Consider the following 72089-nt stretch of genomic DNA (forward strand, 5'->3'; position numbering starts at 1 on the left):
GTTCAGGTAATTATTTAGGAAAAACTGCATTGTTTTGGGTTTGGGGGGGCCCAGCGCGGGGGGGGGAGTGGCCCCCGGGGACCAAACTAAATTTTCCTTAGAAGTCTAGTGGGGCTACATGCCCACCAAATTTCATGTTCCCCGGTGCTTCGGTGTCCCTGGTATCGTTGACGAAAAATTTACGGGGGCCCCAGCGCGGGGGGGGGGGGGGAAGTGGCCCCCGGGGACCAAACGAAATTTTTCTGTAAAAGTCTAGTAGACCAACATACCATAAAAATTTCTTCATCCTCGGTGCCACGGTTCAGGTAGTTATTTAGGAAAAACTGCATTTTTTTGGGTTTGGGGGGGCCCAGCGCGGGGGGGGGAGTGGCCCCCGGGGACCAAACGAAATTTTTCCTTAGAAGTCTAGTGGGGCTACATGCCCACCAAATTTCATGTTCCCCGGTGCTTCGGTGTCCCTGGTATCGTTGACGAAAAATTTACGGGGGCCCCAGCGCGGGGGGGGAAGTGGCCCCCGGGGACCAAACTAAATTTTTCTGTAAAAGTCTAGTAGACCAACATACCATAAAAATTTCTTCATCCTCGGTGCCACGGTTCAGGTAGTTATTTAGGAAAAACTGCATTTTTTGGGGTTTGGGGGGGCCCAGCGCGGGGGGGGAGTGGCCCCCGGGGACCAAACGAAATTTTTCCTTAGAAGTCTAGTGGGGCTACATGCTCACCAAATTTCATGTTCCCCGGTGTTTCGGTGTCCCTGGTATCGTTGACGAAAAATTCAGTAAGGTGACGGGAAAAAAAAAAAAAAAAACTTTGACAATCCCTATATGACCGCTTTCGCTAGCTACGCTAGCGGCGGTCATAATAAATACCACAAGAGTATCACACCACAAGGGGCACTGTTGTGTCAGCGCAGCTGTGATTTGGCAGCAGATTGAGGCAGCAGATCCAGAGAAGATGATCACAGCAGGTGTCAACAGTACAGTCTGAACAAAACTTTATAAAGGAGTGAATCACACAATCACACAACAGATTAACTTGATCTATTTGTCTACACAAACATTTACCTCAAGATTCTACCATTCTACCATCAAATGTTGCCAGAAACAGGTAAGCTAAACTGTTTTCCAACTATATATACTTACCAGACATACACTCACCTAAAGGATTATTAGGAACACCATACTAATACTGTGTTTGACCCCCTTTCGCCTTCAGAACTGCCTTAATTCTACGTGGCATTGATTCAACAAGGTGCTGAAAGCATTCTTTAGTAAGGGTATCACGATTCTCCAAATCCTCGATACGATTACATTTTCGATTCTAAAGTCACGGTTCGATTCGATTCTCGATTTTAAAAAAATAAATTGAAAGCACAAGCTATGCCATTTTAAGACTTTTATGCAATATAATAATATCTGACCTTTGTTCGCAATACCACATACTACATTGTCAAATTTAAAACGTTTATTAACAACATAATGTAACAATAACTTATATCTTCAGTCAATTGGAAACTTAAATAATATAACCTATTACCTGGCTATTATAGTCCCGGGGCTCCCTGGACTCCTCAGAGCAGTCACAGGCGAATAGCACGGCGTTTTAAATTGGGTTCCCACAGCGTTTGCAACGCAGTATGAGAGAACGTTCTCGTAAGGGAACGTAGGCTACTTGTTACTTGCGTAACCTCGGTTCCCTTAGAGATAAGGGAACGAGTACTGGTTTGCCTTGCCGTGCTATTTCGGTCATATCAGGTACTTCGCTTCAGTCGATTTAAACCTAAAATCCTTTGGCGAGTTTTATTGTGAATTATACTCTCCAGCCACGTCCAAATTGGCGCGCTCGAGGTTGGCAGGGCGCCATGCGCTCTTATTGGACCGTACGCCACTGCTAACTCGCCATAGGTTCGTGCAGTTGCCGCAGCACAGACAATCAGCTCGCTCAGACGAGATATGATGCTCTCGCTGCAATGTGTTTTAAAATAAAGGCTTCAATATTCTCGAGAAAAGGAGTTTTACCTATTACAGGCAAGCCGAGCTGCCGTGACATTGATTCGATAATCGAGATTGAGCATTAATTTCGATCGATTTCGATTTAAAATCGAAATCGTGACACCCTTATTCTTTAGAAATGTTGGCCCATATTGATAGGATAGCATCTTGCAGTTGATGGAGATTTGTGGGATGCACATCCAGGGCACGAAGCTCCCGTTCCACCACATCCCAAAGATGCTCTATTGGGTTGAGATCTGGTGACTGTGGGGGCCATTTTAGTACAGTGAACTCATTGTCATGTTCAAGAAACCAATTTGAAATGATTCGAACTTTTTGACATGGTGCATTATCCTGCTGGAAGTAGCCATCAGAGGATGGGTACATGGTGGTCATAAAGGGATGGACATGGTCAGAAACAATGCTCAGGTAGGCCATGGCATTTAAACGATGCCCAATTGGCACTAAGGGGCCTAAAGTGTGCCAAGAAAACATCCCCCACACCATTACACCACCACCACCACCCTGCACAGTGGTAACAAGGCATGATGGATCCATGTTCTCATTCTGTTTACGCCAAATTCTGACTCTACCATCTGAATGTCTCAACAGAAATCGAGACTCATCAGACCAGGCAACATTTTTCCAGACTTCAACTGTCCAATTTTGGTGAGCTCGTGCAAATTGTAGCCTCTTTTTCCTATTTGTAGTGGAGATGAGTGGTACCCGGTGGGGTCTTCTGCTGTTGTAGCCCATCCGCCTCAAGGTTGTGCGTGTTGTGGCTTCACAAATGCTTTGCTGCATACCTCGGTTGTAACGAGTGGTTATTTCAGTCAAAGTTGCTCTTCTATCAGCTTGAATCAGTCGGCCCATCCTCCTCTGACCTCTAGCATCAACAAGGCATTTTCGCCCACAGGACTGCCGCATACTGGATGTTTTTCCCTTTTCACACCATTCTTTGTAAACCCTAGAAATGGTTGTGCATGAAAATCCCAGTAACTGAGCAGATTGTGAAATACTCAGACCGGCCCGTCTGGCACCAACAACCATGCCACGCTCAAAATTGCTTATCACCTTTCTTTCCCATTCTGACATTCAGTTTGGAGTTCAGGAGATTGTCTTGACCAGGACCACACCCCTAAATGCATTGAAGCAACTGCCATGTGATTGGTTGATTAGATAATTGCATTAATGAGAAATTGAACAGGTGTTCCTAATAATCCTTTAGGTGAGTGTATAGCTAGGCTAATTTACTTTCATAATTACTAGCTTACTTACTAATAGGTAAATTAAGTTTTGTGCAGATGTGTAATGGAAATATTGTTTTTAATTTATTTGCTGCACAGCAGCCTATTTTACAGTCTGCTATAGCTAAAAGCGTTAATAAGTTTGTTAGATAGCAAAGCCCTCAGCTTATGTCAGAGGACATTGTAGTGATCCACTCAGAAACCAATCAGACTAGTGTAGTGAAAAATGTATTTGCCTTCAGATGAGATAACATGGATCCAGAGGAAGCTGTAAGCCTAGCGTCCAAAGAAAAACAAATAGGAAGAGATATTGATTGGGAACAATGTTTCATTTGTCAAGACAAATATGGAAAATACAGCCAAGATAAAGCCCTTTGATTGAAGTGATTTTTCAGGAAGTGGTTTCTTTGTGCTCTTTCTGGAGATTATTGTAGTATAATATTGTGCAATATTTTTGCAATATAATAGACACACACCATTATTTGCATTGCGCTTAGCTTGACCTTGCTTATTCAATCCATTCAGTCTCAAAGGGATGAGACTGACAACCTGAGAGCCAACCTCTGCCAACCTGAGAGCCACTGCTTTGATGGGGAAAAACATACCTTTGCCATAGGACTATTAAATAGTTATTACTACTAACTAGTTACTAACCCCCAACCCTAAAGAAGTGAGAGAGCAGTTTTGTTAGGATGGAATTAATAACTATAGTGATATGTGAATGTAATATAATTTGTGTTACAACCTGGTACACTAATTAAGTCAAATAGCACCATAGACCATCATCTACAGTTCTAAATTTCCGCCTTGACATTAAAGTATTATAACTTGTGCAGCATTGCGCTGTCTCTCCCTACAAGCTTTAAACTTGGCTTGACTCATTCCCATAGATATGGGTACTGATTGATAGAGGTTTTGGGATACTAGGTTATGTTTCCAAGCTGATATTCACTTTGAAAACTGGTTCTCTTTAGGCGGAGATAGTTTTTTTCATGTTCTAGTTCTGTTGTCTCTTACACTGTACAATAAATGTTCATTCTGACACTTCAGCAGACATCCCATGAGTGTTGGCTTTCATTTGATACCATTTTTATGAATATGGTCCTTGTGGTTGTGGAGATTTTAAACATTTACTGTTGGCATGTCGTGTTAAGCAGGAAACCAAAAAATTGGCCTGAAATTGCTTGTACAAGTCACACAAAAAAAAAATCGGCTTGACAACCACCCTAATATCTTACCTATGGGTGTCTTCTAACTAAAAAAATAGGGTGACAGCTTGTACCAAAACATGTCCGCAAAAGTCTTAACGGAAGCCCTTTTCAGAATTGGCCCCCTGACTATGAGGATTTGTTGCAAGTGCTGTCAAGTACAGGGGTTCTCAACTTTCCTGCAGAGTTATAACTTTACGGCTTACCTGCCTATAACTAATCTCAGAGACCTTGATTAGCTTGTTCAGGTGTGTTTGATTAGGGTTGGAGCAAAACGCTGCAGAAAAGTGGACCTTGAGGGCTAGAGTTGAGAACCCCATGGTCTCGATAAGGTCTTCACAGGGCTGTGTTGTGGTCGTCTCAGGGTGCAGATACACCATCTGGTCTGGACTCTAGATGCGGACTTGATAACCTCGACTACGGTGACCTCGGGATATAAAGATGAGACAGACAGACTAATATTAGCATAGATGCCTCCTCTTATGATGTATCAAGTACATCGGATGTTATGGCCAGTGTTGGGGATAACGCAACGTGAGTATGTGAGTTACATAATCAGATTACTTTTTTCAAGTAACTAGTAAAGTATTTGCCTTTACAACAAAATATCTGAGTTACTTTTTCAAATAACACAAAGTACTTTGTTTTGCCAGTTGAGAGCTCCCCTGTCCTCATGTTGAGAGAATTCGGGAGTGAGTGCAGAGGCGTTGTGGGCACTATGTGAAAATGATGGGTATTATAGTTCTAGACATGTGAACAGGGGGGTATTCCAGTAAGCAAGGTTATCTTACTGTTAAACATACACTGAACTCTTGGTTTATAAATCCAAACCTTGCTTACTAGAGGAATGCTGGTTCCAAAAACGCATCTGGGAGTAAGTTCAGCAAACCCAGAGAATGTTCACAGTTAACACAAGACATTCTCAACAGAAAGACGAATCGACGAGTCAACATGGAAACGGACGCTAAGAAAAAGCACGTTATACTACTTCTTTCTTCTTATGTTTAATGGCTAATTACATACTTGGTGAATATTGCCACCTTTTCAGTGGTTGTATTTAATCTTTATACTTTATGTATTTAATCTCACTTTATTAACCAATGTCTTTGCTGCTGACCTTAGATTAATCAACCATGCTAATAAGCAAAAATTACTTTAGATAAACAGAACATTTGTTTAATTTTTTTTTTTATAAGAGTGTTGAACTTTCTTCTCCTGCATCCTATTCTTCTGAGATCCGTTTGACCTAATTGTTGCAGTCTTAATTTTAAATATGCTACTATCTTAATAATTATGTAACCTGTTGCCAGACCATGTGTCCCTATTTTTATTTAATAGTCGTTATAGTGGCTTAATCCTGTGAAGAGTATATGTTGCTTCATGGATGTCTAGAGCAAGAGAATCAGTAAGTTTAATTTATTCATTCACCAAAGCAAATTTTAAGTCACACACTAACAAAAAGTAATTATTCTCTACTGTGAAATTACTATCTAGCACCATCACAGTGTCATGGAAACAAGGTGGTAACACTAGTAGCTAATAGCAGATTAATAACTTGAAATAAATAAATAAATATAACTATAAAAGCAAATGTTTTGTTTCAAGTTAGTCAATGATCTCTAGGGAAAACATTTTTTTTGGTATACTTTTCCACAAAAATGTTTTTTAAACAATTATTGTGAATTGTTATAGCCTATAATTAATTTCATAAATATGTATGAAATTAATTTACATAAATAGGTCTAGAGTCTCTAGACCCAAATAAATGAGTGTTATGTCAGTCAGACCAAGTCTATTACAGGCACAAAAATGAAAACAAATGCCAGACCACAATTTTCAATAAAGAAAAGTAGCCTACTCATCCAATATTTTAGCTAAACCAATGGATAGCTCATTATTAATAGCTACATTTTAGTGAAATCCAAATATACCGGTACTAAAAGAAGCATATAGCAATAATATGTGCCATTATGCCATATGAAAAATATATAAAAAAACAAAGCACCAGAATAAGTAAATGTACTTTTTTTTTTACTAGGAAAATAATTCAACAAAGGTCACCAACATCTCCAAAGGCGGTGGTAACACTGTGGCAGTGTGAAGTCCAGGACTTTCTGAGAGGCGCGCGTGGGTCGGCTTCTTGGAGCAGTTCCTGCGTCGTTTTTTCGGAGTCTACGGCGGTTGACATAAACTTCAGAATTTCATTGAATGTAAAAGGAGGTAAGCAAAAGTAAGGAGATTCATTAAAAATACAAAGAAGGATTTTTGGAGGAAATTTTGTAACATAGTGGGAAGGGAAACAGAAATTGGTCAAATATGGGGAATGATAAAAAGAATGAATGGGATAAAAAGAGAATTTGGATATCCAACATTAAGGGATGAGGAGAAAGCAGAAATGCTGGTGATTTTTTTTTTATTATTATTATTCATAACTCAAACAATAGGCTGTTAGTGAAGAGGGAATAGGAGGAAGGGAAAGTACGTTAGAGAAGTATAAAGAGCTAATACAGAATAAGGAATACACTAATGACCAATTAAATATGCCATTTACAAAGACAGAGGTAAATCGCGCTCCAGGCATGGATCAGATTTGCTATATAATGATAAATCATCTCAGTGAATCATCCAAGGATGTTTTATTAAAAATGTACAATACAATTTGGGAGGAAGGAAAATTACAAAGTTGGAAGGAGGCGGTGATAGTTCCAATACGCAAACCAGGGAAAGATTGCACAAATCCAGGTTATAGACCAATTGCTTTGACAATAAATAATAAATATTTATCCAAATATCATAAAATACCATGGATCCAGCTGTGTGTCTCACGAAATAAGAAAAGCACGAATAAATAGAGAGAGTGTAGTGGCAGTTTTCTTTGATATAGAGAAAGCATACAACATGATGTGGAGAGAAGGGCTGTTAATCAAATTAGGCAAGTATTAAAGGTCAAATGTATAGATGGATCAAGGATTTTTTTACTATAGGGAGAGCAATACAAGTTAGAATAGTAAACAGTTATTCAGAAAAGTTTATGATCGAAACTCCACAAGGAAGTATAGTGAGTCCTTTGTTATTTTCTATAATGATAAATGATGTATTTGAGGATTCGGAAAATGGGATGGAGTTTTCACTTTTTGCTGATGATGGGGCAATCTCGAAAAGGGGAAGGAACATTGATTTTATTGTAAAAAATTACAGGAGGCTATTACAATAGTTGAAGAATGGTCAGATGGGGTTTTCAATTCTCAGTGAAAAGATAATGTTTTTTACAAGGAAAAAATTGCACTGTAAAAAATGATTTTTTGTTTAAGTAAATACTACTGAAAAAAACCAATGTAATTTACATGAAAAAGTTAGTCCAGGCAATAATTAAAAAAACTAAGTAAATTCCATATCAGTACTTAATTCAAGCGAGTAGAAATGAAAGCGTACATATCTACTCAATAAAATTAAGTAAAAATTACTCAACTTTTCTGATACTGGGGTTCCCATCATGCACTGGACCTTGAATAATTAATGAGGTTCATTTTTCACTGTTTTCCAGCTGTATTTACACTGTTTTATCATTGCTTTTGTTGTCAGGATTAGTAATTTGCCATTTTGTGACATTTCGAGTAAATTTTCTGCTCAAAATGACACATTCAAACACAAAAATGATCCATCAAATGTTACCGTCATTGTGTATTGTCTACCAAGTATTGAGGTACTGTATTTGCATTTACATGAGACTTAACATACGACATGATGTAGTATAAATTACTTAGATGAATAGAATGAGAATAGAATAGAATGAGGCATTTATATAGCGCTTTCATATGTACTACTGTACACCCAAAGCGCTTTACAATCATATCAGGGGATCTCTCCTCAACCACCACCAGTGTGTAGCATCCACTTGGATGATGCGACGGCAGCCACAGAACAACGGCGCCAGTGCGCTCACCACACACCAGCTATAGGTGGAGAGAGGAGAGAGAGTGATGGAGCCAATTCAATGTAAGGGGATTATTAGGAGGCCATGATTGGTAAGGGCCAATGTGTGGAATGTGGCCAGGACACCGGGGTTACACCCCTACTCTTTACGAGAAATGCCATGGGATTTTTAATGACCACAGAGAGTCAGGACCTCGGTTTTACGTCTCATCCGAAGGACGTCTCATTACTTAGATTACTTAGATAATCTAAGTAAAGCACATACTATAAATGATTGGTATAATTCAATATTATTGTTTGATTGTAATGTAATGCAAAGGTAATTTTTAACTAAATTGATGTTAATCGGCCTTTTACTAGCCAAGTTAAATTACTTATTATCTTTGTTACTTTCACTTAACTAGGTTAAGTAAAGTTTACTTAATTACATATTCCAAGTAAATTTAACTTAAAGATTTCTAATTAAAGCTACTGATAAATATGTTTAGGTTTTACTTGGCAAACGTTGTAAATTTACTAGCATTTTCTGAGTGAAAAAAATTAGCAAGCTTTTTTCAAGTAATTCCTACTCCAAATTTTTTACAGTGATGGAGGTGAGGTAAATATAGGATAGGATGGCATTAAAGGCCATATATAGTGGGCTGATTAGATCTGTATTAGATTATGGTTGTGTGGTGAATGGATCAGCAGCAGATACGTCTCTTAGAAAGTTAGACAGTAATCAGCATCAGGTATTGAGACTACAGGAGCTATAAAAACTATAAACCAATTATAGCACTACAGGTAGCAATGGGGAAAATGTCATTAGAAATGAGAAGGATACAGTTATCACTGAATTATTTGGCTAATTTACAAGGCCATAGCCAAGAGCGTCCAACACAAGACACTTTACTCTTGATTTCATTCTTATACTAACACGTATGTTAATGTCATTGTTTTTTATGGCTTCTTTTGCTGCCTTATCTGCCTTTTCATTTCCTTGGATACCAATATGTGCGGGTACCCATAAAAATATCACTGTAAGTCCCATCATTTGACTTCTGTATAATGTTTGCCGTATTTCTATTAAAATGTCTGGTCTACTTTCCAAATGACTGTATTGTAATTTAACCAATTGATGAACTTGAGCCTGAACAAACAACTGATTTTAAAGATATTGATCTCCATATCCACTGTGTTGCTAATATAATAGTGCAATGATTTCCCCTGTATAAACAGATAACTCATCACTGATCCTTTTCCTTATTGATAACTGAAACTCTAGAACAGTAAAAGCAAATCTTATTTTCTCTTTGATGCGTCTGTGTAGATCTGAACATATGTGACTGTGGTACTCATTAATATATGTCTGCACGCAGCACACTACATGAATTACACTCCTTATCCACGTTTTTTTTTTCTTTCTAACAATGTAAAATCTACTGTGGCGTCTGAAAGTAATCAAGGTTTTTTACTGGTTGCGGTATAGTTGGATTAACTTTTAACTGATTCACTTTAAGTTCTGTTGATTTCTGTATTACTGTCCATCCAAAGCTTTTCGTTTTCCTCCTCTCTTTTTCCCAACAGGGCTTTAAGGAAAGATTGAAGGTAAAGGTGGCAAAAACAATGGGATATGGAGAAGAAAGGTTGATGGTTTTACAGAATTCAAAGGAAAGTGGGAGAGATGAGAAGTGCAGGAAAAAACAGGAGAGATGAGATAATAATATCAAGGATGAGATTTGGACATACAAGAAAACAGTACACTTTATAAAATGGGTAAACATATGGGAAGGTGTGAATTTTGTTAGCAAGAAGAAACCGTGGAACATGTTATGCTATAGGCCTACTGTCAGAAATACAAGCCTGAAAGAAAAATTCTAATGCAAAATCTAAAAAATAAATAAAAATGCAATTTATACTAGGAGATATTTTACAAAATAACTCGGGAAATGAATGTTATAGTTTTATTTTTCGGGAGAGGATTCTCAGTCTGGGTTTCTCATAGTCTCAACAGCTACACTCACTGACGCCGACTGCACTGCAGTCCGTGTTTCTCGCAGTCCCAACATCTACACTGACGCCGACTGAACTCCAGTCCGGGTTTCTCGCAGTCCCGACAGCTACACTGACGCCGACTGAACTCCAGTCCGGGTTTCTCGTAGTCCCGACAGCTACTGACGCCGACTGAACTCCAGTCCGGGTTTCTCGCAGTCCCAACAGCTACACCTGACGCCGACTGTACTCCAGTCCGGGTTTCTCGGTCCCAACAGCTACACTGACGCCGACTGTACTCCAGTCCGGGTTTTCCGTTGAGCCGCTGTGGCGCGGTAGTACAACAAAAGACAGTCGTCTGTAGCTAAACCTTTATTAGAGTGGATTGGAGTGGATTGTTTCCTCGTCTCATGATCCCGAGTATTTCAGTATTATTTACAGAAGATTCCGAAGATCGTCCTTTGGACCGAAATGACATGAAAGGAGCCTGAAAGCGGACAGTGAGTATTGTGTATTGAGTTAGCCTCAAAGCTAAGAGCCTACCAGACCATAATGTAACACCGTAATGACGACACGTAAACGTTTGAGGGTTTTCTACGTATTGCTTCATTAGTCAAGGAACACAGGGATATTTCAGGTAGATTATTGCGATTTAAAATCTCAACTGTATCAAACTGGCATGAATGTGACGGACTGTGTGGCGCGGGCCCTAAACACGCCCATGCGTGAAGCCTCGCGACTGGCGTTGCCACTCATGCTCGCGCGTCAGCCACCAACTGAAACTGTTACATTTAACGTAACTTAATTTAATTTAACTAAGCTAAGCACTGCAACAACGTCCTCCTCCGTATGTTGTATATATTTGCAGCATTTTTAGTGGTTGCAACAGCTTATGAGGCTTTCTTGACGTTTAAGAGGCAGGGTCCCCTACAAATTATATAACCTTCAAAATTTGACATGATAGTAGTTTTCTTTATTGTTAATACATTGTCATTTGATAAAGTTCAGATTTCACTAACAACATCACATGAGTGCAAATTGGTAATTCCATGTGAAATCAACTAAATTTTGGAAACTTTCCCGTCTCAAATGTTTGATTTTGTTAAGATGTATTTTCTCGAAACATAAATAGTCATGAAAGCCAAAATATGAAATGTCATGAATGTATATTGACGGAGTAATTCATTATTTTGTCGAGGGGGTCAAAACGACAATTTTCACCTGAGATTTGGAGCCAAATTTATTCTTCAGACATTCCCCTTTAAATGCTATAAGTATCAGCTGTGTGCAAAGTGTGCCTCGTTTATTTTTTGAAATGTTTATTATAACTTTTTTTTTTTTAATTAAAAACCAGAATCTAAGAGAATATTAAGACATCTTTAATACTTTTTCAGTTACAGGAATACAAACTTTTTCCCATTTTTAACTGTCACCGTTGGCATATAATGCAACAAAGATTGCTAAAATAAACAGATTTTACTAATAGACCCACCTGACTGTAAAAATAAAATAATGATGCTGCCATGCTATATTTATAAAGTCATTTTTACCTCCCTGTAATTTGGGAGCAGATTTTAAGCAGATTACTCAGTCAGTGTACATTAATGACATTTAATATTTCGGCTTCCATCTTTATTTATGCATTTCTTTCACTAGAGAAAAAAAAAACGAAATCGAAATTTTTATCCGGGGACCTCTGGTTGAGTTGACACGGAATGACCCAAGTGTTCTGTTTATCAGCATGCTTGATACTGATAGGTTGTTTAATTCTAGGGTTCATGTTTACGGTGCAAGCGTCCCTTTTTTGCGGGAACCGCAGAGCCTCCGTGTGGGGCTAGAGGACCATGTTCCGCCCTGGAGGAGAGAGAGACTTCCAGACGTCGGCCCGAAGGATGGGAACGTCCCTGCTCTTCCAGCTGTCGGTTCATGAGCGCGAGTTGGACCTCGTGTTCCTCGACCACAGCTATGCCAAACCCTGGAACGCCCACCCGGATGCCAGCAGTGCCCGGCCCACCCGCATGCTGTTCGTCACGCCTCGACGGCAACCCGACCCTTCTGTGTGAGTATTCTCTTCTAGAAGATTGCCAGAAGTAGGGATGTGCGCAGCGACTAATTTGACAGTCGTTAAATCTGAAGTTTTGTAACCGAGACGTCGACTAGTCTAAAAGAAAGAAACTCTTTAAAGACTTGTGTGTATATATGATCCATTTGAGCACTTAATCTATGAATCAAAGAGTCAGATCCCATAATAAATGCAGCTGAACGCCCCACACTTTTTTTTTTATTGAGTTATTTTATCAGAGTTGAAGTAAATACATGATGGGCATTTGCTTGCATGTCCTGAATATGGTTACGCATGGCTCTAGTGGAATTGTGCCAATTTGAAATGGCACAGCTTACATAAAACATTTCCGTTTTATAAAATACTCCTGCACCTCGCTTGTCTTTTGGTCATTTCTGTGCTCTCCGTGACTGACACGAAGAAAACGCATATGAGGTCAAATAAAAAGATTAGGCCAGACCTCTTAAGGTATTATTTTTTTCAAATGTTTTATTTTAATGTTTTATTTAAAATGCTTTTAAATATAAATGTAACAAAGTTCAAGGCTAATGGAAGAATGGGTAACCGGTGAACGGTAAACTGAAGTTTTAAAATAAATAAAACGAAACTAAACGGCAGGTGCTTCATAGCTGACTTAATGTCCCAACTTAAATGTCCCAAGTCTGGTCTTCTCTCGTCTTCCGCTGTCGTCACTCCTCCTCTTACGCCCGTTTCACACATACTCCGTATGCGGTGCGTATTTTTTTCCGTACCCATGTTAACAGGTTAGAGCTTTCACACTGCACGCGGATGCGGTCCGGCGATCCGTTCCAGTTGCGGTGCGTATACAGCAGTGCAGAGATCGTTTCCGCATCGTTTCGAGTCTATTTCTGCTGTTCTGCAAACACTGAATTAAAGTGACAGAGCATGTTTCGAGGTCAAAATGAACACAGATTGACCTGAAAATGTAATAATCTCACCATAAATGCGTTTAATTAAATAAAATGTAGTAATTTCACCATAAATGCATTTAATTAAATAAGATGTAGTAATCTCACCATAAATGCATTTAATTAAATACTACTATTTTTCACAGTCATCTTTTTACTTTAAGACCGGGGTAAAGCAAGGAAAACTACAATTTACCTCAACAAGGCGACATAATGAACAACACTCGCCTCATTCGTGGAGGTGGAAAAACAAGTTCTTTGTGACATGCAATATTTATTGTATAAAGATTTAAATTATGCAAAAGAAAGGGTATGAGTCTGCTGTTTTTGTCAATTTTAAGTTTTAAGTACATGGTTAAATATTTTACCACTTGCTTGAACAACTTAATATATAATTATATATAAGTAATGCATTGAATAATACGTTCTTTAAATTGTGTTCAAACGTGAATACGTCTATTAAAGAGTGTATATGTGTACAAAGAGAATCGCAATGCTGACAACTTTTTTTTTAAATAAAAGTTGCTGATAATTTCTGGATTTGAAATACAAATAGTGAGTATGTGTTTGTGGTACAGCCGTGGATCAGTTACGCGCTGCAAACGCAGCATATGTGAAAGCACTATTGCGCGAGCTGCTCCTGCTCCTGCTCCTGCTCCTGCTCCTGCTCCTGCTCCTGCTCCTGCTCCTGCTCCTGCTCCTGCTCCTGCTCCTGCTCCTGCTCTTGCTCTTGCTCCTGTACCGCATACGCACTGCACACGGAGCATGTGTGAAACGGGCGTTATCCTTCGAAACTCCTGGGACTCCAGACTGGTGCAGCGCGCACTGACGTTCATTTACACTCGTGCCACCGGCTTGATGGCTCGTGCCCTGCTCTTCACCATATCATTAAAACAACAGTAATTTGAACGATAAAATCTTTTGTATTGTTGTCAGTGTCAACTAGTAGCAGCTGTGCCGTTTAGTCGACTAGTCTTGCACATCCCTAGTCAGAAGCACAGTCTCTTTTACCTTGTTTACACTGGAATTGACATCGTTTACGGGTACATCTCAGATAGCCTAGTTCTTCTTGAGTTCAAATGTGACTGTTAATCGTTTAGCACTGTCCGCTTGTGATCGGATTGCCTGAAACAAATGTTAACTTACATCACTGGTTTGTGACAGTGACATCAACTGTGCAGCAGATTGTTATTATTTAGACATTTCGGGCTCTATTTTTCTTTTTTCTTTTCTGAAATTCAGTTTTTCTGTTATGATAATTTTTCCAGAAATATTTGTAATCAGATTAAGGCATTCAACAATTTCATGAATATTTTAAAATATAATAAAAAAATGTTTTAATTCTAGGGCTGTCACGATTCCTCGATTAAATTTGAGTACTCTATTTTTAAAAGAACCTCGATTGCAATTTACTCGTGTCAGTGAACTGGCAAAATCCTCTAAGTTTTAATTCCACGGATGTGAATCCATGAACTGCATCATTAAAACCATTTTCTAAGGCTGCTCAATGTCTTAAAACCTTTTAAAAACTATTATATAGCTATTGTGATTTCACAAAGACTGCGATTCAGTTTAATAATTCTATGCCCTGTGGGTTTAATATATATATATATTTGCATGCGTGTAGGTTACGTGTGTCTCAGAGCGGCTCCGTTAACAGTGAATGCTGCTCCACATGAACTCATTTACACAAGTGAAGCGTGTCTCAAACTCCATCTCTGTGTGCTGTGAGTTTGGGTCGCTTGTTATAACATTAATCTGGAAACGCAATATGTGCCATTTCATTAAAGTTTTAATGTAAAGAAGTTATAAACCTACGCCAACACAGGAGAATGCATCAATATGTCATATAATATATGTATTTTATAGTTGTCGTTTTAAAGGCCATTGTTTGCTTAGGTCTATTTTTATTACTACAAAAAAAAATCTGATTACTTGAGTAATCGTCGAAATAATCGACCGATTACTCGATTGCCAAAATAATCGTTGGTGACAGTCCTAAAAAAAAATCCTTTTGTTTTCGAGCAAACGAGGTGCTGCACAGTAAAGGTTTTACTGAATCATAAGGCCATAGACATTTCAAAGCTAGTTACCTATTTATCAGTAAACGTATATCACATCACAAAATGTATAATTGGTTGTAATGTTGTCCACTACAGTGATTCGGACATTTCCATTGATGTAGAGACGGTCAAACCCACTCCAATGCCTCTCTATGACAATCAGAAAGCTCGTAGTGTGATGAACGAATGTGAACGTCACGTTCTGTTTGCACGAACCGTCGCTGATGGACCACCTCCTCCCGATGATTGGGAAGAACACATCAACAAGTAAGAAAAACTACTGTGTTAATTACAACATCTCAGAAGTTTGAGAACGAGGATGTTCATATTTTTGTAGGGTCTTTCAGCAACACAGATCTCCAGTTCTTTAGTTGTTATACGGTCTGACTGTTGCAAGAGATTTCCGTGTTCAAAGAAAACTTTTTCTTTTGGCATGGTCATGTTTGAGAGATTGCTGATACGACTGTTTTTGTTCTGTTCTGTTCTCTTTTAGGGCTGGCTGGTCGTTGGCTCAGAACAAGCTCTTCAATAAAGTATTAAAAGCCCTACAGGCAGAAAGACTTGGCAGACTGGCCAATGATGGTGTGAGTTTTCAAAACTGGGTTTATCTTGCAAGCTCTGTTTTTAATCAGTCAAATCCATGAGATGCTGTTTCTTAAAGATGCTCACAGTAGTATCATCACTGACAGAGGATAGTAGTCTTAGACTTGCATACTGCTTCATCCTACTATATATATATATATATATATATATATATATATATATATATATATATATATATATATATATATATAATATATATATATATATCTCAAAAGGCTTAGCACTGAGCAGTAATTTATGCCAATTTATGCCAAAATGAAAATTCTTCCATCATTTACTCAGCTTTATGTCATTCCTGTCAAACCTGTGTCATTCTGCAGAGTATAAAAGAAGATATTTAAGCATTTTGGAAACCACAAAGTTTTGTTTACCATTGACTTTGATTGTATGGAACAAAAAAAAAAAAAAAAAAAAACAAACCGAGACATTTCTCAAAATATCTTCTTTTGTTCTCTATTGTAGAAATGATAATCATAAAGGTTTGGAACAACATCAGTTTGGACTAAAGGCACCATAATCACACAGAGATGCAAACTTGTCACCTTTCAACAAAAATCACCGTTTTAATCCCAAATTTGGTCATTTGTGTGATTTGTGTAAATACGATACGTTTTTTGAAATTGGCAGTTCATATTCTGGTGTTTTCAGTGACTTTGAGTGGCTCTGCTGCACCACATGAACTCCCTCTCTGCATGTGCTGTGAGGTTGGGTCACTTAACATCTTCCCAAATTTGTAATGATAATCAGTCTAGAGAGAATTTAGACGTGTTTGTCACCTTTTATATCACTGATGAGTGTGCCTTTTAAAGATAAGCCTATCTGTTTTTATCATAACTATATTGTTAGATTTTATTATTTGCATTTTAGCAGTGTTTTCTCCCTGCTGTCCACTAACCAATCAACACAACCCACCAGTTTGACAGTTTACTTTGTTTTATTGATGCATATCTAGTCTAGTGACAGTCTATTAGAGAGAAATAGTTCTGTGAAAGTTGTCAGGTCATGCTCTCTCTCAGTCTCTGTGTCTCTGGTCTCCACAGGCCTGTAATGAACCTGTCTTACGCAGGATAGCTGTGGATAAATGTGCTCATAAGGTACGCCACGCTCTGTCCAGTGTCAGCTGGGACATAAAGCTGACACAGTGGCTGCATAGCACACTTGTGGAGTCTTTGAGTCTTGCTATGCTGGCGGCTTACCTTGATGTACTGCAAACACTCAAAAGCAAGGTGGGATATCTTATTATCATACCACTGTGTGTTTAGAGTCCATAGCAGGAGGTTACAGGAGACTGTTTTTATTCTTTTCCTTTAGGTACCATCCCTGATTGACCGGATGCTGCTGTCATCCTCTGTAAAAACAGGAGCTGCAGGGGCTGAGGCTCTTTCTCTGCTCCTTAAACGCCCGTGGGACCCTGCTGTGGGTGTACTCTCACACAACAAACCAGTACGTACCAGACTTTATTTTAATGGTTTATTCATTCCTATTGAGAATGAGAGAGATTTGTGTGTGTTAATATTTCTTTAACAGAACATGTCTGGTGTACTCCTGATGGGCTGAATCAAATCTGAGTGTTCATGTTTTTATTTTCAGAGTAAACTTCCTGGATCTCCACTGATCCTGTTAGCTCCATCAGGGCCAACCAACCCTGCCTTCTCCACCTCTCGGCGAATGAGATTCTGGCAATCTCAGCTCTCCTGTCTAGGGAAGGTATGCATAATCGTAAGCAAAACACTTTGATTTAGTGTTCTCCACAATAATTTCTGATGTTGGCTTGGTTACATTGAGAGTAACGGCATTTTGTGAATAAACTATTGCATTAAATTGATAATTCTTGCATTTATAGAGTCCCTTTTTAAAGTCTGTATTTTGTGTCTGTTTGTTTTGTGATTCAGGTCATTCCCATAAACGTTCATGTGGGCAGTGGAGCCAACATCGGAATCACGCAGTGTTTAGAGCACATGATCGGCACAGTCAGAGGAAAGGTCATTGAGGTACGAAACGACACACAGCACTAGCTAGAAAATGCCACTTTCGCTTTACAGAAAAAGATAAATCAGGGATGCGATTTTTGTGTATCTGACAGCCGTAAATATTAGCATTGTAATTTTACAGTTGTGTAAAATAAATTATTATTGTATTGTTATATTGAATGTACATTTAGACATCCCAAATCCATATGATGTTAGCAATTTGTGATTATCTTGTTCTTATAAGAAATTAAAGGTGTATTCTTAAATTACTTGAATGTTTGTACACATAAATGTCTATGGAGAGCATTTATTTGTGGCATGGTGTCAAGTACCACACAAAATAATTTGGACACAAACCACAGTTTGTGAAGTGTGAAAAATGTTTACATAGCAGAACACTAGACATATTTCATATAATGCTGTTTAATATGTATTTATTTTTAGTATCATTTGTAATAAAATGAGTCACATTTTAATAGTATGTTCTTCTTTTAATATCACTTGGGAAACATTTGATTTTAGAAAGTTTTTAAGAAGGACTCGCCAGGATTTTTTTTTTATTATTATTATTATTTTAATTGATAAATGTAAGAAGTATCAAATTAAGATATCTTGTGTAGTTTCTAAAGTGCTTCAAGTTTTTGTTTATCATTTGCCATTTGCATTGTTAAATGATAATGTTCTTGCCATGGAAATTAATCTTGGGTGATGACAGGGCAAAAATAGATTTTTTGTTTTGATAATAAAGTATATTTGAAGGTAAATTGTATGTATTTGCTCTCTAGGTTCATAGTCACTTTCCCCATAAACCGATCATCTTGGTGGGCTGGAATTTGGGGTCATTGATCTCTTGTCATGTAAGTCTCTCTCAACAACAGTTTTCTAATTTCTTCTCTATGGTCGGCTGTGAACTGATGATAGATGTCTATTTTTGCGTCCAGGTTTCCCTTATGGAGTACATGACTGCTGTTGTGTGTTTGGGTTTCCCTCTGCAAACTGTCAGCGGCCCACGAGGGGTAAGAGGAAACAGTCCATAGATTCTCATTCAGTGTAAACCACTCTTTGTCATGATGAGCTTCATGAAGTCATTTAGCAGATACTTTTAAAGTTGCTGGCTGAAATGTAATGTTTGTATTGTGTTTGTCAGGATGTGGATGATCCGCTGTTGGACATGAAGACTCCTGTGCTGTTTGTGGTTGGGCAGAACGCACTACAGTGCAGTCCCGAGAACATGGAGGAGTTCAGGGAAAAGATTCGAGCTGATAACAGCATGGTAGTTGTCGGAGGGGCAGATGACAACTTGAGGTTTGTGTCTTCGGACATTCACGTGTGTTTCTGGGGAATCCCTCTGTGTAGACTAGTTGAAAACACTTGGCTTTGTTTACAGGATCAACTCCACTAAGATGAAGACAGAAGGCCTGACCCAGACCATGGTGGATCGCTGCATTCAAGTCAGTACTTTTCACTTGTGTTCCCCACATCGTGATCATTTAAAAGGCAAAGTCAATGAAGCATGACTTAAAATCGCTTCCTTGAGAGGGATTTCTTAAGACATTCAGGGAGAGACTAAAGTCCAGCACAAGACAAAGTCTACTTTTAGGGAAAGCTGACCTTAAACGTTAGCTCTGATAAATGCATTAAGCTCTGTCTTGTGTGACCTCTTTATTCTTTAGCCTTAATCTTTTTTTCCCCTTTTTTTAGGACGAGATAGTTGATTTTCTGACAGGTGTTTTGACCCGTGCTGAGAGTCATGGTCATGGCTCTGGTGAAACGCGAGATTTGGATGCAGAGAAGAAGAAGAAACCACGCCGTGAGCTGCCCTTTGACCTTGAGAGGTCACGACCCTCTTCACCTGCTGTTAGGGTACCCATCTCCCCATCTGGTTCAGAGGCAAGACAAAAAAATGCTCAAACATGTAGGATATAGAGTGCTGAAATATGAATGCCTGAAATAAGGTCTGTGGTTCACACAAGCTTAAGATATTTTTTACATTTTATTAAAAGTCACGTGACTGTAGTGTAGTTCGTTTATAGCTTACGTTTAGCTTTTTGCTTCTGCCGATTGGCGTCAAAATACATAAACGTTCATTTGTGAAGATTATCTTGTTAGTCGCTGAATTTTGTCTGTCACAGAACTTCTTTTCTGCAATAATCCAATATCCAAAGCCAATGGAAAAAAATGTATTGGCTTTGCCTTGTGGGAACCAGGGTGATGCTAACTTTAAATACGTAGTCAGTGCAGCACTCTATAGCAGCAGATATAAAAGGTTTATCTGTACCTATGTAGAAAAATGAAATGCATAATAATTTGGCTACAACCAATCAGAACATGTAGATAAGTTGATCGAAAATCAATACTGTTTCCCCTCCAGGATATGTCCAGTGTCTGCAGTAGTCCTACAGCCAGTCCCAAACCCAAGACCGTCGGGCTTTCCCCAGCTCAGAAATCCAGTCTCATTACTGCCACACAGCTTCTGAAGACCCACATGCAGCGCTCAGGAACGGTGCTCACACACAAGCAAGCACAAGGTGTGTATCTTTCCAGGTGCAAGTTCACAGGTTCGGCCCCAGAACCCTAAGAGAGCTTACATGCAGGATGCTTTTTATTAATAGTGCTAAGATTATTTACGCCTTGTGGGAGACAACTGCACGTAACATAACTCGTAACAAAACCAGTAGGGTCATTCCGTGTCTCATCAGAAATTTCGGAAACTTCCCCTGCTCAATTTTTAGATGGTTAGTATTTTTTTCTGTAGAAAGACGAAGATAAATAGTGATGAAAGCCAAAATATGAAATGTCATGGATGTATATTGAGTATAATCCGCTGTTTTGTCGAAGACAATTTTTCACTTGAGATTTGGAGCCATTTAAAGCAGTGTAAAAATGACTTTAGAAAGATGGCAGCATCATCATTTTATTTTTGCACAGAGATTGGTAGATCTATTAGTTGAATCTGTTGACTTTAGAAATCGTTCAAGTTCAAGTTAGATTTTGTAGATTTCAAGGTAGATTTTGTTTGCAGTAGAGTCCTCATACATGCATATGGAAAACAAAAGAGCACATATCAGCACACATCATTCAACTTAAGACTGTAAAAATTAGGAAATGGCAACAATAAAAAATAAAAATTAAAACCAAGTAAAAAAGTTCTTACTGGTCCAGAGTAAATAAATACATATATAAAAGCAAAGTAAACACCTGTGCAAAATATAGCTATGACTTATTCCTCAGTGTAATGGCTGCAGGGACAAAACTGTTTTTGTGTCTTTTTGTTCTTCTACACCTGGGGATTATAAACCTACGCCCAGAGGGTAGAAGCTGAAACTCTGTGTGCAATGGATGGGAACTGTCGTTTAAGATTAAACCAGTTATGCGCTGTAATTGTTTTATGTACAAGGTCTCCACATTAAGCTGTGGCTCACCAATCAGCCTGCTAGACCACTTTACTATTGGGTTGAGTGAGTTTTTATTTTTCAAAGAGAGGTTCCCAAACCAGGCTGCTAGCGCAAATGATAAAACTGATTCAATAAAAGCGTGATAAAAGAGGGTCATGATGATAGATTTGTCAATGTGAAAGTGACTCTGTTTCCTCAAATAGAACAGGCGCTTTGTTGCATTATATGCCAACGGTGACAGTTCAAAAATGGCAAAAAGCAGTTTGCATGCCTGTAACTCAAGAAGTATTCCAAAGAAAAGTTTAAGAATGAGAATCTAGAAAGATCTTGAATACTTTTAGGTTTACAGTCATAATAACTTTAGAAAAATAATATTTATGGCACTCATACAGGTGTGTTCTATGCAATTGAGCTGATAAAAAAAAAAATGAGATTCATTTCTAATTTTAACATTCTTTAGATATTCCTAGAAAAAAAGTATCTGCTGTGTGCAAAGTGACACACATTTGGTGTTTGACCACTGACTCATGGAGCCACATTAAGATCTCCATATCTCTGGGATTGAAGGGCCTTTAAAGTGAAGATACCAAAAGGAAAATTTAAGAATCTAAAAGAATATTATTAAGATATATTTAATACTTCTTGAGCTACAGGCATCTAAACTTCAGGCAAAAAACACAAGAAGTGCTTCTTAGTCACCATTAGCATTTAATGAAACAAAGATTGCTAAAATAAACTTATTTTACTAATAGACCTACCAATCCCTGTGTAAAAATAAAATAATGATGCTTTCTAAAGTCATTTTTACACTCCTCTAATTTGGCTCCAAATCTCAGGTGAAATTTTAAATGTTGGCCCTCCTCTACAAAACACTGGATTGCTCATTATTATACATCCATGACATTTAGTATTTTGGCTTTCATCACTATTTACGTTTGTCTTTCTACAGAAAAAAATGATCAAAATCAAACATTTGAGCCGGAAATCTCTGGTTGAGTTGACACGGAATGACCCAGTAGTTAAACATGTGTCTCATGACCCCTGTGTGCTGTTCCATGCTGTTTTTGAAGAGCGTGTCTTATGTGTATCTGCATAACTTGAACACTAAATCATGTTTAAGCCTGATGGGCCTCTTTTAACCCTGAGCTGTTCTGCTGATGCCTGTGCATGTTAAATGACATGGTCTACACAGTTAACTATCTGGGAATATATAGTCACATCACCCTTGTATTGAGGAGAATCCCAGATCCCATCAAGCAGTAATGTTGTGTGTGATTCCTGTCTTTCTATCCCCTGTGCTTTCCTTCTTCACTCTCTCCATCTTTGTCTTCCGTTCGCTACAGCTCAGTTCGCTGCTTTTATGAAACATAATATGCTGGTGAGGAAAAGCATTCCTCCTGGCAGCCCTTCATGTCTCTTTGGTAAGTATCTCTCCCTCTCTTTTTCCTTCATTCTTTTGTCTGTCTGCCCCTTTCATGTCTTTCTTTAAAGTTGTCTGTCATGTCTGTATCACAAACGTCCCTTTTAATGTTTCACCAGCTTTTGTGTTCGCAAAAGGCAATAACAATAGTTAATGCTTCAAATAATGACTGCTTGCAAATGTATGTTCTTCCTGGCTGAATCTATCTTAAATCAATGTATATTTTGTCCTGCTTAATAGTTTTAATAATAGTTTTCCCTAACAGAGTAAGTGAATTGTTTACCTTTTCACACGTCAACACATTTAAGGTATCATTTGATCAATACATTGCCTAGGCCTATATATTATATTATATTATATTATATTATATTATATTATATTATATTATATTATATTATATTATATTATATTATATTATATTATATTATATTATATTATATTATATTATATTATATTATATTATATTATATTATATATGGAACTTGTATTGACAGCTTTGAGATCCCAGATTGCCTTGGTTATATTATTTACAGTAATGTTGCAATTGTTGTTTTAATTGAGAATCAAATAAATAAGCATAAAAAATATTTTTATTTTAATGTTAATACATCATTTTAATAGGCCTTTAAAATCTGAGTTTGCACAAAACATTATCCATATTAGGATACTTTTGACTTTAGCCTACAAGGCTTACATAATCTCATGCTACCAGTCAGTGCAGTTACATTGTTACGCCAGAAGGTGGCGGCCATGGACCGTTATGACCGTCGTAATGAGTGTGTCATTATTAAACCATTAATCAAACTAATATGCTTAAATGCTGATTCATTCATGAATGAAACAGTGAAATTAACTTTGAGCACCACTTTACAAGGCTCAGTCGATGAGCGACGCATCACCTGAGTAACGCTGATGTTTCACGTCAATAGCATTGATTCCATGCACTTCCATGCATCTAATCTAAAATTAGATTTAATTAGATTGAACTTATTGGCTTTTTAATAATAGACTAAAAAGCTAGAGAGTTTGCCTCACTACTGAGGATGATGCAGAATTACATGATTACATACTAAATTAATTTGCTATCGCTTTACAATTTTTACCACGCTATTCTTCCAAACTTTTTTTTTTGTGTGTGTGTGTTCAGTTGCACTTGCTTGTATGGATTTCTCACCACAAGCTTCTCAGCTGAAATCGCAGCCTTGTTAGTGTCAATATATCATCCATTGATTGTAATTAAAACAGAATCATTTCACGAGAACATTGTTGTTTCCCAATAGCAATGTTCCTTTTATAGTATTTACGATTTCTACTACCAAAACCTAAAGGATCAGTTTGTCGATTTTTTTTTTTTGTATTGTTAAAATATCAGTAGTATGGGTAAATGGAGAGAGTTTGCACTCATTCTCCATGTTACCTGCATTCAGATATCACCATTTTTATTTGTCAGCAAAGCTAACATCCTCTGAATGATCATTTTGCATTATCTGGCAGAGTTTTTTCCAGCTCCAGGTCTTTTGTTATAACTACAGAAGTTTCAGTGGGATTGATAGAGGGGTGGTGGCACAATCAAAAGTGCATTATGGGTTTTAGTTTTGAGTTTCTACTGCATAGACAGACCAGATCATCATCAAAGGCAGTTTCTGTCAAGACAAGCAGCAATGAGAATTAAATTATCCTGTAATGGCTAAATTTTACATCATCAATTCCGGTTCACTTTTGCAAATAAGGACAGATTATTTTCATACTAGAATTACATATTTATTAGTACTCACCCCTAACCCTACTCCTGTTGTCAAGCAGACTTGAGTGCGTTTCCTTTCTGTGCGCCTGAGTTCAAAAAGCATCTTTCACACAAACCAAACACTGACGTCAAAATAATTTTGGTTCCGACTCTTTTGCAAGCGTCTTAATCTGTACCCATAGACCTCTGCAGCATTTCATATGAACTGTATCGGCTCCTTGTGAGTCCCTGAGTGACCTTGAGACTATAGGAGACTGTTGGAGCTTAACCCCCCAGCATCATGTGTTTCAGTGCCGGTGCCCAGTGAGCAGGTGGAGGGTTTGGACCGAGACGACATGAGGCTCCACCTCAAGAGAAGACAAACTCCCAGTCCCACTCCCAACAAAGCCTCCAAAAGAGCCAAGATCAAAGTGACCATCGTGTCCCATGGAGACGCGTCAGGAAGCGCTGGCTCCACTGCTCAGGAAGGTACTGAAAACACAAGCCGCTCATTAAACAATCTGTGTCACATATGGATGCATTTAGGCGGAAGGAGGAACGTTTTCGTTTAAGCAATTTTCAGCCAGATTGATTACTTTAATTTGCTTTATGAGTGAGCCTGTTGTTCAGCCATTTCTTTAACTCTTTCCCCACCAGCATTTAAAAAAAAATCATTTTTGATCATTTTCACAAAAGTTTCATGGCCCCCAGAATATATTTTTGTATGAACAAATATCTGAACATGCCTTGTAGGAAGAAGGAATTCTGCTTTTAAACAAAAAACTATTTTTTATTCTAGTTTCATGCATTCTTATCAACACTTGAATGTTTGTACGTTTCTTTAAAGCAACAATTTGAGCAAAAAGCTGTTTCATTAATGGCATGTGAATGTTCATGTCATTCTGAATAAATGCATTAATATTCATTCAAACTAATTCATTCAAATTAACAAAAATGTTGCACTTATTTTTTGTTGTTGCATTTTTTCAACTTTATATGGACAGGCTTTTATTCTTGAAGAAACAAGTTCTACTTGATGTGTGATAAGATTGCTTTCAACCCTGCCAAATGGTTAGCTTTAGATCTGTGTTGTTGTGACATTTGCATGATTTATGCAATATCATGTTGAATCAGATAATGTCCCCACACTTGCATAACTTCATTACACTGCATTTGCACTTTATTGTGTAAGTTTCCACGTATACATAGAACCTTGTTTTTGTCAAAGACTACGTCAGATCGCAGCTGGAGTAGATCGAGTCCATCAACACCCCCAAAGCTGCAAAGATTCAGGACTCTTTCAGAAGATGCCTTATAGCGCCTCCTACCGTATAACAGTGAAAACACGGAAAGCTGGAAATGTCCGTCAGTGACGGGGAAAGAGTTAATCATTGATGCTTGTATAAGCTAGGTTTAGATATCAGATCCACACAACATGCTAAAACAGTAACTTGTCTTAGTGTGTCATGTTGAATGAAGCACCTGGCTATCATTACCCTATTAGTTGGGCTGGTTGATGCAGTGACACACTACCGTTCAAGAGTTTGGGTTTGGGGAGATTTTATGCTCACTAAGGCTGCATTAATTTGATACATTCAGTGAAAACAGTAATATTTTGAAATTTAGAATAACTGTTTTCAATAAATATATATTTAACTTTAATTTTGTCCTGTGATCAAAGCTTTTTTTCCCCAGGATTCTTGAAAGGAATAGAAAGTTCAAAAGAACAACATTTATTTGAAATACAAGTCTTTTACAACGTATGTCTTTACTGTCGCTTTTGATCAATTTAATGCATGCTTGCTGAATAAAGTTATTCATTTTTCAAAAACAAATTACTAAACCCTAAGGTTTTGAATGTAAGTGTACTTCTCCAGTAAAGCCATTATATAATTAAATCTCGTAATAGCCTACATAATCCCACGTAAAATTTGAAAAAGGTGTCTCAGGTGTCTTACGCTTGTATTCCTGTTTTTCTGTGCAGTGGGTTTGTCAGGAAAGCCCCTCGGACTCACAGTGGGCCAGACGGTATCGGGGGCCAAAGAGCTGTCTGAGCTTCTCAGTGCACAAAGGTACCTTTATCTAACACACCAGATAAATTGTACAGAAGAGAAAAAAGGCCTCTTAAGACCTGTTCATACAAACACGACTGTTCAGAAACAGTGCAGTGGCTTTGGGCATGTGACCAAAAGCGTGAATCTTTCTGGGTAGTCAGCTTTATGCGCAGTGTAATTGAAAAGAGATATTAGAACCACAAATATTTTTTCATGTCATTCTGAACAAATGCATTAATAGGCATTCATTCAGCATTCATTTTTTTCTTTTCTTTTTTTTGTGTGGATTTCTTTTTTTTTTTTTACTTCGTATGGACAGGCCTTTAATCTTTAAGAAACAAGTTCTACTTCTATTCTTGTGTGATGAGATTGCAACTGCCCAACGGTTAGCTTTAGATCTGTGTTTTTGTGACATTTGAATGATATATGCAGTATCAGATCAGATAATGGCCCCCCACTTGCATGACTTCATTACACTGCATTTGTGACCCTGGATCACAAAACCAGTCACATGTCGCACGGGTTTATTTGTGGCAATAGCCAACAATACATTGTATGGGTCAAAACTATCAATTTTTCTTTTATGCCAAAAATCATTAGGATATTAAGGAAAGATCATGTTCCATGAAGATATTTAGTAAATTTCCAACTGTAAATATATAAAACATTTATTTTTGTGAGTGAATGCAGCACAATCGCTAACATAAATGGACAACTTTAATGCTGATTTTCTCAATGTTTCGATTTTTTTGCACCCTCAGATTCCAGATATTGTCCGATCATAACAAACCATACATCAATGGAAAGATTATTTATTCAGCTTTCAGATAATATATAAATCTCAATTTAATGAATTGACCCATGTGACTGGTTTTGTGGTCCAGGGTCACATTTGGACTATATTTTGTACGTTTCCACTTTCCAACCTTGTAAACTTGTGAAAAAAAAACAAAAAAAAATGTTACAAAAAAAAAAAAATGTTATTGGTTTAATTGTCAGTTCATGTCAGCATCTTTTTATGGTGGCTTGATTCTGATCTGGTATCCTCTGCTCTTTTAGGTCAGGAGGTTTGGCAGATGTGTCTGGAGTTTTGGGTTCCAGTGAGGGGTCATTTCACAGCCTTCAGGGCAGCGTGATGTCGGGTTCTTCCTCTCCTGTCCAGGCTCAGGCCCCCGCCACTTCTCAAGGTACCACCACCTTCGAATTCTGCCAACAGAGGCTGCGTTCACACTTGGCATTAACATGCGATCACCGTGACCCCATGAAGCAGATTGGATCATCAGCCAATCAGGGCACCGTGTGTTTACACTTGGCAACATCAAGTGGCTTGTCTACCTGGATAACTTATCTGGGCCTAAGTCTTGCGATGCGCAGCCCAGATCTTTAATGGAAAAATGACCCCTGTGCAAAGTTCAGTCTGTATGTGGACAACATCCGGATACAGGTCGCATGTTAATGCTAAGTGTAAATGATTCCACAGTCATCTGCAAGCTCTTTGTTTAATAAAAATGAGTGTTAATTTTGTTAATGAAAACTGACACAAATGTTTGATTAGCTTTTTTTCCAAGACTAAGACGAGACATCAACATTATTGAACACTGACTGTGACTATATCAACATGCAATATTGTTGACCAAAAAGGTGACACTAAAATGCAGTTAAAAAAATACTAATTCAAAATCTCTGTTCAACCAAAAAAGGGGAGAAGAAATATTATAGACAGAATTGTAAAAATTTTTTACAATTCTCCACTGCCGTTCATAGATTGGGTTGCCAGATGTCAAGAGTTTAAATCCCCCAATCAGAGAGTTTCTCTTAAAAGGGTACATTTTCTGCCGTCTTTTTACTTGTTCACAACCTGCACAATGTGCTTGGGATGGAAAATCGAATTATTTTGTATAAAAAAATTAACAAGTATAGCTGTATATGTGCAAAAAAGGGTTAAAATATAAACATTCTAAACCAAAAAAGTGCGTTACTGCAGTATGTTAACTTTAGTTTCTTTATGTGTGCTGTGCCAGTACATGATACATTATATATTATTATCCATTGCCACTAACACTAAATGTAATAAAATCAGAGTCGGTAACGTGTTTTGGTGATTTCCTAGTTTCATTTTGTTCTGCAGATGAAAAAAGTGAATCTGCATTCAGTTTTATTTTGATGTGTCGTCTACTAAAAGTTAAACACAAAAAATAAAAATGGTAGCTTATACAACTGCACTCGTTTCTGAATATTTAATCATTTAAATTGTCTAACGAATTAAAAAATTACAAACATAACATTTGTAAATAAAATAATTTTATAAAATTACCACCGCTATTGACGTATTTGAATGCCATTGCAACGGCTGTTTTGTCATTTATTATTTTTTATTATTATATTATTTATGATCTTCCGCAAGTTAAGAAACCACTGCTTTAAAGCGTGATGGATTCTGAATGGCTGTTTATGTCTGATTCCAACAACATTGTTTCTCTGTGCCGTTATTGTTATAGTTGTGGTGTGGATTCTGACATTCTATTTAGAACGATTTTTGGAACTAAATCCATTCTTGTTATAGTTATCGTCCTTTGTGTGAGCCGACCTTTAGACTAAATGGAAAAAATTGCTGAGAAAAGTAACTCTATTTTGAATCCTTTTTGACTGTGTGTGTGTGTGTGTGTGTTAGGTCCCTCTGCCAGTAGTCTGCTTCAGGGCCTCAGCCTCAGTCTGCAGGAGATCAACACCAAATCCCCAGGCGTTCCCTCCACCACACAGGTGCCGGCCCAGTCACACAGCACATGCTTCTGAAACGCACGTCTTTGTCTAAAATCGCCATGGGTTTGCTTCCTTTCTAATAAACATGCTTGTATGATTCCATCTTGTGGTGTTGTTCAGGTGTCAGGAGGGAAGCCCCCGTGTCAGGGGCAGGTGTTGAGCTCTCTCAGCTCGGGAAGCGGGACGCTAGTGCGCGCGGTGCCGGTCGTGTCTACCAAAACCACAGCAATACACCAGCTCCTCACCAACGGCGGCCTGGCCAAACTAGCCAATAGCCTGCCGGGACTGGCCCACGTCTCCAGTCAGAGCACGGGTACGTCCTCGTCGCCACTGATGACACAGCGCTCCAAACAGAGGCGTCCGCGATGAGTAGCTGACTAGAGTAGCAGTAAGGTCAAAGGTCAAATCCATGAGAAGGATTAGCAGAAAAAAGGTGTCGGACAGGTAAATGTTCCGAAAGAGCATGTAAATATGTACCATAAACAAACATTTGTGTAGATTTGCACATTTTTTATGCATGTAAAAAGATTTATTTGGGTGATCTTCTACAATTATTGGGTTGATTAAGTTCCTCTTTGCAAACTAATGTACTTTTATACAAGTTGTTCATTTGAGTGCGTTCTGGGGTTGACCTTTAACTCAAACTGCTGTTATGCACAAAGGACCAAACTATTTCTATGGCAGTGACAGCTGTGATAAATTCCCACATCACCAGCTTCATTCAGTGTGCTTAATGTGACCGCCTCACTGTTGTTTTATGTTTCAGTTTTCTGTTTGCTTTTCTCATTTCTGTTTTTTGTTCTGTTGGATGAGGTTTATGTAAATCATAATGCTTGCTCTACTCACAAAGACATCCATTAAATCCCCGACAGCAAAGTATTTCCTTCCTCTTCTTTGTGTCATTATTATTGTTTTCTGTTTTCATCTCCCAAATTGCATGCATTAATGTTCTGTATTGTTTGCTGAGGTTATTTAAATGCAGTGCAAATAAAAAAACAAAAACAAAAAGCTAATTATGGATTATTAATCCATAATTGTTTGGTCAAATGCAATGCTGGGAGTGTTTCTGCAGCGTGTAGACTGTATAGAGTATATACAGTATGCAAATGTTCTGTAAATTGTAGAATTTATTCTAATGTTAGGCAGTGTCTGCTGTGCATTAAGCAGGATTCTGATTTAGAGAGCTACTGATTTATCTGATGGACAAGATTTAAGGCTTTTTAACAATCAGATTGCGAAAAAGTATTTATGGATACTCGCTGAATTAAATATGCACACTAAGTTTGTGCATACTTAATCACTATTTTAGTAGTATCTAGTATCCAGTATATTGTCAGGGTTTCTGTGGGGCTTAAAGTCTTTATTTTGCATTGCACTGCAAAAAGTGAATATCTTCCTCAGTATTTTTGTGCTGTTTTCCAACACTAATATTATATTAAGTCTTGAAAAATTAATTTTGTCAATATTTTTTATAAAAACTTTTAGATTTTGAGCACGTTGGCAGGTATGTTTTAGTTAGTTTCAATCATAAACTCACTTCATTTTGATCAATTTCGCAGAAAACAAGACTTAAATTTATTTGAAATGCAAAATTACAAAACATCTTGATTTAAAGGGATAGTTCACCCCAAAATGAAACTTCTGTCATTATTTACTCGCCCTCATGTCATTCTAAACGCGTAACACTTCAGTTCATCTTCAGCTCTTTATAATGAAATCTAAGAGCTTTCTGTCCCTCCATTGACACTTGAGACATTTGTACTGGAAAACAAGACAAAAATACTGAGGAAGAACATCACTTTTTGCACTGCAATCAGAAGTAGAGTAGAAGTTATTTCCATATTTTACTGTTTGGTAGCAGAGCGGTTCAAGCTGTGTGTGTAAAATGAATTAAAAAGTAATGGATATCTGTTGAAGAGATCTCTGAAGTGTTGCTAATACAACTCTTTGAGTTTCTCCCCAGACATTTACATTTAGAGATCATATTGTGTTCCCTTCAATTTATTCCTTGATTTTTTTTTTTTTTTTTTTTTTTCTACTTGGTCTTTAAAAGGTCTTAAATGAATTAACTTTCATAAAACCTGCAGAAACCCTGATTGTATGCTATAGGATTCATTTCCATACACTCATTATTCAACAAAAACGTTCCCAGCTGCACCTCATCACAATGCAGTCACACACCCACACATACACTGCTTTATGTGGCCCTCGATTGTTGTTCACAAAATGGTTTGTTATACACAACATGAAAATATGAAAAATTAGAATGAATGAATGAATGACAAATATTACTTTTTAACATTTATTATTTTGCATTTGCATTTCTTTTACGCAGCACACACACATTTCTGAGGTCCGTGGCCATTTAGACCATCTTTTGATCAAGTTTTGGAATGTGATGGACTATAAACACTAAAATAACTACAGCAGCGCGGATGTATTATTAAGTAAATATTTCAATATTGCTGGAGAATAACTAGCTTTTTTTTTTTTAAATAATAGGTTTGTAATAAGGCTTTTTAGTGTGTAGACTAATAGCAATATTTGCAGTAGTTCAGTACTTTAATGAGGGGGGTTCCTTTGTAGTAAACAAGATTCATGGCATCGTGTCTTAATATTTTCCTTTTTTAAAACAAAGGGATTTTAATGAGGAACAAATGGCCTCATGCACTTGGTGGCTAATTGGTATAAATTCATAAGATCTCATTCATACGTTTTTTTCGTATAATCTTAGGCCTACGCCCGGTGACGGTTATACACTGCCTGGCCAAAAAAAAAGTCGCTGTTTGGATTTAAATAGGCAAATGCTTAAGAGTCATTGATTATTATGTTTCTATCATGTTATATTTTTGCCAACAGTTCTTCTAACCCTAATTGAGGAGTGTGTAGCTTTTCATTTCTTAAACAACCATGTGTGAAGACACACCATGGCCATATTCCAGGATGATAATGTGCAGATTCATCCGGCTCAGATTGTGAAAGAATGGTTGTGAGGATCATGAAGAATCATTTTCACACAAGAATCAGCCAGATCTTAGTCCAGATCTTAAACTCATTGAAAGTGTTTGGGATGTGCTGGAGGAGACTTTACAGAGAGCTGGACTCTTGCATTGACAATACAAGATCTTGAGCAAAAACGGACGCGTCTCTTGATGAAAATGACATCACAACAATTTTTACCAAATCACCCCCCGTAAGTTAGTTACTTTTTTCATGAAATCGAGTTCAGAGTCACCGCTACTCGGGATAAAAGTGCATATGAACTATGAAATGCATCTATTTAGATAAACAAAAATATTAATGCTGTTATCGATCATTTTGCTTTTTATTATAGGCTTTATAGGAGGTGAATTAAAAAAATCTATGATTAATTCACCTGCATCATATATAGCCTATAAAACATTATTTTATTCATTAGGCTACTTGTTATCATAGTAAATCTGATTTATCACATAGTAAATTATGGACAAAACATAACAGGTTGCATTAAATTACAATTAATAAGCACAAAATAAGTATTTCACAATCTTACACATGTTTCCTGTGATTATAAAATTTAGGGACAAGAAAAGGCTAACAATATTTCTTGTCTTCAAATATTTTTCCTGTAATGTGTGTGTCATCTGCAGGGCTGAAAGCTCCCACCACCATCACAGTGACGTTGCGAGGGCAGCCCAGCAGAATTCCCTCTCTCAGCCACACGGGGGCGACAGTGCCCTCTCACAGCGCACCTGACCACCAGGTGTGTGACTCGCTGTCACCAAATTATATTTCACTTCTTTTGCTTGATGTACCAGAGCTGAAACAGAACAGTTGGCTTTAGGCTTCTCTTTGTTTTAGCTTGCGCTCGACAAATTAGAAGAGCTCATCAGTCTTTTAGGATTTTTATTAACATTGATTAGTCCATTTAGGGTTTTTCATCCTAACTTTTTGTGTTAACTCGCAGCCACCACAGTTGGATCAGTGCCTTTAGTGCTCTGCAGTGCGAGCAATCAGTGTTGCTGTAGTAACCGTCTCATTGACCATGCAGAGAGATGAAGTGTAATTATTTGCTTAATCACTCTGAAGAGCGTAATTATATGCTTGTCATTTTTGATTTGGATCACTTAGGTATTAGTAATGGTTTAGTTAATTTAAGAATGCTTATGATTCATAAAAACACTATTGGCTAATTGTGTCTAACATTACTAGTTAAATAAACTTAAATAAGCAACATCACACGAGCAAGAGTGCATAGGTTTGGGTGTCAATAATATATATTTGAAAGAAATTAATACTTTTATTCAGCAAGGATTAATTAAATTGATTAGAAGTGACAGTTAAGACATTTATAATGTTTAAAAATTGCAAACAAATGCTGTTCATTGGAACTTTCTGTTCATCAACGAATCCTGGAAATAAATGTATCATGTTTCCCACAAAAGTATTAAGCAGCACAACTCTTTTCATCACTGATTATAAGAAATGTTTCTTGAGAGGCAAAATTGGCTTATTACGGATCATGCGACACCTGGAGTAATTATGCTCAAAATTCATCTTTACATCACAGGAATAAAATGCATTAAAAATATATTATAATAATATTTCACAATATTCCTATTTTACTGTATTTTGATCAAATAAATGCAGCCAGATTTTGAAAAACATAAATGGTGGTGGACTTTCTGCAAGTTACATCTTTGCACCAGTAGGTGGCGACAAATGACTTTATGAGTCATTTCAATAAAAAACATTCAGGAATGAAACAATCCTGTTTTTAGTGAGCGAGAAATTGGGTGCGTCTCAGTCAGCTCTGTAGTCAGGGCACTGATCAGGGAGTCGGCCATTATAAGGGCTCTCAATCACAAAACCCATCCAGTGTACTTAGACAATCCCACAGTGCAACGCAAAAACTAGGGAGCATCAATGCTCGCTATGCTCCCATTCCTTACGTCACATTTCTGAAGCATGAAACGTAACACACATGAGCCAACTCAATAAATATAATGACAAGCGATAGATTTGAAAAGACAAAAACTTTTTTTATTATACACTATTATACACAAAAGTATTGGGACACCCCTCCAAATCATTGAATTCAGGTGTTCAATCACTTCCATGGCCACAGTTGTATAAACTCAAGCACCTAGGCATGCAGACGCTTCTACAAACATCTGTGAAAGAATGGGTCGCTCTCAGGAGCTCAGTGAATTCAAGCGTGGTACCATGATAGGTTGCCACCTCTGTAATAAGTCCATTCGTGAAATTTCCTCACTACTAAATATTCCACGTTCAACTGTTAGTGGTATTATAACAAAGTGGAAGCAATTGGGAACAACAGCAACTCAGCCACGAAGTGGTAGTCCACGTAAAATCACAGAGCGGGGTCGGCGCATGCTGAGGCTCACAGTGCGCAGAAGTCACCAACTTTCTGCAGTCAATAGCTGCAGACCTACAAACTGTGTGTGGCCTCCAGATTAGTTCAGGAACAGTGTGTAGAGCTTCATGGAAAGGGTTTCCATGGCTGAGCAGCTGCATCCAAGCCTAACATCACCAAGTGCAATGCAAAGCATCAGATGCAGTGAAGTAAAGCAGCCGCCACTGGACTCTAGAGCAGTGGAGACGTGTTCTCTGGAGTGACCAATCACACTTCTCTGTCTGGCAATCCGATGGACGAGTCTGGGTTTGGCGGTTGCCAGGAGAACTGTACTTGCCTGACTTCTTTGTGCCAAGTGTAAAGTTTGGTGGAGGGGGGATTATGGCGTGGGGATGTTTTTCAGGGATTGGGCTTGGTCCCTTAGTTCCAGTGAAAGAAACTCTTAAAGCTTCAGCATACCAAGACATTTTGGAGACTTCATACTCCCAACTTTGTGGGAACAGTTTGGGGAATGGTGCCTTCTTATTCCAACATGACTGCGCACCAGTGCACAAAGCAAGGACCATAAAGACACGGATGAGTTTTGTGTGGAGGAACTTGACTGGCCTGCACAGAGTCCTGACCTCAACCCGACAGAACACCTTTAGGATGAATTAGAGCGGAGACTGTGAGCCAGGCCTTCTCGTTCAACATCAGTGCCTGACCTCACAAATGCGCATCTAGAAGAATGGTCAAAAATTCCCATAAACACACTCCTAAACCTTGTGGAAAGCCTTCCCAGAAGAGTTGAAGCTGTTATAGCTGCAGAGGGTGGGCCGACTCCATATTAAACCCTACGGATTAAGAATGGGATGTCATTAAAGTCCATGTGCATGTATAGACGTACCAAAACTTTTGGCAATATAGTGCATCTCAGCATAAACACACATCGCTAGACAGGTAGTGAACACATGTAGTTAACATTTATAATAAATATTCAGCTAACATTTTGTAAGGGTATGTAACAACAATGTGTTTAAAGGGTTAGTTCACCCAAACATTTTAATTCTTTTTATCATATAAAGCGATCGAGTCTCTTCAGAAAATTTTGGACTAAACCGCTCAATTCATATGGATTAGTTTTATGATCTCTTTATGAAGCCTCAAAGTGGTAGTTTTGCGGAAGGTCAATGGAAGGACAGAAATCTCTCAGATTTCATTAAAAAGATCTTCATTTGTGTTCTGAAGATGAACAGAAGTCTTACGGGTTTGGAACAAAATGAGGGTGAGTAATTAATGACAGAATTTTCATTTTTGGGTGAACTAACCCTGAACAGCACAAACAATTATATAAAAAGATACAGGTCTGCCTGTTTGATTAATACCAGCGGTAACGTTCTACAACGTTGTATGTTGACGTCGTTCGTAGTCATGTTGCTGGAAATTGAGTAATCAATGTGCAGTGAACCAAGGTCCTTCCCAGTGTACACCATATTGATTGAGACGCACCCATTGAATCATTCACTCAACAAAATTCAATTCATTTGAAAACGAATCGCCACTGCTGTGTGTTTCTCTGAGATGTGCAACAGTTGATTGCACTGGCTTCATTTAAAACTGTTTGTTGTGAGATTGACAATACTGTCTAAAAATGTTAGTAGGCATATATTTAAAACAAAACAATGCATAGCTATCATAAGAAATATGAGCACTTTTGGAACACTACTCATCTAGAGAACTGTATTGTTTGTTATGTTCATGTGTTCAATTGATATTTTATCTTGCAGTGACCAGAAGCTCATTGAAATGGACATGTGAAGCTGAAATGGCCATCACTGAAATCCAACAGCACAAACGGATGAACCCAGAGGAATCAAATGGATTTAAACCCGGTTTAAAGACTCATTTGCCTCACAATCTGCAAGAGCGCCCTCTATAGACAGTCTTGCACACATGGACTGAAGACTTGACTTCACACTCATGCATTTGTCTATTTGTATTATTTTCCTTAATCTACAGCAGTAGACTGCTTTGACTGTGCAGTGTCATGAGCAATGTTCCGTTTGTATTTTTTTTATTTGTCCCGCCCCCCAGTTTTAATATTTTTTCCATACAGCACTTCAAAATATATTTATTGGGAAATTTCACAAACACTGTTTTTGTTCTTTAGATATAACAGACGTTTTTCCCTTGCCGTCTACTTTAACAAACAAAAAATGATGTTTTGCCAGTACAGTGTTTTTGATTCAGTTGATTTTGCAAAAAAAATAGTTTGTTGTTAAAATGTTTTGCACAAAACCCCAGCAGAGCCTGAGCGTTATTTCCTTACAGCCATAAAGCGCCTGAGAGAAATGGATCATTAAACTGTAAAAAAAAAAAAAAAAGAAAAAAAAAAGATAATAAATTCAAAACGTTTAAAAGATAATGTGAGATTTTTTAATTGTGTTTAGATTAACCATACATCAATCATCCAATGCATATTTTGCACGGCTTTCCTCATGACAGCATATCTCTGTCCTTCAAATAACCGTTCTGATTATGCCAACAGGGATAATAATGTGTCTGCCTGATTAAGTCACAATTGTTTTGATTGCTGATTGCTGTTATTGCCTCTAATGAGGGAAACCAGTAGAGGTTGAAACGCTTGAAACCGAATGATAGACACTGATTAATGCAGCGATTTGTGTCCTCAAAACATTATGTTTTTAGAAAGAAGAACAATGCATGGTGATTGTGAAGCGCTCGAACTGATTACACGAGGATGTTCCTAGTTAGTTGCTGGAGGATTCAGAAGGTTCGTAGGGCAGAGGTTATCAAAATGTTTGTTAACTCAAAAGTAAGCTATTTCATGTGAATGTGCAGGCAGGGTCTAAAACTAACTCCTAGGTGGTTGCTAGGCTATTTTGGGTGGTTGCTAAGGTGTTCTGTGTGACGCTTAGGTGGTTGCTTGGGTATTTTGGTTGTTAGATGTCTGCCTTCTGGCTCAAGGGTCGAGAGTTTGTTTAACCCTTGTGCATTATGGAATTACCTTTGTGCCAATAATAATGAACGTAACTTTTCAAGAAACTAATGCAAATATAAATTGAAACTGAATAAAACAAACAAACGCAGGCACATTTTTTCACTTCATGTTTTGCTAACTGTTTTCACATCTTTCTTGCACTGATCTGAACTAACAAATGCGCTTCCAGACTTTTCGTTTATGCTTCTGAAGTTCCCTTACGAGAACGTTCTCTCGTACTGCGTTGCAAACGCTTATGGGAAAACTCCTTTTCTCGAGAATATTGAAGCCTTTATTTTAAAACGCATTTGCTACAGCACAGGCGAGAGCATCAGACCCACGTGAGTGAGCTGATAGGCTGTGCTGTGGGCAACTGCACGAACCAATGGCGGATAGACAGAAGCGCGCGAGCCAATCAGGGCGCTTGGCGCTCTGTCACTGTCAAGCGCGCGAAACTACACGTGACCATAACATATAAATACAGATAGAATCCGCCATTTGACAGATTTAATCTCCTTCAGCTCGACTCACCTCGTCGCTGATTTTCTCCGGTCGTAAGAAGCCCTCGTCGTGGAAAAGCCGTCCAGCGGAACAGCTTCGCATCCCGGCATCTCGCCAGCTGAGCGTTTCCCTGTGGCATCCGACGAAAAATTATATCCTTTTCATTGCATATTTATCTAAAAGAGCAAACCGCTGTTTTCACAGCGCGGCATAATGCCTCTCTCCACCTGTGAGAGCTGCGGGGTCTCCCTGCATGCATCCGACGGACACACCCAGTGTGCGGCCTGCCTCGGCCCTGAGCACGCCGAGGCAGCGCTCATGAAAGGCGGCTGCCAATTCTGCGACGGGATGCCTGTCTCCGTTCTCCGTTCAAGGCTGTCTTCGACGGTGACCGATTCCGCCCACCTTCCGTCTTCGGCGCCCCACGAGCCCCGTAGGAAGAAGCGGCGCGATCAGAGGCGTCCTGAGCGCGGTGAGTTTAGCGAGTGCACGCCGGGCCTTTCTCCTCGTGCCTCGCCCACGCCTTCTTCGCCTGTCCTGTTCTCTCGGAGCGAGCAGCGCCCCTCGTCTGAAGCGGCTGGACTCGTCTCTTTCGGCGCATCTCCGGATGACGTCGATGACGCACTTTCTATGGCGGCATCTGAGAGCGAGGATTGGTCGGGCTCCGCGGACCCCGCCCCCCCCTCTCAGCTAGAGTTTTCTGATACTCGAGCGAGCATTGACGCCGAACTTCTCCGTGTCATGTCTCGCGCTGTTGACGAGTTGGGACTCGATTGGCTTTCTCCAGCTGAGCCCGCCAGAAGCCGCCTCGATGAATGGTACCTGCCGGGGCGCCAGCAGGCCCCTCGTCAGCGCGCCGCTCCATTTATGCCTGAGGTTCACGAAGAGCTCACAAAATGCTGGCGCGCGCCCTTTTCAGCGCGAACGCGCTCATCTGCCTCTTCTACGCTCTCCACTGTTGACGGCGCTGAAGAGAAAGGATATGTGTCTCTCCCCCCACTGGAGGAAGCGGTCGCTGCACACTTATGCCCCCCCACTGCAGGTAGTTGGAGGTCTAAGACGGTGCACCCTTCTAAGCCGTGCAGAACTACTTCGGCCATTGCCAGCCGCGCATACGCTGCCGCCGGTCAAGCCGCCTCTGCACTTCACGCCATGGCGACGCTTCAAGCCTTCCAGGCCAAACTTCTCCGTTCCATGGATGAGTCAGGCCCGGACCCAGACACATTTAAAGACCTCAGGAGTGCCACGGATCTGGCACTGAGGGCCACGAAGACCACCGCTCAAGCCCTGGGCCGCAATATGGCCAGCCTAGTGGTAATGGAGCGCCACCTCTGGCTAAACTTAACCGAGATCAGGGACGCGGATAAATCTGCCTTCCTCGACTCGCCCGTCACAGCCTCAGGTCTCTTCGGCCCATCTGTCAGCGGCTTCGCCGATCGCTTCACTGAAGCTCAGAAGGCTTCCAGCGCCATGAGACACTTTCTACCAAAGCGCTCCAGCTCAGTCCAACGGCGCCCCAAGAGCACGCCGCGACCTGAGAAAGTGGTGTCCCAGGTCCTCCAGCCCCGCCCAGCGGCTGAGACCAGTAAGCACATGAAGCCAGCGAAACGGTTCCCGTTCCCTAAGCGCCAGGGCCCGCGGCCGAAGCTGACGCTCGATCACGAGCCCAAGAAGCCGTCCTAACCGGCACAAAGAGGGGTCACTGTCCCGCTGCGGCCGGACCAGCCCCAAAAATCGCTCGACTACTGCTCACGGCTCCCTCTTCAGTTCAGGCGGCTGCAGCAGTTCTAAATGCAGTTCATGGGCCCGTCATATGTCACGCACCCCTGCAAACAAACGCTGTTTTAACAGCGACCCACACAAAGCACAAATCGAGCATAATTTCTCACATGCATACATGTCAGTCCGAGCCCCCCACTCTGGGTGTTCCAGATATGATAATGCCTCTAGCTCTGCGGGCTCTAGCTTGGCAAGCTATCCCCGGAGTTTCAGTATGGGTGATGAACATCATAAAGCATGGTTACTCGCTTCAGTTCGCCCGCAGACCACCGCGTTTTCGCGCGGTTATACAAACCACGGTAAGGGGCACATTGAGTCATGTCCTCCGCACCGAAGTGTTAAGTCTGCTGGCGAAAGGGGCCATCGAGAAGATCCCCCCTTCTCTGAGCGAGTCAGGTTTTTACAGCCGATACTTTCTTGTTCCAAAGAAAGACGGCGGCCTGAGACCCATTTTAGATCTCAGACATCTGAACAAGGCTCTCATGTCACGGCCGTTCAGAATGCTCACGACCAGACATATCCTGGCGCAGATTCGCCCAGGCGACTGGTTTTTCTCAGTAGATCTGAAAGACGCTTACTTTCACATTTAAGTGAACCCCCACCACAGGCCATTCTTGAGATTCGCCTTCGAGGGGCAGACATACCAGTACACAGTTCTTCCATTTGGACTGGCACTAGCGCCTCGTACATTCACGAAGTGCATGTATGCAGCTCTCTCCCCCCTGAGACAGCGGGGAATGCGCATCCTAAACTACCTCGACGACTGGCTCATACTGACCCAGTCAGAGGCGGAGTCACATACTCACAAAGCCTGGCTCCTCAGCCATCTAGAATGTCTAGGGCTCAGGGTCAATGTTGCAAAGAGTGTTCTGTTGCCCAGCCAACGTATCACGTTCCTGGGAACAGTTCTCGACTCCGTACTTATGAGAGCATGGCCCACACCGGCCCGTGCTCTAACGATTCAGCAGCTCACGGCATCGTTCATAGAGGGCTCTCTTGTACCCCTCAGAACGTTTCAGAGGATCCTTGGCCTGATGGCCTCTGCATCATCAGTACTCCAACTAGGCCTACTGCGTATGCGTCCTCTTCAGCTGTGGCTGGCTCCTCTGGTGCCACCCCACGCCTGGCATTCAGGCCACTTGATTATCAAGGTGGACCAGCGCTGTGGTCAAGCCCTGGCCCCTTGGAAAAACGCCAGCTGGTACCAGCAGGGCGTAAGCATGGGGGTAGTTTCAGAGAGGAGGATGATTTCAACAGACGCCTCCAACTCCGGTTGGGGAGCTCTGTACGAGGGCAGGCCTGCCTCCGGCCTCTGGTCGAGCTCGGAGAAACGCCTACACATAAACTGCCTCGAAATGAGAGCAGTTTTTCTAGCCCTAAAAACATTCCTCCCATACCTGGCGGGACACCACGTGTTGGTACGGACGGACAACATGTCGGTGGTCTCTTACATAAATCGCCAGGGCGGCCTCAGGTCCCGCAACCTGTTTGCCATAGCCTCACAGCTCTTGCTATGGGCTCACACCAATCTGCGCTCGCTCAGGGCAGCTCACGTGCCAGGCACGTTGAATACAGGAGCAGACATGCTCTCTCGGGGCAGAGTTCCCCCAGAGGAATGGTCTCTCCACCCTCAGACAGTTCTCCTACTCTGGGAGGTCTTCGGGAAGGCAGAAGTAGATCTTTTCGCCTCAGAAGACAACTGTCAATGCCCAATCTTTTTCTCAAAGAGCAGGGATGCGTTGGCCCACGACTGGCCCAACCTTCCTCTCTATGCGTTCCCCCCGGTCTCGATGCTCCCTCAGGTCATCGAACGGATCAGGAACACGAAAAGCGCAGTGCTATTAGTAGCTCCTCTCTGGCGGACCCAGGTTTGGTTCCCAGAGTTGATGCAGCTGTCTGTAGCAGACCCGTGGCCAATCCCAGTGAGGCGCGACCTCCTGACTCAGGCCAACAGGACAATCTGGCATCCCCGTCCCGACTTATGGGCCCTACATGTATGGCCACTCAACGGGTACCCCAGAACCTCCCAGAGGGCGTCCTGAATACTATAAAGGAAGCTAGAGCTCCGTCTACCAGACGCCTCTATCTCAGTGAATGGTCAGTGTTTTCCAGCTGGTGTTTAGCTCGAGACCTCGACCCATACACTTGTGAAGTACCAAGAGTACTGTCTTTTCTACAGGAGATGTTGGACGCGGGTCGCTCCCCCTCCACTCTCAAAGTGTACGTGGCAGCCATTGCTGCTTTTCACGTATTGGAAGCCGGGGCCTCCTTAGGAAAAAGCGACCTTATAGTTCGCTTCCTCAGGGGCGCCAGGAGGCTTAACCCGCCTCGGCCACCGTCTGTTCCGGCCTGGGACCTCTCCTTGGTCCTGCGGGCTCTTAAGGGACCTCCCTTTGAACCACTTCAGTCAGCTGATCCTAAGTCTCTCTCTCTGAAAACCGCCCTGCTTCTAGCACTGGCGTCAGTAAAGAGAATAGGGGATTTACAGGCGCTGTCTACCAGCGCTTCCTGTCTGGAGTTTGGTCCTAATGACTCCAAGGTCATTCTTAGGCCAAGACATGGATATGTTCCTAAGGTGCTCTCAACTCCGTTCAGAGCCCAGGTTATTTCTCTGTCAGCTCTCCCCTCCTCCGAGGAGGATAGCGATTCTCTCATGCTTTGCCCAGTCAGAGCTTTGAGAATTTATCTGGAGCGTTCGGCCTCTTTCAGACAGTCTGAACAGCTCTTTGTGTGTTTCGGGGGCCGATCCAAGGGCCTCCCGGTCACTAAAACCACACTGTCCAGATGGATAGTTGACGCCATTGCCCTGGCTTACACCTCACTGGGCCTCTCTTGTCCCATAGGTGTTAGAGCTCATTCCACGAGAGGTGTTGCCTCTTCGTGGGCTTGGTCAAGTGGTATTCCCATTGAAGACATTTGTGCGGCGGCCGGCTGGTCCGCTCCGTCCACATTTGTGAGATTCTATAATCTGGATGTCCCTGCTCTGCAGACATGCGTTCTTTCTGTCTAGACTCTGGCTCTGTGGATCCAGACTAGTTTTGAACCATGGTCACTTGGGTATTCCCATCTATAGCATATGTGCGGCGGCCGGATATCCGCCCCGTCCATATTGTTGAATTATAGCTTTAATGCCCTTGCTTGTAGCTACAGTTCTTCTGTCTAGACACTGGCTCTGTGACCCAGTCTAGTTGATATTGAACACACGGTTTTCACTTTGTGGGCTAAGTGACTGGCTCTGGCCAGATCCGATGAATTATAACTTTAATGTCCCTGCTTTGCAGTTACAGTCTTTTCAGTCTAGACTCTGGCTCTGCTGACCCAGACTAGTTTGATGTTTAACACACGGTTATCACCTTGTGGACTAAGTGACTGGCTTTGGCCAGATTCGTTGATTATAAGTTGATGTCCCTGCTTTGCAGTTACAGTCTTTTCAGTCTAGACTCTGGCTCTGCGGACCCAGACTAGTTTGATATTAAACACACGGCTATCACCTTGTGGGTTAAATGACTGGCTCTGGCCAGTCTTTATTACGGATAATTGATGGGCCCGATGTTCGGTCTCTTTTTATCCTGGCTATTCTGTACTTCCCGGAACTCTGGTGAGTCAGAGCGGCCAAAAGATTAATAGCACGGCGTTTTAAATGGAAACGTTCCCATAAGCGTTTGCAACGCAGTACGAGAGAACGTTCTCGTAAGGGAACGTACTGGTTACTTTCGTAACCTCGGTTCCCTTAGAGATAAGGGAACGAGTACTGCGTTGCCTTGCCGTGCTATTTTTCTTATGGCAGGTTTGTCGCTTCAGTCGATTATACCTGTCAAATGGCGGATTCTATCTGTATTTATATGTTATGGTCACGTGTAGTTTCGCGCGCTTGACAGTGACAGAGCGCCAAGCGCCCTGATTGGCTCGCGCGCTTCTGTCTATCCGCCATTGGTTCGTGCAGTTGCCCACAGCACAGCCTATCAGCTCACTCACGTGGGTCTGATGCTCTCGCCTGTGCTGTAGCAAATGCGTTTTAAAATAAAGGCTTCAATATTCTCGAGAAAAGGAGTTTTCCCATAAGCGTTTGCAACGCAGTACTCGTTCCCTTATCTCTAAGGGAACCGAGGTTACGAAAGTAACCAGTACGTTTTCGTTTACACTCCCTGAGTTTTCTTTCGCCATTCTGGCGTATATCTCTCGCGGGGGCGGGGCTAGCAGCAGTGTGTTCTCATTGGCTACTGAGTTTTTGATTGACAGCTTCTTGACCTGGAAGTGAAGACGTCAGTGTTGTGTTTACATGTGTGGATGTAAGCGTCTGTAAGCACAGTTTTCTATTACATTTTAGTGATATAAAGTTTATATCTGTATTTATCTGCTGCTACACTACATTGTTGAGATGATTTCTTATAGAATGAATAGTTCAGACGAATGAAATCATTATCATCAGTCATCGTCGCTATCAGGATACTGGATACTCGTGGTAAGTCAGAGTTTTAAAAAAGTATTAATACTATTTATAATACAGCACTTGTTTTTTCAGGTGGAGAGGTATTTTAGAGCTCAGTAAGAGCCCATAACATTATTCAGCAGTGTTGTCTTGATTTAGCCCAATCATTACAGGGCCTGTTTATCTACATAAGGTTACAGTCTTCGATTAGATCATATTTGCTTCGATTAGATCATATTTCCCCCCAGCCACCCCAAACAACATTGGGCTAGAGTACTGTTGTACAGTGTCTGTACAGTACACTACAAAATGTACTGTGTCTGACAGCCGATGCTATAGGACCAGGGCACTGTCAATCACTGCCTGATTCAACTTTGGCAATGTAAAGCCTTTTTACCATGCCGATAAAGCTATTTAAACCTGAAATTGTAAATTGCTGATTAATTTGTGATGCAGAGTTTTTGAAAGAGGAGAGACACGACTCTGTTCATAATATGTAAACACTCTATTATTTTGAAGTCAATATTTATTAAGTTGGCTTGAGAAAGCCAACTTACTGAAATCCTATTTAAACTATCCATCTATCTATCTATCTATCTATCTATCTATCTATCTATCTATCTATCTATCTATCTATCTATCTATCTATCTATCTATCTATCTATCTATCTATCTATCTATCTATCTATCTATCTATCTATCTATCTATCTTATCTTTATATCTAACTTATCTTTCTATCTATCTTTCTAACTAACTTATCTATCTTTCTTTCTTACTAATCTATCTATCTTTCTAACTAACTTATCTATCTATCTTTCTTTCTAACTAATCTATCTTTCTTTCTAACTAACTAATCTATCTTTCTTTCTTTCTTACTAATCTATCTATCTTTTTAACTAACTTATCTATCTTTCTAACTTATCTATCTTTCTAACTAACTTATCTATCTATCTTTCTTACTAATCTATCTTTCTTTCTAACTAACTAATCTATATTTCTTTCTTACTAATCTATCTATCTTTTTAACTAACTTATCTATCTTTCTTTCTAATCTATCTATCTTTCTAACTAACTTATCTATCTATCTATCTATCTATCTTTCTTTCTAACTAATCTATCTTTCTTTCTAACTATCTTTCTTACTAATCTATTTATCTTTTTAACTAACTTATCTATCTTTCTTTCTAACTTATCTATCTTTTTTCTAACTAACTTATCTTTCTAGCTATCTATCTTTCTTTCTATCTTTCTTTCTAACTAATCTATCTTTCTTTCTAATTAACTTATCTATCTTTCTTTCTAACTAACTTATCTTTCTTTATTTCTTACTAATCTATCTATCTTTCTAACTAACATCTATCTTTCTTTCTTCTTACTAATCTATCTTTCTAACTAACTTTTCTTTCTTTCTTTCTTACTAATCTATCCATCTTTCTAACTAACTCTATCTATCTATCTATCTATCTATCTATCTATCTATCTATCTATCTATCTATCTATCTATCTATCTATCTATCTATCTATCTATCTATCTATCTATCTATCTATCTATCTATCTATCTATCTATCTATCTATCTATCTATCTATCTATCTATCTATCTATCTTTCTAACTAACTTATCTATCTTTATTTCTTACTAATCTATCTATCTTTCTAACTAACTTATCTATCTATCTTTCTAACTAACTTATCTTTTTATCTATCTTTCTAACGAACTTATCTTTCTATCTATCTTTCTAACTAACTTATCTATCTTTATTTCTTACTAATCTATCTATCTTTCTAACTAACTTATCTATCTATCTTTCTAACTAACTTATCTTTCTATCTATCTTTCTTTCTAACTAATCTATCTTTCTTTCTTTCTTACTAATCTATCTTTCTTTCTTTCTTACTAATCTATCTATCTTTCTTTCTTACTAATCTATCTATCATTTTAACTACTTATCTATCTTTCTTTCTAACTTATCTATCTTTTTTTCTAACTAACTTATCTATCTTTCTTTCTAACTAATCTATCTTTCTTTATAACTAACTAATCTATCTATCTTTCTTTCTAACTAACTAATCTATCTTTCTAACTAACTTATCTATCTTTTTTTAACTACTCTATCTTTCTTTCTAATTAACTTATCTATCTTTCTTTCTAACTAACTTATCTTTATTTCTTACTAATCTATCTATCTTTCTAACTAACATCTATCGTTCGTTCTTTCTTCTTACTAATGTATCTATCTTTCTAACTAAAAAACTAACTTATCTATCTTTCTTTCTTACTAATCTATCTATCTTTCTAACTAACTTATCTATCTATCTTTCTAACTTATCATTATATCTATCTTTCTTTCTAACTAATCTATCTTTCTTTCTAACTAATCTTTTTCTTTCTTTCTTTTTTCTTTCATTCTTTCTTTCTACCTAATCTTTTTCTTTCTTTCTCTCTCTCTCTCTCTCTTTCTTTCTTTCTTTCTTTCTTTCTTTCTTTCTAACTAATCTTTCTTCTTTCTAATCTTTCTTTCTAACTTATCTTTCTTTCTACTTAATCTTTCTTTCTTTCTTGCTTTCTAACTAATCTGTCTTTCTTTCTTTCTACCTAATCTTTCTTTTTCTTTCTACTTAATCTTTCTTTCTTTCTTTCTTTCTTTCTTTCTTTCTTTCTTTCTTTCTTTCTTTCTTTCTTTCTTTCTACCTAATCTTTTTCTTTCTTTCTACCTAATCTCTTTCTTTCTTTCTTTCTTTCTTTCTTTCTTTCTTTCTTTCTTTCTTTCTTTCTTTCTTTCTTTCTTTCTTTCTAACTAATCTTTCTTCTTTCTAATCTTTCTTTCTAACTTATCTTTCTTTCTACTTAATCTTTCTTTCTTTCTTGCTTTCTAACTAATCTGTCTTTCTTTCTTTCTACCTAATCTTTCTTTCTTTCTTTCTACCTAATCTTTCTTTCTTTCTTTCTACTTAATCTTTCTTTCTTTCTTTCTTTCTTTCTTTCTTTCTTTCTTTCTTTCTTTCTTTCTTTCTTTCTTTCTTTCTTTCTTTCTTTTTTTGTTTCTTTCTTTCTACCTAATCTTTTTCTTTCTTTCTTTCTTTCTTTCTTTCTTTCTTTCTTTCTTTCTTTCTTTCTTTCTTTCTTTCTTTCTTTCTTTCTTTCTTTCTAACTAATTAATCTTTCTTCTTTCTAATCTTTCTTTCTAACTTATCTTTCTTTCTTTCTTTCTTTCTTTCTTTCTTTCTTTCTTTCTTTCTTTCTACCTAATCTTTCTTTCTACCTAATCTTTCTTTCTTTCTTGCTTTCTAACTAATCTGTCTTTCTTTCTTTCTACCTAATCTTTCTTTCTTTCTTTCTTTGTACTTAATCTTTCTTTCTTTCTTTCTTTCTTTCTTTCTTTCTTTCTTTCTTTCTTTCTTTCTTTCTTTCTTTCTACCTAATCTTTTTCTTTCTTTCTTTCTTTCTTTCTTTCTTTCTTTCTTTCTTTCTTTCTTTCTTTCTTTCTTTCTTTCTACCTAATCTTTTTCTTTCTTTCTTTCTTTCTTTCTTTCTTTCTAACTAATCTTTCATCTTTCTAATTTTTCTTTCTAACTTATCTTTCTTTCTTTCTTTCTTTCTTTCTTTCTTTCTTTCTTTCTTTCTTTCTACCTAATCTTTCTTTCTACCTAATCTTTCTTTCTACCTAATCTTTCTTTCTTTCTACCTAATCTTTTCTTTCTTTCTACCTAATCTTTTCTTTCTTTCTTTCTTTCTTTCTTTCTTTCTTTCTTTCTTTCTTTCTTTCTTTCTTTCTTTCTTTCTTTCTTTCTTTCTTTAACTTATCTTTCTTTCTTTTTTCTTTCTTTCTACCTAATCCTTTCTTTCTTTCTTTCTTTCTCTTTCTTTCTTTCTTTCTTTCTTTCTTTCTTTCTTTCTTTCTTTCTTTCTTTCTTTCTTTCTTTCTTTCTTTCTTTCTTTCTTTCTTTCTTTCTTTCTTTCTAACTAATCTTCCTGTCTTGTTTTCTTTCTTTCTAACTAGTCTGTCTTTCTTTCATTCATTCTTTCTATATCTTTCTAACTAATCTTTCATTCTTTTCTTTCTTACTAATCTTTCTTTCTAATATTTCTTTCTAACTAATCTTTCTTTCTTTTTCTTTCTAACTAATCTTTTTTCTTTCTTTCTAACTATTCTTTCTTTCTAACTAATTTATCAATCAAAATTTAAACTACTTTAAACTTCAAACTACTTAAAACTTCTAACTACTTTTAACTTCTTCAAACTCTCTGGTCCGGCTTTCTCAAGCCAACTTAAAGTTTGTCTCAACAAACTTTTTTTTCTAGTTCTGATTACATTTGTGTGACTGATCAAGCTATTATATGTAGCTAGTATGAGTAACAAAATTCTTTTTGTTCAAATCAACATTTCGGAGAAAAATGTTTAATCTTTAATAGTATTTAATAATAAATATATGTCCAAATGCAAACCCTAATACATGCAAGTAATTATGACTGAAAACATCCAGCAACCAGGGAATACACATAGCCATGGATATATATTTATATATAGGGCTATACAGCCATCAACTGTTTACACAATAGTATTGCAGATAAGAAATGGTGCATGAGTACTGTAAAAAATGATATCATTTGTTTGAAATCAATATTTTAAGTCTGCTATTTGTTATGTGGGAGTTCAAAGCAGTTTGAATTGTTAGATTATAATACATTTCTTTTCTCATTATCCAGGGAGTGGAGAAACTAAACTAAATTCTGACGCTGTCACAGAGGATGGAGTGGTAGTAGAGATCCACTGTTCACATCAGACAAGAATCTTACTTTGTTCAGACACATCATCTTTGAATGACTGGGATCTTGATCTTCAGACACCGGTTATTATGCAAATATTTTAATTTCTTTGGAGCTCTATATTAAAACAAACACAGTTCACAAGTGCACAAGAGTTGCACTTTATTCGTATTAGTCTGTGCTGATCTCGGATTAGCACACCAGCAGCATATGAATGTTAAGGGGATAGTTCACCCAAAAATAAAGATTTTATATCCTAATGAAATGCCCTCAAGAGTTCTGTATCATCTGACAGCAAGCCACTATTGCAATTTTCATTTTGTTTAAATTCCTCTTATTTAAGTGATCATTAATTGTGATGGTGTAAATGTATATCATGCTAACAATGAGTTGTGTGATGGCCATGGTTGCCAACCCTGATTACCTGGTTGAAGTGAAACTTTCTTGACGGCTGAATATATCGCACACGTTTGCTAGTATTCTCTTTAAATTGTAACAGCTCAACCTAATCAGAGCCAACAATCCAGAAGAATCATCAGGAATAAACAAATATTCTCCGAAAACATTGGACACTATACAATATTTTCATTATTTTATACAGTACTTTAATATACAATTACACCTGAATAGACTGAACAGATCTCTTGCACTCCTAAAAGCTTCTGTCGACAAAGTAGTAGCAGCAGATAAATAAAGATACAATTTTAAAAACAAAACTCATAACTTAATACCACTCAAATGAAATAGAAAGCTGTGCTTACAAACGCTTATGTCCTCACATGCAAACACAACACTGACCTCTTCACTTCCAGGTCAAAAAGCTGTCAATCAAAAACTCAGTAGCCAATGAGAACACACTGCTGCTAGCCCCGCCCCCGCGAGAGATATGTGCCAGAATGGAACATAGAAATTTGTCTTTTTAATGCCATTGTGTTAATGCCAACTTCATGAATTTTGGCACAGGTGTGTATTTTTATTGGAATTTTACTCTTTCACCCCCATTTCCAAAATCTATTTTGCACTAGGTACACAAAATACTTCCTCTCAGCTCCATTTGGACAAAAATGTCCACATTGAAATCCATTACATTTTTAATCCCAGGGCCATTTAACTATAAAATAATGCAATCTTTGTTAACAGGCTTTCATTCTGTTGGCATGTATTCAAAATTAAAATTTTACTATTTTTTACCAGATGGTGCCATTTTTTTAAGGTTTGGCCGATAAAGCAAATAATACTCGCTTTATTCCTGTTTTCTGCTTCGGCATATTATAGAGCCAACTGGATAAATCATGCAGCGATAATTGTGTGGGTGTGTTGGTATGGATGTCAGAGTGTGGTTTGTATGTGTGTAATAAAAATAATTTGTGTAATATTTGAGAGAGAAAAACTCAACTGCAAATCACAAATCCAACCACTGTGTGCACCAGTGGAATTTAGCTGGCATCTAATGGGGAAAATTTGGTACTGCGCCCAAACAGAATCTTACCAAAAGCACATTTTTTGAGATATTGCAACACAACTTGTTTAGATTTATGGCTTTGATTTTCTAGCAGTTTTAGAGTCCAATATGTTTCATAAAATATTTTAAGATTTTTTTTTTTTTTTTTTTTTACTTCAACAATAATCTGCCAAGGGTCTTCTTTAAAATTAGAGAATGTATTTTGACTAGGACATTTTTGTCCACTATGGTCCTATTTTAATTGATGCACAAGTGTGTGTGTGTGTGTGTAGCATCATCCCTGCGTTCATGTTCATGCTTGCATATTCCCTGTTCTCTTCCATCTCTTCAGTCCACAAATTCCTGTGGGCATGCTACTATTAAAAACACCTGTCCTGGTTTTCCATCATGTCCCTCTTAAGTAAATTGAAAGGATATGATATAATGGTGCCATTGTTTCATTTCCAGTCTCTCAACACCGTTTGCCTAGAGGACTCAGGGGCATTTCCGGATGGTCAGGGCAGGACAGGACAGTTTCTCTTCCAAGCATCATAAATCCAGTTTGACATCCAGGAGTGATTCTTTTAAGATGATTTACAGGATTGTGTACATAAAACGGATTAAACTTTTCAAAGAATTCCCAGTCGTGTTTCCAGTGGGGGATTTGCATAATGAAATTTGAAATGTGACACAGAGATGGTTTTAATCTCAGAAATATCGCAGACATGAAATTTCCACCTGGAGGATAAAGACGAAACATAAATCAAATCACACGCTCGGTTTGCGTGTGAGAAACGTAACAATCTTTCAGAAGGGGAATAAATCATTATTTTGCTTAATCCTCTGACTCATATCAAACAGGATATACATACTTGGCTACAATCACAAAAAAAAAAAAAAAACAGTGTATATCAAGTTGGGTTATTGTCCAAACACTGACTCAAAGTGGGAAGACACAGAAAACACGAATTGTTTACAATGTCTTTCTTTTCACATCTTTAAAGTCAGTGACATTTCTGACGCACTGAAATCATGATGACATGTTTTCACATTATGACCACGATTTTCCGAGAATTCAAGCCCTCACTTGTTTTGAAATCAACTCTATTACACTCAGGACAGACACTCATAAAGTAATGGTTAACTGGCTTTACATATTCCTTATTCTACTATTTTCAATCTGAGCTCTGATGACTCTGGGGTAAAAATTATATTTATTTTATTTATATATAATATTTAATATATTTTATATATTTTATATAAATAAATACTATAATTTAATATTTATGTAAAACAAAAATATATCTGGTTCTACGTTTAATAAAACAAAGTGAGTAGCTTAATTTAAGTTTGAATTTTAAAATGATATATATATATATATATATATATATATATATATATATATATATATATATATATATATATATATAGTATTATATGGTATATTATGGTATTTGAATTTGATTGGCCAGTAGGTCGCAACAAGGGATTGTCATTATGAGCGAGTCATTGAATCATTCATTCAGTTCAAATAACTGATTTATTCATTTGTACTCAGTTTTCTGTGGAAGCAGACCCCCCCCCCCGCGAGAACTGGACTTTATAACTTGCAATTGTGAGAGTAAAAGTCAGAACTGTGAGATAAAAAAAGTCGCAATTATCTTTTACATTTTTAGGTTTCCATAGTTTTCTGTTTGACTTCGCTTGCAACTATGATCGTGACAGAAATAGACACCTGGCAACATTGTAACAAATGTAAGTTACTTAATATTAACTTCTTGTTTATTAAACTGTTGTGTAAAAAGCACGGTCACACTTGCAATTATTCTTGTTCCTTTAAGTTATTTTCAAGATCCAAGGTAAATTATCCTTTGCCACTATTAAAGTTACACAAAAAAATGTTATTCGAACTCAAATTACTTGAGATAATCATTGAGCTGTCAGCAGTGACTACAAACACATTAAATGCAAGCTAAATGATATTACTGTCTTGTTGCAATACTGTATTGATTTCAGAGAGGCAAAAATATAGGAATATATATTTTATATATACACACTATATATAATAATAACACTTTTTTCATGGTAAAGGCTACTGGCTACATACTAGGTTTGCTCCTCGGGTATCAAAACCATGACCTTGCTGTTGTGAGCATAGGTCAACATAACCTATGGCAAAATTAACAACATCGATTCTCGAAATATCGATTCTTGACATGGAGTCAAAGGCAGGAGAGTTTCATTATGATGAATTTTTGCAAAGAAAGGAAGTGACTAAAGACTTATTTAACGTCTTCTGGGATCTCATATACATCAGATCCATGCGACAATACTGTGAACTTCTTCTGGATTCAGTGAGTAAGCAGAAGTTAACATCATCATTACATGCATAATAGAGAAACTGCAATTATAGCAACAGATGCATGCAGGGGAATTCCACTATTCCACATCACTAAGGCCCAGAGGTAAAAAAAAAAACATGGAATTCCCCTTTATTAAAGAGAAAAGAAGTGGATACAAATGTAGTAAAGAACACCGTATTCCACTACAAAATCAATGCTAACCAGAGTGTTTATTATATGATAATATGAAGAAAGACTGGAAGTATTCATAAGTGTGACTTACATTGTGAGAAAAGCTGTTTAGTGACAATATCTGAACTTTTATCCCCTAAATCATTCAGTTCACGACATGAGAGAATCAAAATAAAGAACGGTATTCCTAGACAAAGAGCCAAAGAGGCAGTACTAACTAAATGGATCATGTAATATCTGTTCAACAAAATTATTGATGGCAAAGACATTCTAAGTAATGGAAAACAACATTCAGCTGGAACAAATTACATGCTTTCCTCCACAGTATGAAATGTGCTGGTGACTTGTGTGCTGTTTATGCACGTAATGCCAACTATAACATTGATCACTGAGACGGATCTGCACGGTGATATTGTCAATCCATAGCAATGATTAATATCGGCTAAGTCATTATTTACAAATAAATCAAATGACAAAAAAAACATGTAGAAATGAGCATAAGAAATAGTGCAAAAATAATTGCGGCTGTGAGCCTTCCACATTTCTCACATTACCGATATCGTCACCATCTTTCTCCCCCCTTGCGATGGCCCTGGTGACCAGGATATCGTCCATGATGATATACGTGAAATTAATTTGCATGTGTCAGTTTAACTATTGACAAAATCACACCGGAACATTCAAATCTGCGTTTGCTCTGCCACTGACCCAGAGAAAGCAGTTTCAAATAACGATCGTATCAATTACATGATTACGTCACTAGGTGGCGACAGGTGACTGTTAAAAATGTGTTCGTCATTGAATCAATCATTCAAGACATTTGTTAAAAATCACTGATTCATCCAGTAATGAAACAAGTCAAGCATTATGAGTGAGTCATTGAATCATTCATTCAAATTAATTCAACATTTTTAAATAGACTGAAGCAATTAACATTTTGTCAGAACCTCTAGTAAATTACATGTTATTTGGTTTAGTTTGTCTGTTCAGAATCATGGGAGAATCATCAAACCAAAAAATAGTGGTTCTCAATATATCTGGAATTGTGCGGCTCAGTCTATATTTCTAATTCAAAAATATATTGAATATATTCAACATCAAAAACACATTTTCATTTAAAATATTTGCTTTACTGTGAATAACTTATATTGCTTTGGTTTTTCCACAAAAAAGGGAGCCTAGTTCTCCTCGTGTACGCTCTGTTTACAAGTTGCTGTCGGCATGGGATGTTTACCGTGTCTGCGCAGTGCGTGACTTGTGCCAGGGCTAGCATCGCTAATCATAGCTTACATTAACTTTTACTAGCAGTGATTTTAAATGGATTTCTCCAAATAGCATGCCAAACTTTACCTGTCGAGTAGAAACTTTGCGACTGAGGCATCAGTGGGAAGCCCAACCTGTGCTTTTACCTGAAAGTGCGCATGCGCAGAAAGCGGAAACTACCTAGGGACGAGCACGTACGACGGCCTTACGTAAACATATCACCATATGATTGACAACTAGGAGGACCAATAGTCTTGATGATCCACCCGGAAAAAGAAAATCCTCCACTATACCTTTAAGCAAAAAGAAAACTCAAATGAATACTCATGTGACGCTCTGCCAGCTTTCTATGTGCCTGCTTCAGGTGTGCGATCTGAAAACCATTGAAGTTTAAACTGTTATGCCTTTAAGACGCATGCAAAAAATAACTTATATGATGATGAAAAACTGCAATGCCACGTGAGAGTGATCGCAATAGAGATACTAATCAAAACCAAACCAATGTTTTGTTCGTTTTGGCAGAGTTTCTGAGGCACGAGCTGTAAAGGCACAGCAATATTCTGAAGCAGCAGCTCATTTGCATTTAAAGATACATGCACCAAAACAGCATGTTTTTGCTTCAAATCAAAAATGAGCATTTACAACACGGTGGGGCCTATAATTACTGCTGTTGATTAATAACATCTAACATAAAAAATTGTGTGTACATAATATGTGTGTATATGTATTATTATATTTATATGTGTGTGTATGTGTGTTTGTGTACATACTACACACACACATATATATATATATACACACATATACATACATATGTGTGTGTGTGTGTGTAAATATACACAGACGCACACACATACATACTAAACTATAATAATATATGTATACACACACCCATATAAACACAAACTTTTATGTTAGATGCGATTAATCGCGATTTATTGATTTGACAAAACCAGGTATAATAAATGATCTGTGGAGTTTTTTGAGCTGAAACTTCAGACACATTCTGGGGATACCTGAGACTCATATTAGGCTACCCAGAATGTGTCTGAAATCTATCTTGTAAAAGGGGTAAAGGATTGTTCATTTGGATGGCATAGGCAACACAATGCACTCACAGCAAACAGAGAGCTCTCAGGGAACAAAATACAGGCACATACGCAGTTAACGGAGACAACACACACAAAGAACAACATACACAGGGAAGCTGCATACACACGCATACACACACACACACACACACTGGAAACGCAACATAGAGCAACGTATACACCTGGAACTCGGCACACAGAGGCATGTCACAAACCAGTGTGAGAAACACCAACACCTCTCTCCTGCAAAGTTTGTAACCTATGCACTGGCACACAGCCCAGCTGCACAAATCACTTCACCGCTATGGGAACACAATGTGTGTGTGTGTGTGTGCGTGCGTGCGTGTGTGTGTGGAGGCAGAGCCGCGCTTAAACCCGCCCTCGAGAGAGATCTCATTTCCCCTAAAACCTCCCATTTTTCCTCCGCCGATGATCTGTCTCGCCTGTACCTCTCTCTATCCTGCTCCACTAGCCCGGTCATGGAGCTCGCAGCGAGGTGTGTGTTCCTGCTCTCCAGCTTCGCCGCGCTCGCAGCGCTCGATCTGGACGCGATTGAGCCCGGCTTCTATGTGGAGACCAGCAGCCCATCAGATGTGATCGACTATAAAGATCCCTGCAAAGCTGGTGAGCACGAAAGACATTTGTTTACACTGCTTTGATAGATGCAAGCTTTCGCGCAAGCCACGTAATGCTGCTGTGAGACTGTGCGAACTATAAACTGGAGATGACAGCGGAGCCGCGCAAAATAAACACGCGATCCACGGCGTCACTAAACGCACAAATACTTTGCGCAAAGTGTAGGCTACTTGTTGTGGACACAACGGTGTCTTAAAGATTACGCGATGTTTTGACATCCAACACGAAACTTTATACCTGGAGGTGTTTTCTTTTGTCAGATCACAGCCGAAAAGTTTTTCTTCGTTTTTTGTTTGTTTTTGGTTTGTTTACAAGAAGTTTCGAGCAAGTTTAAATTTGCGAACGGTTTAATTTCAACATTGACATTGTGCACATTTTAATACAAGTTAAATTGCAATAAAAAAGTATTTGCGAAACTTCTCATTGGGATTTTGGGATGGTTTGCAACAAAGTTGCAGATTGGATTGCTATAGCTATATATCTTTATATATCTATATTTATTATTCCCGAGATAGTGTTCTCCGTTTTAGTGTTGGAACATCCCCCCATTTGCCATGTCACTCTGTTGAATGACGTAGTGACCGGCCGGCTCGATTTTCCTGCACAAGGTGAACTACGTCATCAATCACAATAGTTACCCTATGACGTAGGGGGATCTATTTTTTTCCCATTGCTACCACTAAACTAAGAGTTAATATTGCATACTTTTTTAAATATGTGAAACTGAGTAGTATTCTACATTGCTGTCACATGACCCTATTACATGCCCGTTTAATTCAGTAAGTGGCACCCCGTTGTCATAAATTTGGTTATAATATGTTGTATTTGTAAATGTGAAGAAAAAAAATTGCTAGACAAATAATTTGAGATAAATAAATGTAAAAAGCATGGTTCATTTGTTACTCAACTGAAAAATATGCACACATACACTGCAAATATAGTAAGTGCAGTATAGCTGTAGGCTATATCTTGCACGCAACCAAATTTAGGCTATAAAAAGTGCTTTGCCTGATGTCCCTAATTTCATGGCTAGACCAGACTTGTACCGTATACCCACATATTTCTGAGGATAACTTTATCTTGACCTAAAATCAACCAATTATGTTTGATATAATTACGGTTTAGTAGCTCTAGGGAAGTAATTAATTCTTTGGGTCCCAAGAGAAGCAATGACTATTTTCACATGTCCTGTTGTCAGGGCAAGTGCCCTTGATTTTGTTGTTAGCCAAAAAGACGTTATTGAGTTTCACAGCTGAAAATGTTTACTAGGAAGGAATGGCAGGGCAAAACTTTCAGCATCTGACTAGTGCTTGAAATTTCTCTGGATTCTTAAAGGTGCCTCCCTCAACTTTATGGTAAAGTACTTTCTCCAATCCCAGATTAATATTAAGAGACCGCTTTAAGTAATCCATTGCTTGGTTGATTAGTTCACCCAAAAATGAAAATTCTGTCATTAATAAACTCGCCCTCATATCGTTCCAAACCCGTAAGACTGTCGTTCATCTTCAAAACACAAATGAACATCTTTTTAATGAAATCTGAGAGATTTCTGTCCCTCCATTGACAGCTACGCAACTACCACTTTGACGCTTCAAAAGGTTCATAAAAAGGTCGTAAAGCTAATTCTTTTGAATTGAGCGGTTTAGTCAATTTTCTGAAGAGACTTGATCGCTTTATATGATGAACAGATTTAATTTTTCGGCTTTTATTCACATATAAACATTCAACAACTCACACATCAGTTGTGGTAAACGGAAGATCAAGCATGTTCGTTTGACGTGCGAGAACCAGTGAGGTTTGTTCTTGCGAGTCAAGCAAGTTCGGTTGAGCTTCTGTTTATGTTCGCTGATCAATGTTAATATGTGAATAAAAGCCTAAATTAAATATGTTCATCATATTAAGCGATCAAGTCTCTTCAGAAAATTTGGACTAAGGATTAGTTTTACGATCTCTTTATGAACTTTTTGAAGCCTCAAAGTGGTAGTTGCATAGCTGTCAATGGAGGGACAGATTTCATCAAAAAGATCTTCATTTGTGTTCTGAAGATGAACGAAAGTCTTAAGGGTTTGGAACGACGTGAGGGCGAGTAATTATTGACAGAATTTTCATTTTTGGGTGAACTATCCCTTTAAAAGTGTAGATAAACACTGTGACTCTGTGGTGCTATAAAAACATTGCTGTTTGTTTGAGCGCCCTGACCCTCAACAGAGCAAAAGTGGCTCAACCAACGGTCGAGATTGGGGTTCGGCATTATCTCTTTAGCCAACCAATGACAGACGAGGAGAGTTTTCTGAGAAACCAGTTTGTTTTTGCTCTTCCGTGACAGTAGAATTTGAGAGCAGTGATCAATAACTAAAGATTTTAGGTGCTTGTATACAGGTTTGGAACAACATGAGAGCGAGTAAATGATCATTTTCATTTATAGGTTGAACTATCACTTTAAGAGAACATGCGTAGATCTGCAACTGATCTGCTATGAAATTAAAGGAACAGAACTTTAATTTAGCTTTAGGTTTCTACAGAACATTGACTGTAATCTTCAGCTTGTGGTGGGATGTTGTGGATTTCCTTTGTTTTTCCACCTGCAGGATGACTTTTCACTGGTTTTTACGCTGTTGAGTGGATGGATTGAATCCAGATTTCTTAAAGCTCACACAGGGGTCACTCCGGAGACGTGTAAAACCTCAGAGATCTTGGTCTCTATTAACTTGTCTGCTACTCCTCTCCACCTCCTTCCTAACTCCCTCTCTTTCATCTTCCTCTTTTTCACTCTTTCAGGCCTAGCTTTTTTCCTTGTCCTCATTTGCAGCTGAATGGGGTCCTTGGCTGTTCATTTTTACATTTTCACCCCTCTGAGAGACAGACAAGTGGCTATAGGACAATAACGCAGCCCACCAGCTGAAATTGGTATTCCAGGCAGATTAGGCTGGTTGACCCGCAGAGGCTCAGGGGGCTGTCGATCTCATACTAGGATTAACTTCCCAGATTGTTCTGTCACTCTGTGATTCTGGCTCTCCAGCGACGTTAAGCCAAAGCCTTTCTGTTTTGGTGTGTGACTCCTCGCTATCGCATTTCATGCATCATTCGAGTTAGCTTAGCTAAGAGAAGTGGCTATATTTTGGCTTTCTCTACATTTTTGTGTTTGTTTGTTCGGTAAATGAGTTTTTCGTAAAAAAGGAAGCCATGTATTTACACTGGATGTTGTGAGTCAGAGTTCAGTGGCCGTTATGACGCGAAACACCAATTATCCGTTCGTTCACAGCTGTTCGTCTCCTTTTTTATAAACATGTTTTCGCAGTTTAATAGTTTGGTCATCACAATCTCCGAACAAACAGATTTTGCAAGGCCAGTGTGGAGGTGATGCCCTTAATTTTTGTCTGTGAAACTTCCTCAGAACATTGGTTTTGGCTGGTCTGGAAAGAGTATTGGCCAATCTTTCATTACCCCTAATACCTTAACTATGATGTCAATACCCATAGTGCCTTGCTCTCTGACCTGATTGGACTGTTAAACATGTCTATAACTTTAGAGAGCGCTCGCCTTTCTAAACAACACACCCTTCATCCCTCTCAGATCTAAGTGGTAGAAGAGGACGGGGTTTGGGATTGGTTCTGGATGGGGCCCAAACGGCCCAGCTGGAGCAGAGATTATGTGAGATGAGAGGTCTGCGTTTACGAGAGAGGAGTAGGAACACAGATGTAATGTGCCTTGTTTACACTTCATCCAAAGACAACGTTCATGGTAGAACGTTCATGACGCTAAAATATATCTATATCTGATTACATTACATTCATTACATTCACACCAGCAAAATGTGTTATTCGTTTATAAATCTGTCTTTTAAGGGAAATATTCAAATGAATTGATTGCAAATATTTGAGGCATAGTAAAAATATAAAATGATCACCCTCAATTCATTTAAACATGTTTGACTTTCTTCTGTGGAATACAAGAGAAGATATTTTGAAGAACTGTTTTTTTGTCAACACAATGAAAGTCAATGGGGTCCAAAACAAGGAGGCCTTTAAAAAAAAAATTCTTCTTTTGATGTTCCACTGAAGAAAGTCAAACCGATTTGGAATATGCAGGGTGAGTAACAGATTTTTCTTTTTTGGGTAAACTATTCCTATAAAAATGGGACATACTTAGTTTTTTCGCTTGCTGTTATATCTCATATGCACAGTCTAGCATTGAAGTCTTCAAAATATTCTCAAACTGATCATGAGCCCATCTGGATGTGTTCCACTTATGATGATTCACCCGACCCTTCGAGTGCAATAACAAAGTTGTGCCGTCTTTATACTGGAGTCATACAATCATGAGTACCTTCTGACCTCCTCAGATATCAATGGTTGTCGTTTCGACCTTTGTCTTCTGTTCAAATTTTCATTTGCTTGTCCAAAGCTGTGAGTGTTGCCACGAATTGGTGCAATAAAAAAATTTAGTGCACTTTCGGCTTTAAAGTCAGGAAATCTATTTTCTAAATGGGTGTTATATCGTGAACACTCATCCATGTCAATATTTTTAAAATGTTAAAACTGGACGTTCCCGTGTAAATGACAGACTTCTCTCTGGTGGCGTACGCAGGATTCTCCAATCATTTAATCTGCTTAAACCTGGCCCTTCAAGCTTACCTGCTTTCACTTGTATCCACTTTTTGAGTACCACACCTGCATCTCAACATCCAATCAACAACTGATGCACAGAACCAAGTCCCCGCCCTACACTTTTTCCTTGTCGATATTCCATTTCGATTGAATGTGCATTCACTATATGGAAAAAAAAAAGATCTGTTGCTACTCCTGTCCTGTGTCATGGCGACTTTTACACTCACTGTGAGGCAAGATCATCATGTCTAATGACTTAAATTTAGGCCTTTTCCTCACATATTTTTTTTTTATAGGACTTAAAGGGTTAGTTTACCCAAAAATGATAATCCTGACATCATTTTTTCACCCTCATGTTCCAAACCCATAAAATTTTTGTTCATCTTCGAAACACAATCAATATAAATTGAGCGGTTTAGTTCAAATTTTCTGAAGAGACTCAATCACTTTATATGATGAACAGATTGAATTTAGGCTTTTATTCACATATTAACATTGATCAGTGAACATATACAGAAGCTCAACCAAACCTGCTTGATGTGACAATGAACCTCATTGGTTCTTGCAGAAGCTCAAACGTGATGCGTAACACGAGAATGAACCTCATTGGTTGTTGCAGAAGCTCAAACGTGCTGCGTAACACGAGAATGAACCTCATTGGTTCTCGCACATCAAGCAAACATGCTTGAGCTTCCGTTTACCGCAACTGATATGTGCGTTGATTAATATTTATGTGAATAAAAGCCTAAATTAAATTTGTTCATCATATAAAGCGATCAAGTCTCTTCAGAAAATGTGAACTAAACCGCTCAATTCATACGGATTAGTTTTACGATCTCTTTATGAACTTTTTGGACCGAATTTTTATTTTTAAGTGAACCATCACTTTAACTTATAATTTCCATGAAATACACCAGACAACAAATATACACAGAGGCCGCAAAGCTCTGACTGCTAGCTTGCACTCATCTGTAGCTCTCACATGGCAAATGTTGATCTCCGTCTCTTTCCCCAGCGTGGTTTTAATAAAGCACTCTTTGACCTGATTCCCTGTTGCACCACTCACCAAGAAATGTGGCGGTGCTTGAATTCCTTCTCTTCGCGTCTTCAGAGTCTGTCTCATAGCTCGGCGCGGAAAACCACAAGCACAGACAGTTCAGCTGGAGCCGCTGGCCGGGCGCAGAGACTGTCATACATGCACAGCTGGTGACATCATACACTCCCATGGTTAATTTTTCTGTGGGGAGGATTGGTGGTTATTTAATGACTTTTCAAGTGATTCCGCATAATTCCAAAGAATTTCACAGTCAGAATCTGTTGGAAAAATGAGTGAAATGTAGTAGTTTTAGGCACGTTTGTGGAATAGTGTTTAAACCATCTTACTATATCTCATTCATGGTGATGTAATATTTTCAATGTCAAAATTCTCTCTCTTATACTGATTATGCACAACTTTAAGTAAGCTACTGGTAAGACACCTGTGGCTCTCTGTTGTTATTAAAACATTGCGCTGTTTGTTTGTTTGAACATCCCGACCAGCCCAGCATAGCAACACTGGCTCAACCAATGGTGTGAATTTGGAGGCGGGGCTATTTTGTTGGCTAACCAATTGTGTTTGGCGATGCAAGTGGCATAGAAACACACTTCCTTGAATATTCCATGTTCAAGAATGTTAGATTTAGATTTAAAAACTACAAAAAACATTACTATTTCTGTTAAAAAGTGTATTATTCAAATTGTAAAGTTTAATGGTTTTAGGCGTTACATTGTCATGGCAGCGAAACTGTAAAACTGGATAGAAAGGAGAGAATTAAGAACATATATAATGCTGTTGATTGAGCTTAACTCTTGAACCTGGAATATTCCCTCAAGTAAAATGATTTTAGATCCAGGCCGCTTCTTTTGCTTGTGCTTTGTGATGATGATTTAAAAGAAACGCTAAAACACTGGGTCTTAAAGGGATAGCTCACCCAAAAAAAAATAAATTAGCCCATGATTTACTCACCCTCAAACCATCCTAGGTGTATATGACATTCTTCTTTCAGACAAATACAATCAGAGTTGTATTAAAAAAATGTCCTGGCTCTTCCAAGCTTTATAATGGCAGTGAATGAGTTAATAAAGGCCTTCTGAAGTGAAGCGATGCGTTCGTGTAAGAAAAATATCCATATTTAAAACTTTATCGACTAAAATAACTAGCTTTCGACAGACGGCCATACGCAACGATTTTTACGAAAGAGTTTTTACGGCAAAAGAGTAACCCTTGAACTTGACGCACAACGTAATGACGAACACTGTTGCCCAGCCCTGTTTGTTTGAACCGCGAGAGGCAACAAAGCTTACGATACTCCTACATCCTACGTCATACATCGTCAAGGGTTATTCTTTTGGCGTAAGTCGACTTGCGTAGGCCATGAGTAAATCATGGGCTAATTTTCATTTTTGGGTGAACTATCCCTTTAATTATGGCTTTTACAGGACATAGTGACAAATGCACATGACCTGACTGTAAGGAAAATCTCTCTCAGTATTATAGGAATCTCTGGAACTTGAAAAGTGAAGTTGTCTGCTTAAAAATATAAGGCTGTATTTCTAACCTGAAAACCCTCCCGGGAACTTTTGGAGCATTCATCTAGATAAACTCTTCCGTTTATGGAATGAAAAATGAATGAGAAGCAGTCACGCACAATAACTGTACGCCTCTCTGACTGCAGTGTCTTTTTCCTAGAGGGATTGGAGAGCTGTGTGTGTTGCGTAACATTTGTCTGTCAACATTATTTCCATAATCCGGCCTCAGGACAACAAATGAGAAAGTTTAATTTGTAAGACCTTTCCCATAAGCTTCAGGATTCACCCAAACTCTCTTAAAACTGTTGTTTCCTGTCTGCCCTAATTGGTTCACTGAACCTGCCACGTCTGGTGTGCAATGGACATTTATAACCTTAACCGAGCCAAAGATTTCCTCTCTTTCCTCCCCCTCTTGCCCTCTGGGTGAGGATCACAGAAAATGAGGGCTAGATATAGGAGATTGAGATGAGATGAGGTGAGTGTGCCTGCAGACTGTAGGTCATTCAGTGCATGCCAGCATGGCCCAGTCCTGTGGGTTTCTGCGTCTGTCTGCCAGCTGATGTGACTGTGGCACATTCAGACCCCTCTGGCAGCCAAACCGTGAACCATACATCACCCTTCTGCACCTCTGAACCCTGACTATATCATGTCAGACTATAGTTTGAATTAATCCCATTGCATTACAGTACAGAATGGCTCTTTCACCATTGTCCTGAACATTGTATAAGCATTCATTTCATGTGTCAATGAACGGAAGAGTGGCTCTCGGGAGCGTGTAACCCTCACATCCTTTGGATTTTCCCTGCAAACTCATCCCGAGTCCTTCACATAAAAATCAGTCTACAGGATAGACAACCTAGGAAGTCTGGGAAGGTCTCGTTTTTTTAAGTTTGGTCACAAGCTGTTTACACATTAGCTTAGTTTCCATCCGAAGTTGCGAATTTAACTCATGCGCAAAGGGGAATATCGCATGAAACATTTGCGAATAAAGCACCGTTTCCATCCAGTAAGAACGAAATCGTCACTTCCTGATTAACTGGCACTAAATATCACTAAGAAAAGTTGGAGAAGCCACTGTATGTTGCGTCTCAGAGCGCGCAAACGAAACGCAATAAACGTTGTCTTGTTTTCGGAGGCGGTATATGGAAGCTTGTTTCCGCCACAGAATAAGAAATAAAAAAGCTAATTGCTACTTTTTTTTTCAGAATTGTGTGATATAAAGTCGCAATTGCGTTTTATATGAAAATATCTTATTATTTTGCTGTTATTCAAGTTTTTTGCCATAATAGAATAAAAGCACCAATTACAACAAATACTATCGAGAGAGAGAGAGAGAGAGAGAGAGAGAGAGAGAGAGATGAATGCCTCCGTTTGCTCTGTTGTAAAGTTGTGCAATATAGAGTAATATACAGTGTGACAGGCTATAATCTTTTGTCACGCTTCTCCTCTTTTTTGGAAAAAGTAGCTTGTTACTGGAAAAGCTGTGCCATTTTAAAACCGGCTGAACTGCTAACAAATATGTAGGGATATTTAAGGGATATTTGACCAATTTTTTTTTATTCTGTCATCATTTACTTGCCCTCATGTTTCCCCTTTCTTCCTTGGAGGTCAATACGAGTGTGTGTGTCACTGCTTTTAGATTTTAGTTTTAACCTTCCAGTGATGCTAGCATGAGTGTTTCAAAGCCAGCTGAATGTTAGCACACAGCTTGAGTTTGTACATTTGACTCAGATAAGAGAAGGTCAAGAGAGGTAAGAACATGGAATAATCGTGCGGAGGAGGAGGAAGAGGAGGACATCTGGTTTTCATACATCTGCCATTTCTAAGAACCTGTATATGTTGTGATACTGTGCTTTTAAGCCAAGGAGCAGCTTCCTGTTTCTTTTTCTCTTGTCCCAAGATGGGATATATAAGCTATGCTACTTTCTGCTGAATGAGTTATAACAATCTAAATCCATTGCCCTGCAGCAAAAACTCCTCTGCCAGGTACAGTGAACTCCAAAAGTCTGTGAAAATGCTTCTATTTTGCACTCTTTTCTAATTTAATGTTTTTAATTTAAAGTCATGAATATGTGCCAAACTTTTATGTTAGATGCGATTAATCGATTTGACAGCACTAGTTTAAACATATATATTTTTAAATGTTTGTTGTAGTATATATTTTATTATAGTGTTTATTTTTCTAATATACATTTTTTTTGAGTCATGAATAATATTATCATTTTTCTTGAACTTATACCATTTGAGATAATAATTAGCATTGTACCAGAGTTTTTATATCACGAGAAACATAAATCTAGTCTGGCAGGTAACGTATTTAGCGTATTAATTGCCCAATAAACACTCACTCTTCCAATTTTCTTCTAAAGCAAATGAGTAGAGAATATGAAAAAAAGAGAGAAACTTCCATCTCAAGATGCTCATCACATAATTCACCAGTACGAGCCTGTTCGCCACCTCTGGCCTTGCACTCCATTTGTTCAAGTTCCATTTGCTGAGCAAGAGCCAACAAACATGAGCCCTGTAGATGTCTTCAGCATGTGTGTGTATACAGAGCGCGAGAGCATGTACGGATGTTTATATGTGTGTGAAGAGTGCTTTGTGAGCCATACTGATGTGAGCAGGCAGTGAGTGATGAAGTGATTTGAAGAGTGAGGCATGTTTTCCTCTGGGAAGTGTTTAAGCAGACTTGAGAGCGTTGTGGGTGTTAAATGTGCGGTAAGCAGATTTCATTGTGTGTTTATTGGCATTCTGTAACACTGGGCCACAGGTCAACTTTTATTTCGGTTTCGACAAATTTCAGCACTCAGCCCGAGCTTTATGCTTGAGAAATGTTTTGTTCATGTCAGGGAGATATCTTCCCACACATCTATGCCGTTATACATGTAAACATTACAGTACGCTACCGTTGTAGTCTACTCTAATGTGCCCTTCATTTCTACAGGTTCTACTATTAGGATCTGCACAGTGTTGTAGAGTAGCTAACTAACTAGAAGTAGTGATTAGTACCATCTTAAGCACACTTTTACATGGCATGACAATAGTTCAGCTGTTTAAGGGCTGTGACACACCAAGCTGCTGTTGGTGAGCGTCTTTTGGGTTAGTTTTTGCGCTGTGACCCACACTCTGGTCGGCGTGAGTTTGCCCGACTCAGCATGTTGAATCGGCGTCAGGGCCGTCAGTGACAGAAATCACTCTGTTCAGTTTAGCGAGTGAAACTGAAGCTGTCAAATGCGCAACTCATAATTTAAATGAGTAAAATCAGCTTGTAGCTAGGCTAGCTACAGTTTCAAAGTAGCTTCCCACACAAGTTTTTTAAATAGGTATATTATATAGTTAAATTATACATTTGAAAAGATATTGCCCCTCAAACAATTTTTTGGGGTTTTTTAAGCATTTAGCAACACTACAAGTTGCTAACAACATAAAATGCGCAACTTTGAGCTTGCGTAACTTCGAAACTGTAGCTAGCCAAGCTACAAGCACATTTGACAAAATAACTTCCCACACATAAAAAAAAAAATCAATTATATAGATAAGATATTGCCCCTTAAACAGCTTCACTCTAGTTAGCACAAGTTGCAAACCGCATTGTAGCTTTTAGCTTGGCTAGTTACCGTTTCAAAGAAGCTTCCACAACACTATTACTATTAGCACTTGGGCACTAGTGGTTGCTGTCCCTGGAGTTTGTCTGTCCACATTCTCTGAAGGTTTCAGCTAATTAGCCTCACAAGAGTGTGCGCATTGTCTTCTAAATAAAGATGAGCCTCGTATGATGCATTAGAGGGAACAATATGCTTTGTTGTTGGTGTGAAACATTTAGAAAACCTTGGGAGTACTCTGTCCAATCATCTCTTTCACACCTAATTAGCCGCAATAATGAGAAGGCAAACTGGCCATGAAAAGCGGGTGTTCATTTGCTCACTAAGCTACCGACACCTCTGCTACGTCTGTGTAGCTCAGAATAATTCATCCCTTCAATCTAGCGGTGACTTTGAAGGGTAAACAAATATAATGTAACCTTTGGCATGTTTTTAAACTGCAGTTCATTCAACTGTAGATTGTTTACATGCACAGAACTGTTTGGAGAGCACTAAGGCTACTAGGTTTAAAAATGCAAATGTGATGAGTGGTTAAGTGTTCGGATGGTTAGAGGAGCCATTATTCACACATTCAGATCGAAACGATGCAGTGAATACAATGAAAAAGGAAAATTTAGTGCAAAAATTGGTCATGCAGCCCTCGAAGACATTAATTGCTGTTTTCGCTCATCAGGTGTCATTAATATTGGTGTGTAAAACGAGGGCGGTTTGGCTGATGGTTGGATCAATAGCTCTTTGTAGATAGTAATTGGTTTGTTATGGTTAGACAGACCGCAGCCACTGTTCTGACCCCCTGCTACCCTACAGCAACTGTTTCCATTTAACACAGACACGCACATGTTTTTGTGTGTGTTTAATTGTGCACGTGCACATACCCAACCTGGTGAATATGCTGAAACCTTTACCAAATAATTACTCAAAAGATAAATGGAAAAAATAAGTTCTTATGGGTCATTTTTGTTTTTCCCAGGGTGTTTTTTCATTGGTATGGGTAGATATTGTATACTATTGGGGTACTAATAGTTTAGTAAAACTATGTGAGTTATGTAATCAACTAAAGTAATGCATTATTTTTAAATTTAAAACAAAACATTTACTTACGGCTACTTTTTCAAACAAGTAACGCAAGTTATTATTTTTTCCATTTATTGACTGAAAGCTTTCCTGTCCCCATGTTGAGGGAGTGTAGTCTGTCACTGCATAACCGGGCGTAACCGGGTCAAACGGTAATTTAACCTATTGGTCAATCAGGAGTAATCGGGAGTAAGCATTGTGTGCGCTGTGTGAACGTGCGTTATTGTAGGTCTAGACTAAATTTGAGCTGGCATTTACTCATCTCAAAAACAGATTCAGTATTCCTCAAAATGGATGAAAAACAGTGACATGCAAACTCAGAATATTATGCAAACCTGCAATAATTGTTAAATAACACAAATATACTTTATGTATTTAATCTCACTTTATTAACCAATGTTTGTGCTTCTGACCTTTGATCCAAAGCAATCATGCAAATAAGCAAAAATGACATTTGTGTTTTTTTAATTGCTGAAGCAAGAGTGTTGAACTTTCCTCTCCTGCATCCTATTCTTCTGCAATCCAGAATGGAATATTGTAATGCATTACTATTAACCCTCTGGTGCGCTTCGCTTGTCGGAAAAAATAAAAGATTTCTTTTCCTTTTTTTTTCTTTTTTTTCTTTATAAAAAATGAATGTATTATATTTTAGTTTGATAATGCTTTTTTATTTAATATTTTGTATTTATAGGGGATTTTTTTATACTAAATTATATTTACGCTGTATTTATAATCCATTTATTCACTTTTTGAGCATAGACCTGAAAATGAAACTTCCAACTTAAACTGTCGTAAATCTTGAATGCTTTAGAGCACTGACTTAAGTTTGATCTCTTTTCAAAGACGACACTTGGCAGTTTGGCAGTGAAACTGCAAGAAAATCAAAGCCATAAACCTAAACAAGTTGTGTTCCAAATTTGAGCTTGATATCTAAAAAAATGTGCTTTCAGTAAGATTCTGTACCAAAGATTTTTCACTGGATGAAATTCATCTCACATTAATTTCCAGAGTGGTCATTTTTGACCGAGAGGTGCACAAGTGTGACTGTTTTTTAACAGGACCATTTAACCTTTTCGAATCATGTCGATGATTTTTTTGTTTTTGTGTTCACATAGCAAGTGCCAAAACATTTACCAAGTTTCACACCATTCCAATGAGGCAAAAAAAGTTTCAGTCAAAAATGACAGAAAACCACTTACCCAAACACTAGTCATACATACATACGTATATAATATATATATATATATATATATATATGTGTGTATGGGGTGTGTTAAATTTTACTGACCCAAAACTTTTGAACGATAAAGTATACTGAAAACATGCGACCGCTCTGCGACTAACATGCCGATCAAGAAGGACTATGAGTGCAATGAACGACCTGTTTGTTTTCCAAATGGCAGGCATCTCTTTGGTCGTGTGTCTTCTGAAGTCAACGACCGTTCCCCCCACCCCGGCCGTCTGAGAGTCTAGCCGTCTGAAAACAGTCGCACTTTCTTCATCCCTGGCCTCCCTCTGACAATCCCTGAAGGCAACACAGCTTGTTAGGGAATAAAGCCCATTCCCCAGTCCACGGCTGGAGTCTAGTCAGGAACACAAACTATGATTAGCCCTCTCAAACGCTGAAGTCGCGTGGGCTTCTGTAGCCTGATATCCAAATTGCAGCGTCAGGAAATGTCAAGGTAAGCATTTGCTAAGGAAGAACAGCTGGAAGTGTTTTTGCAGGAGAGACGAGTGAAGGGGCTGCGGTGTTTACAAGATTCCCTCATCCTCACGATCCTAACACTAATGCTTTACACCATCTGGGTCTGTCCAGAGAAGAAATTTGTTTGTCTTACAAGAAAAGAGATGCCATTTCCTCCAGGGAAATGTTAGTTTATTATTGGATTTGCACATGCTTGTAAATATTTCCTCAACACTCTAGTCTAAATCAACAACATTTCTCTGGACATTTGACTATCTGGGTGAATCTCACTGGTCCATGTCCAGGTCACAAATCACCTCAAAAGCAAATAAAATATTATTTTACATAAAGAAAATAAAGCATATCTAGAACCTTTAAGTTTTTTGCTTTATTTATTTATTTATTTAACAACATTATGGCTTATTTCCCTCCCCAAATTTTCATTACCACAATGCATCTACTTTTCCTTTTTTTTTTTTTTTTTACTTTTGTGTAAAAATTAACTTTTACTTAACTTTATTATTAAAAATAAAATTCATGGTACTGTAATACAATATTTTTACTGCATAAAAAAAAATCATCACAAATATTTCCATACATTTACAGTCTAAAATGTTTTTTTTTAATCATTTGAATAAAAAATATATGGCTTATAACAGGCCAATAACCAACCTACATTAAAAAATGTATATATATATATATATATATATATATATATATATATATATATATATATATATATATATATATATATATATATATATATATATATATATATATATATATATATATATATATATAATTAATATAATATTAACAATTAAAACTACAATTTGTAATATAATGGTGTTGTAATAAAGTAAAGTAAAAAAAAAAAATTATAGTAAAAAAAGTAATGCAACTTTTTAAAACTTATTTTGCCATATACATATACACCCCTAAAAAAGACAGTAAGTGAAACCAGGGACAGAGCAGTCTTCATGAATGTGAATAGTGCGTTAACACTTCAGGAGGTTTCACAGTAGTAGCCATGACAGGTATTATCATTCGCAGTGGGCTTGTAGTCTAACATGCGTCTGCCTTAAGACCCCTAGGCTAGACTTTCCCACCGTTTACCTCAAAGATGCTGAAAGGCTGAAATCTCTGGTATTGTGGGTGGTAACTTTAAGACCTGTCTAGACCTCACATGTTATCCCGTCAAGGCTTTGAATAGAAACCAGTCTAGGTGAAATGGGTGCCAAACTGGCTTTTGTTAATGAAAGTGCTGTTGTATTTGGAGCCAAGGTGATTGTGGAGAGGGGTCAGGCAATGAAAAACGCATGAGAGAAAGAGTTACCCAGCTGGACCTGGTGTTGCAGCTCATTTAAATGTAGCGTTCAAACCTAATGCATCTACGGTAAAGCTTCTTTAATTGCTTTTACTCTCTGTCCCAAAAACAGATATCTCTCATGGGTGGTGGAGAGTGTGAGTGACAGTCATAATTGCGTATTACTGCAGACGGCCACTGAATTATGCGCAGGATTCGATGATTAAAAGGCCTTGCGCATATTGAGGTCTTCCTAAATGGAAAATTAAACTTCCTTATTGTCAGTTTTAGACTGATATATCTGTCATTTGGAGCAGAGTGATTTCTGAAGGATCATGTGACACTGAAGACTGGAGTAATGAAATAAAATAGAAAACAATTACTGTAAATTTTAATATTTAATACATAATATTACTGTTTTACTCTATTTTGATCAAATAAATGCGCCTTGTGTGAGCAGAAGAGACCTCTTTCAAAACCATGACAAAACTGTACACTTTTGAACGGTAGTGTAATACATATGTATTTATTATATAAACTGTTTGCTTTTGTGTGATGCGTCATCCACGCCACTAGGTGTCAGTATAGTCCAAGATGATTGTTATATCAGCCCGCACAACATAAACAAAAAAAGTACTTAGACCACCTTTAAAGGCCAAAATCAACATGACACTCACATATCCTGGTAGTTTGAACCCTACAAATTGAACAGTCGCATCGATAATTATTCTTTTTTAGGTTGAAATGTTAAATCAAGATCATGCAGTGGCTTCTGAAGTTCTTCTGCAGCTGTTGAGTGTCTCTGCAATGAATGTGTCTGGATAAAGACCAACTGCAAACCCCAATCTGTCACCGCACTCCTTTCCTCCACTTCATCAAATACGCCACATCTTTTCTCAGTGTCATTTATAGACCCTCTTTCGGTGCATCCACTGAAGTTCATTAGTTCATGGCCATTGTGTTCCAGATTTGTAACGCAAAGCCTGCGATGAGATTCTGTGACTGTTTAGGCCTCGTGCTCCGATAAGCTCTTTTTCATTTCGGTGTGTAGAAAGCATGAGGGATTGTGATTTCGTCGGTGAGGAGTTCGAGCTACAGAGACAGAGAGGATTAAAACGGGAATCCCCCAAGGACACACGGATAAA

The 72089-nt window shown here is 38.5% G+C and overlaps 2 protein-coding genes across 12 annotated transcripts in view; both read left to right on the forward strand.

Annotated features, from left to right (window-relative positions):
* The first annotated feature begins 10655 nt into the window (after positions 1-10655).
* On the forward strand, positions 10656-37029 carry kansl3 (KAT8 regulatory NSL complex subunit 3). Of its 11 annotated transcripts, none has more exons than XM_081349462.1 (22): positions 10656-10847; positions 12121-12406; positions 15498-15668; positions 15895-15985; positions 17045-17230; positions 17316-17447; positions 17595-17711; positions 17897-17995; positions 18760-18831; positions 18916-18990; positions 19122-19279; positions 19362-19425; positions 19676-19864; positions 20346-20502; positions 22713-22790; positions 24825-25001; positions 26497-26584; positions 27626-27753; positions 29238-29326; positions 29447-29639; positions 32956-33068; positions 36449-37029. In XM_081349462.1, exons 2-22 carry the CDS (start codon positions 12192-12194, stop codon positions 36449-36451), a joined length of 2595 nt encoding a protein of 864 aa, XP_081205588.1. In that variant the 5' UTR covers positions 10656-10847; positions 12121-12191; the 3' UTR covers positions 36452-37029. The 11 variants fall into 11 exon arrangements, 8 of the variants coding, with proteins under 8 accessions (XP_081205588.1, XP_081205592.1, XP_081205586.1 ...); XM_081349460.1 differs by having other exon boundaries at positions 10667-10847; positions 17595-17723; XM_081349463.1 differs by having other exon boundaries at positions 10667-10847; positions 17595-17723; positions 19676-19837.
* Positions 37030-55893: 18864 nt separating this feature from the next.
* Positions 55894-72089, forward strand: part of bmp1a (bone morphogenetic protein 1a) — an 86860-nt gene continuing 70664 nt past the window's right edge. Inside the window, exon 1 of the mRNA XM_081349668.1 lies at positions 55894-56091. Within this exon, the coding sequence (XP_081205794.1) occupies positions 55947-56091 (145 nt within the window). The 5' untranslated portion in view covers positions 55894-55946. The remainder of the gene's footprint in view (positions 56092-72089) is intronic.

This window comes from Scardinius erythrophthalmus, assembly GCF_964197995.2.
Source record: "Scardinius erythrophthalmus genome assembly, chromosome: 20".
NCBI lineage: Eukaryota > Metazoa > Chordata > Actinopteri > Cypriniformes > Leuciscidae > Scardinius > Scardinius erythrophthalmus.

Bases quoted from the DNA above. Each gene is read 5' to 3' on its own strand.
- kansl3 (XM_081349460.1), top strand. From the start codon at position 12,192: ATGTTCCGCCCTGGAGGAGAGAGAGACTTCCAGACGTCGGCCCGAAGG. The intron at 15,669-15,894 runs GTAAGAAAAACT...GTTCTCTTTTAG, and splicing joins TGGGAAGAACACATCAACAA to GGCTGGCTGGTCGTTGGCTC. The intron at 29,327-29,446 runs GTGCCGGCCCAG...GGTGTTGTTCAG, and splicing joins GCGTTCCCTCCACCACACAG to GTGTCAGGAGGGAAGCCCCC.